At 34.4% G+C, this 63,887-nt stretch overlaps 3 protein-coding genes across 3 annotated transcripts in view; 1 reads left to right on the top strand and 2 right to left on the bottom strand.

The window, feature by feature from the left end:
• Nucleotides 1-3,201: 3,201 nt before the first annotated feature.
• Nucleotides 3,202-28,984, top strand: LOC128238040 (uncharacterized). Its single transcript, XM_052953607.1, has 14 exons — nucleotides 3,202-3,394; nucleotides 5,596-5,644; nucleotides 7,275-7,300; nucleotides 8,113-8,212; nucleotides 10,280-10,417; nucleotides 10,794-11,126; nucleotides 11,837-11,947; nucleotides 19,073-19,122; nucleotides 19,260-19,322; nucleotides 19,638-19,739; nucleotides 21,836-21,869; nucleotides 22,277-22,332; nucleotides 28,301-28,354; nucleotides 28,979-28,984. Exons 1-14 carry the CDS (start codon nucleotides 3,323-3,325, stop codon nucleotides 28,982-28,984), a joined length of 1,194 nt encoding a protein of 397 aa, XP_052809567.1. The 5' UTR covers nucleotides 3,202-3,322.
• A 21,406-nt stretch (nucleotides 28,985-50,390) lies between these two features.
• On the bottom strand, nucleotides 50,391-52,318 carry LOC128236796 (uncharacterized). Its single transcript, XM_052951905.1, has 2 exons — nucleotides 52,194-52,318; nucleotides 50,391-50,937 (listed from the first exon to the last, which is right to left on the bottom strand). The coding sequence occupies exons 1-2, from the start codon at nucleotides 52,258-52,260 to the stop codon at nucleotides 50,621-50,623; spliced, it is 384 nt and encodes a 127-aa protein (XP_052807865.1). The 5' UTR covers nucleotides 52,261-52,318; the 3' UTR covers nucleotides 50,391-50,620.
• Nucleotides 52,319-57,762: 5,444 nt separating this feature from the next.
• LOC128239486 (chitin synthase-like) overlaps nucleotides 57,763-63,887 on the bottom strand; it is a 14,936-nt gene continuing 8,811 nt past the window's right edge. Inside the window, exons 10-15 of the mRNA XM_052956159.1 lie at nucleotides 63,794-63,887; nucleotides 63,456-63,535; nucleotides 61,362-61,445; nucleotides 61,116-61,190; nucleotides 59,183-59,311; nucleotides 57,763-58,196 (exon numbers count right to left, since the gene is read on the bottom strand). The exon at nucleotides 63,794-63,887 is cut by the window's right edge and continues 33 nt beyond it. Coding sequence (XP_052812119.1) covers nucleotides 57,871-58,196; nucleotides 59,183-59,311; nucleotides 61,116-61,190; nucleotides 61,362-61,445; nucleotides 63,456-63,535; nucleotides 63,794-63,887 — 788 coding nt within the window. The 3' untranslated portion in view covers nucleotides 57,763-57,870. The remainder of the gene's footprint in view (nucleotides 58,197-59,182; nucleotides 59,312-61,115; nucleotides 61,191-61,361; nucleotides 61,446-63,455; nucleotides 63,536-63,793) is intronic.

The following is a 63,887-nucleotide window of genomic DNA, read 5'->3' as shown; positions in this document are numbered from 1 at the left end:
CCCAAAAGAAGTGGATGTGTAACAACCATGAATGACACCTGAACGTTACAAGATAAGAGACCGAGGAAAGAGTAGAAAGAGTGGATCGGCCCCCTTAAATGTGCCTTGACTAATCCCAGCCGTCGATGAATTGAAAAGTAAAGCCCTAATCGAGTTTAGTATTTATGCTTCGCTAATGAGATTGTATGGCGGATTCCATTTACAAAACCAGGTTATGACTAAATGGTGAAACAGCGACCTTTTCTGCTGAAAACTCATCGTAAACACATGGATGGTTAATATTTATTGTTCATGGTTCAGAAAACCTAAAACCTAAAAGCTAAACACTTACTAAGTGGGAAATGAAACAAAACAATTAAAGCCCTATACAGCAGTTGATACTCTGGAAATGTTAGGGCTGGAGTTACTCTTATAAACGTTAATGTTTCCGCTCGCAACATAGACCCTCAAGGCTCCAAAATGCACCACAAATTAACATTTGTATAAAAATGATATATTTCCGTGGGAATATTAAAGTTATTCCAATCAACGAACAACTCTGTTCCCTAAAAAAATACGTTGAAAGAAAATATAACGTAATTCAAATTTTAATTTCATGTTGAAGCCTCCCATCGTGCATAATTCATGTCTCAGACATATCACAATTACTAAAACGACAATTTAGCTATTTTGTTACGCCGCGAATTGGAGAAATTTGTTTAAAATATAATGAAATGAATAATTCCAAAGCACGCAGGCCACTTTTTCTAAGAAAATGTTATCGATAACGGCCATGAAACACAGGACTCAGGACTGATTATTGTTTTATACTCATTGATATTAGCTCAATTGTGAACGCAGATGAAGCTTATTTAAAACACTCCTTTGTAGTTTTCATGATTTACAGCAGTCCTTACTTCGAAAATGGGACATCACAGATAGCAACTATTTAATTGTTTTCGTTTTCTTCAACTTTGATTTTACTTATAGTGACATAACTTTAACAAACAACATGTATAGCAGAATAACTGAAATATAACAATGAAATAATATCATCTTAAGACAAAGATACTTAAAATGGACCCCAATACTTGTTTCTTTTATATGGGGTCATGAAAACGTTTCCCTGGTATTGTTCGAACCCCAGCCGCTTAGATGAGAGGCGGACACCTATACCACTACAACTGTTAAAAACAAGAACAAACGATTTTTGCATAAACGTTGATTTCGTTAGAGCTACAAATTACTCCGGATATTTTTTAGCTGTCCTATGACTACAGGGTATCAGAGACATGCTTGCCGGACTCTCCCTATATACCCTGCATTCAAGCATGGCCCGTCGACGCCGGTTGTCCTTTACCAGTTCAGACATGGACGTCTCTGAAGGTACTGATGCATATTATGCAACGTATGATACACGTGAAAGAGAACTCAACAACGAAAGAGTCCTCAATTTGTTTCAGTATATACGCTTACGTGTAGAGGTCCATGGATATTAAAATGCGTTTGAGGTTCATTTTGACCTGATCACATTATATGCGTTTAGTGGCAAAATTGACATGAACTGACGGAAAGGACCGGGTTTCCATGCATGTTCATTCACGGGTCATCATTCTCAGCCCGGTATCCAAGTGAGACTGCATAAATAACACACTTCAAAGTGTCATAGTAACCTTGACAAAAAAGCTTATGCAAAGTTGAAACAGTGAAAATACAACTACATTCTTTTGGGATCGATATCAATGATAGGTAGAGGCACATTTATCGTTTCGAAAAGAACAGTTTGTCATATATTTAAGTGGGTAATGCCGTACTATTTATACTTTCCATAACATATCGAAACCTATTGAATTGAACCAAGCTTCAGCAAATTAAGTTGTCTATGTTTTGTACCGCCAGTTTTCAAAGGTAGTAATTTTGTTCGAAACATTGTCCATTTCGAATAAAAACGGTTTATTTTTCACAACGCCGATGGTGAGTTGAAGAGGAATCTTTATTTAGAAGTACGGGATCCCAATGATTAATTCTGATTGTATTACTAGATATGCTACTAAATAACACAAGAAGGAAATTGTATGTAAGTTTAGTCCCAACGTATGCATTTAAGACTATTTCTTTGAAGAAATGTCAATAAGGATGGTCAATGGCACATTAAATTGATTACACTCACACACACACGCACACGCACGCACGCAAACACGCACGAACGCGCGCGCGCACACACACACGCGCGCGCGCGTGCGCGCACACACGCGCACACACACACACACACACACACACACACACACACACCTGACACAACGTATAAATGTCTTTAGCATCTGGGGTTGTATATGTTGGTTTGTCCCATAAGTGCAGTTATGGCTTTTGATTTAGTTTAAACAGCTTAATATAGCATGCGTTTTGTAATGCACGTACCTACAAGTGTTATGAAACCTCTTTTCAGGGATGTTAACAAGCATTTAAAATTGTGCATCTCTGGTAAAGCGTTTGATTTTCTTAATTAAGAGAAGAGTATTGGCCATTGCCATGTCTATTTTAATCTCTTCGTTAACCAATATTTTAGAAAGCATATCATGTATCATTTCGTTCTTGTGAGGTGTGTTGAAAATGGATTTAAATTTACGTAAGATTGTTTTTAGATATCGTTTAAATTCAAACGCAGATGGGGTGCTTCATGGATAGGAAAACAACACTGTACAAATAACAATTATTGCTTTTTTTAATGACTGTTTCTTACTTTATAATACTATTTGCATTTCTTTAAACCAGGAAGTGAAATTAAGTAATTATGTTTTAATACTTTTATCAATTTCAACAGATATTTAAACACGCTTCCTTTTATTAAGCTATTTGAAAGATTTTGGCAAAAAACATGAATGTAAACTGATATCCAGCAAGCCTTTCGTAAGATTTGTGAAATATTTAGCTTTTCAAACCCACGTTTATATTGTCAATGACATAACTCTTATTTGCATGTAATCCTAATCAATTTTTGAATGGCACTATCATAAAAGGGTATACTCCTAAATTATTGTGGTTAAAAGAACTACAGTCTGTTGAAGTTAGATTCATTACGAACGGAATGTCACAGAGTGCTATTATCCATGTAATAAAGGAGAGTGAATAGTGAATTAAGTGTAAACCAATTTGATTTAGTTTTAGTTTCAGTATATTTTCGATCGGATCATTGAATAGAATAGTTGTCGATACTGTCCTTTCTAAAATGCCAATTGTAAGAAAAGTGTAACTGAAAACGCAATTATACATCTGATATGTCCTAAATTTATCAATCTGTATAATTCGATCTATTTCGTTTTCATTAATTAACTTTTGGAAAATCATGAACTTTTGGAAAAAGAAAAACAAGGACAAGAAAAAGGTTGTGTATGACAACTTTGAGGAAACGTATGACGTAAGTAAAGCTTACCAATAATTTAATTGATAGTGATAGCAATCGTAACTTTAATGTAAGTTTCAACCCTGGCAAATATTTATATGAATGATTAATACTGAATAACAACTAGTTTACCATGTTATGCTAGGTTCTGCAGGCATAACATTAATATATATACTAATAGCATTAAGCAAACCCTTTGACGTTAGCGTTTTATCAAAAAGACAGCTGTGCATGTGCTCCACCTAGCCGGGTGTTCAATAGACAACAGTATGACAAATACCGATTAAAATATTTGAATCTCTTATTTGTGAAGATTAAATGTTGAAGATCCTCTGCAAATGATATTTAATTTTGGCATCGAATAAAATTGTTTTCTAAATTTGGATCGTATAGGCAGACTCTTTTTTTCTAGCAATTCACATTGTTATTACAAGATACAAAAATCTTTATTAAACGTCGAATATATGATACATTAGATAATGAGTTACATTAGCTCAATGAGCTATTTTCCGACATGAATAGCAAACATACATACCATAACAAAACTTAACAATGAACTGGGGACCTGGATATTGAAAGGCATACAGTTTTATATAGGCAACAAATTAAAGAAGTAATTACAATGGTCGTTTCTTATTATATGCATGCAAACTAAAAAAAACGTAGGATGGACGACTTGACGCATGTGAGTTTGGTTTGTGGTCACCCAGCCGGACAAGTGGGTTTCTTCCTGGTCCTCCGGTTTACCACACAACTAAATCTACACTATCGGGTAAAATCGTGTCAACGAGGGTAATTAATATAATGTTGTAATAACTTGTTTCAGAATCGTTGTAAAAAAATAAGCTTAAATTAATCTAAGACGGATAAGAACAACAACTAGTTTTCCCAGCTGTACGGCCAGTCCACACGCACACAATTCCACTGCTTGACAAACACATGTAGTTTTCAGAATAAATTAAGTATAATTTTAGAATACATTTTAATCAGCAAATATTGAAAGTAACATTATGTACATTGGAAATACAGCATGGTATAGAAGTGAAGTTGGTAAAAAATGTAATAAATTACATGATTTTTTTAAGTTTCGTTTGTTATAAAAAGTCTTCGGAAAAGATATTTATTCGGAGTCGATGAAACAGGCTATTTCATTATTATGTTTGCAATACCAGTCATCACAGCAGCAACAACTTCAATTAAAAATACTGAAACCTATGTTTTTAATATGACTAAATTGTTACGTAAGCGAATAACAACGCAATACAGATAATAATTTTGTTACAAAGAACCTCATAAACGAATTCAAGTAACAGTAACAACAATAAAACAAAAGAGAATATCCTGTGAGACTTGAACTTGCAACTTTCAACAAGTCAGTTCTCTGACAAAACCATTGAGCTATCCTAGACGTTAAAATACTTCTTATAAATTGTACTACATTGATTTTAGCATTTGATTCTCGTCAAACGTACGGAATATAACATTACAGTACACTATCAATGTAGCATGTGTCATAAATGCAATATAAAAAAGTAAAAACAGAAAATGGCTAATTCCTCGGGGATCGAACTCGAGGCGATCTCATCGTGGGAATGTCAACAATTACATCGCATATGTGACCATTATACCATATCGATATGCATATGCAATCAATTGTTTTTGCGTTAAATGACAAGATACACTCTGCAATAATGTACCTGTTTTCTATTTATAGAATAAATTTGAAACTCTTAACCCCGTTGATAATTATATGGTTAGTCCCTAAAATACTTCGCACTTAAATGACACAAAACTTAAAACAGGTAATTTCTTGCCTAGCGAGAAGTGAAAAACCTGATTTGTATGTTCAAATCAGAAACCCGACCAATTTTAACAATCATTGTCAATCAAGTTGTTTTAAACATTCAATACAATTTGATAACTTCCTATTAACATATTCAAATAATTAGATTCTGAAAATTAGACAATTTGTATAATGTGTTTAATGTTGAAATACATATAAGTTTTTAAAGTCGTGTATACAAAACAGCTGGGAATATAGTATATTAAATATTATTGAAATTGAAAATCTGTTCCAATAATATTTTAAAAATACTTTTACATTGAACCAAAAACACAAGGGTTTATTTTGAGATGGAGGCTTTTGTTCTTAATCATGTCGAAGTAATATGACATTGTTATATCTGTTAACATAAAAAATGATTAAATTATTTCAGGAAAGATACTGTCAGCCTTCAAATGCATATTATGAACCCACGCCGTTTGGTAAGAACAGTTCAGTGTTTAATTTCGAACGTCACACCACCTTATATTATATATATTCTGGCACACCACACCTAGTGTCTTTAATCTTCACCTTAAGATCATGAATATGTGATAAAAATAACATGTAAATGATGTCAGTTTGAAGTATTTCGTTGCCATGACGCGGGTCTGTTCTCAGTAACCATCACGCCCACTTTAAATCTGAAACATAATTTAACGTTTATGTTCATCAAAAAAAGATAAAAACGTGTATTGCTTTTTCTTTTTGTCAATTTTTAATCAGTCCATACAATTTCAGCTTAAATTATTGGAACATTAAAACTACAAGCCTTATTAGGAACCATATTTGTTATTTTTTTGTTCTGTCTAAAATGCGAATGTTAAAAATGTGAAGGAGTTCCTCTTATCTATTGAACCATGCAGTAAAACGGTGTTCTTATTAATTATAAAGTCACATATTTTAAATTCTTTTATTTTCAACTGATTTAACGACATATTTTCCCGTAAATTCTGCACACTGTCGGTACTATAAAGGGCATTTCTAAAGGTACTACTTGTGAATATCGTTCAATTAAAATCGCTTTTATATTATATTCACTTCCATTTCCACTTCCATTCAAATGTATCTATTATACTACACTTAACTTCGCTTATAAATGCATTAACGTTTACAGTAGTTACGTCTATCAAATACAACCATGCTTTTCTTATATTTACTAAAAAAATATGATACCACTAATTGTCAATAGAATGGTTGAATGACAGCTTGCGTCTTGTTATATGTTATATGTTATTCCTTGAACGAAGTTTTAAATATTTGCACGGTCTTTTGGACTTGAAATCCATATACCATTCTTATTATTTGCCATATTGAGAACAAAACAACCAACGGTGAATGAATTGTTTTAGTCATTTCCAAATAAATCACACTGCTCATCATATAAAGAAATTAGAAATGATTGAAATAAGGAAAAGAAAATCAACTTTAATTAAAAAAAAATATCCAATATTATTTCAAAACGATCGGATGGCTAAGCCTCAGTTCCAATATTATAACAGTTTTCTGTTAATCGCTTGGAGAACTATTTCTGTTAGCCTTCTCTATCATTTATTCAGATATTTGAATGCATCATTTATCTACATAATATTGTGTCGTCTTTTAATATCTAAAATATTAATATTATTATTAAATATATATTTTGCTATTGGACTTGTTCCTGTAGATTTTATTATATTATTAGTTTCCCTATACAATATGAAACTAGGTAGATACACATGTAGGGCTTTAGACAGGTTTTACAAAGGGCAGAAGGCTGCAGAAAAGGGTAACAGTGCTAATAATTGTAAAAGCACATGCCATCCAGGGTTTGAAATCAGGTTAATTTGAGTTGTTCAGTTTCAATATTAAGTGTATAGGTATTTAAAATCAAATACCTAATGCATGAACAAGAGAAAGGAACTATCAAATTATATAAATTTATCAATTCTTATAAGGCAGAAGGGTGCACATACCGTTCTTTATTAGTGCAGATTGTTGCTCCAAGAGAAGAACAGCTGCAGCGCCACCTATAACTCATTTACTAAAACCCTACAGGACGTGTCACTAAGTATTTAACTTTTTTATTTTCAGGGGGAGGACGAAGACATAATTCCGAGGTAGGGTTTTTAAGTGGCTAAAATATCTTTAAATAAAGTAGATAATTGTACTAAATGTGTTCATGTCTAATTCAAGATGGTATTTTAAACGATTATATTAATAATTTCAATAGAATAAAAACAACTGGTAAGGTAAATAAAAACTAAATATTTTTCTATAAATTTTAAGTAGTGAAATGAGCAATGTAAATTGGGAGATCGTGAATTGTATTTACCTGAATATAAAACTGATTAATGTATTTGTCTTTATGGAATGAACCATTATGTAACAACCAATAACAAAGGCTCAAATCTTTATCTTTTATTTTCTCATATAATAAATGCATTTTTGTCAAGAAGTACACGTTCAATCATTTTCTGTTTCAACTCTGGAATTACATTAGCATTAGTTAGAGGAATTTTCTTTAAACTGAACTATCTCTAAAATCTGCAGTAAACTTAATATTTATATGATCAGCTGATGAAACAAGGTTTTCGTATAAGATGCACATTGCCGTAATTGCAACGTTGTTTCAGAGATTGACTAACGCATTTTGGAATGCATACTACTTATTTTGAAAGCACATGCTTTTTGAAAGCGTTAATAGCAACTATGTTTTCAACAGTTTCATTTTTCTTTGGGATTCATATGAACTCATTTTCTTGACTGAACAGTGAAGCATTGTTTGAAGCCGCTCTTAATTGTTTTTTCTTAATTTTATATACATGTTACTGTACATTAACATCTACAGTTGTGGTTAACTGGCATGCGCAATATTTAAATTACACCAATACAGAAAATGTTTTCCAACAGTTCATCAATTTGTTTACAGGTGGAGGTACCGGAATATCAAAAGCTTGTGGATATTTACAGAAACGACATTCGACTCCGTTTGATTCCGAAACAAATTCTTCACTTGCTGTTCTTGATGGGTGAGAGTTATTTACTTAAGGTTGTCGTATGAGGTGTTGAATGGTGATCATAAAATATCCCAACCTGCATCTATAAAATGAATGTTTGGTTCAGTCCCATAAACAAAGGACATGTACATAATAGAATATTTGCCATTTAAACATAGTATTGGGAAAACCATATGCATAGCAGTAGCCTTATCATTTGACTGCTTTAAAGGTGATGTCATGTTTTGGCAGCATTGTTCCTCGGTAATGCATCTGAAAACATTTATATTGTGACTATTATACTCATTGATACCGAAATTGTGGAGAATACATTTGAAGTAATTATTCTGATTGTAGTTTGGATCGAAGCTAATCCGGTACAGTCAAGGAAAAACTATAAAACTGTCGACAAAACCACACGCCCACTAGGACGCATACACAAACATAATTATAAATTGATATGTTGAAAAAGTGGTAGTAACGTTTTTCAAAATCATGCAAATCAAAACAACCTTATTGAAGGGTTTTATCCGTCTGTATTTTAGTTTTAACACACTAAATGTTTGTAACGCTTAATTTTGTCATACAATAAAATGTGCTTTTTTTAAAGAACATAAGCGAATCCCTTAAACACGCATTGTTCAATCCTTATTTGGGTTGCTTTCGTATTCAAAGCCGTGCATTGCCTAATGGACCACGACATTGTTCACGTATTGCTGGTATAGACAGTTCTTATTTTTATATTAATGTCTGCGTTGATATGTACTTTTTTAAAACTCACTTTGTTGCAAATTTCGTGCGATATACAACAACAATATTGAATATACAGATGCTTGTGGTATTGCACATAACAAGTAACAAAACTATGGAAGGTCGGCGCATCTGCCTTTACATAGCACAAGCACAATACAATGACGTCACATTCTTCCCCAAGGAGTGAAAACACTAGTTCGAGAAGCCCTTTGATTGATAGTGTTACGAGATTAAATACAATTTCAACATCTCAAAACAATTTACCCGGTTTAATGGTATAGGGTCAAAGTCAATGACATAGAACACATCCAACAATCAGAAACATGAAACAACAACACAAAACTAAATATAACCAAAACTTGAATACAACATTTTTAGATAAATTGATATATTGTAAATAATCCTCAACTTACTGAAAATACCAAATTAATGTTCCTTGAAGAACTAAATCTAAATTAATCAAAAACGTATGATCAAGATCATACTTTTTAATCTTCAGCTGAGGGTGAAAATTGACCATAACTTTTTATGACCAGCGAGGTGATCTTAGTTTGAAAGATGTTAGTATCCTTCTCCTTTTACTGTATATCGATTAAGTGAACGAAAGAATAGTCGGACATGGGTGAATTTCTATTCCCTTAAAGGACAGTAGCCTGCATGTTAATGCAAGAATCTAGCTCTCATACATTGAGGATTATCTTTTTCAAAAAAATTTCAATTATAATTTCGACATAAATGATGAATAGAGTAAAGCTTTGAATATAATAAAGCAATTTATGTCAAATGGATGTTTTTGAATGAATGCATCGTACCTTGTTACATAACTGCTCCGGCTGATTGTATTTGGTCGTTGGATATTCGAAGCTATTCAAATGCGTGTGTCGAATTTTTGTGGTGTTTTAGTGCTGTTTCACACGTCCAGTGTCTTTATGGCCCTATCTTATTTCTCTAAAGAGGGTTTATGCTTAAAAAATTGTTTGACTGGGCTTGTCCATTCAGATTTCATCGTACTATAACGGTTGTACTGAAGTACAGGGACCTTTCATTAGTCTTTAAGGGTAAAATTTTCGAGAATTTGTACAATCAAATTGATATTTTACCTAGTTCGATGGTTTTAAGTGTTAACAGAAATGGCTATATTTAAAAATGGATCATTACTTTCGTCTGTAGATAAACTATATCATATGTGTTCGTTTCATTGACAGAAGATGATTAAAGTCTACAATCAATTAAAAGCAGTTTGTTTGATCTAACCGTTATCGTATATGACAACTACTATAACGTAACCATGTCAGTTGTTCAACATTTTATACAGTAATGGCACTTTTTATATTGACATTTCACCAGATGACACTGATAAAGATGCGATAAAAAGACTAGGAGAAAGTGGTCCAGCTCCTGCGACAGACCTGCTTTTGGACTGTATTAGATCATCCCCTGATCAAGGCAAATGGCGAGAGTTCATCAACGCTCTTGAGAAAACCAGTATTAAAACCTTTTTTCACTATACAACGCATAGTTTATATATTCTTGTGTATTTATGCTTAATTAACAAGGAACACAATGGCATGCTTACTAAGAACAATACATTCTGGACGAGGTATCACTTGTATCAAAACGACAAACATAACTTACTTCAGCTCATTTAGAATGTGTTGAGATCACATAACCATTATTCAAAACCGGTAGGAAAACAAACTATAAATTAAATTTGTTATATTACTTTACTGTAAAGCGACCTCGGGCAGGTTTGTTAAAGCTAAATTGTATAGCATGTGTTTGCATCAATATTACCAGGTTCAATCATTTCCGACATATGTTATAACTTTACTGATTTTAAAACGGTAATTACCTTATACAGAATACATTTGTCTGGTAAAGAAAATAAGACGCCAAAAGGTCAAGGATGACACCGATGAGAGGGAATACATAAGAATAATGATGCCACAGCTTCGAAATTTGATTAACCCCCGAGAAATTATGGCACATCTCTTGTACCACGACATAATAATATCAGACGACAAAGAGGAAATAGAATGCGTGATGTCGAACAGTGGATCTATTGAAGCCTCTGAGTTATTATTAGAAAGAGTTTCAGGGAAACACCCGAACTGGTATCCAATATTAACAAGAGAACTTATACAACATGGACACCAAAGTGCTGGCAACATATTACTGGAAGGCATTTGCCGAGGTATGTGCATATAGTGTAAGGGTAAGAATTCATGAACGTTGTATATCCGTCTGTCCTCAGACTTGCTTTAAACGACTTTTGTCCGTCTTCATTGATATCTCATAAGGAACGCTGGAAGCAATGACCATTCAAAGGGATAGACATAAATAAAACCGATAGCCTGCTGAAATTGGTGTGTTACAATCCAAATTTTGGATCAACTGAAAAGTGATGTTAAGGTTTAAGTAAAGTCGTACGAATTTTGCGGTACACTAGCTACATTTTAGCCATATTTTTAACCACCAAAATGCTATTACCAAAGTTATTGTATTGCAATTTTGCACCAATGTGTGGGTAATTGGATTCTACATTTACTAGTAATTAAACAATTATTAAAAGTCTTTTATTTCTCATTTAACATGAAAGAGATTCAAGGCAGTACTAATGTCGTTTAAATACCGCGACCATCCCTCATTTTTAATTACTACACTAGCATGGATATATTCAATGCTGATAATTATGGTTTTATTCCAAAGTATAAGTATTTATATTATATCTTTTTGATCATAATCATTAAATGAGTGTACTTAGATATAAATTGTTGACAGTTGGTCCACCAAAGATTTTTTAAGCTGCATTATCAATTTAAGATAATATGCATTATCATGAATTTCATATTCAGATTAGTTAATTTACACTAAGCAAAACAAAAATGTTCATGTTCAATACAGAAAACACATTGAAGGAGAATCCTTCTATGATGACTCCTGGGACTCGCTCAAAATCAGACTCCCAGCTAATGCAGCCGAAGTACCAATCTGTGGCTGCTGCAACTGGAATTGGTATGTTACAAATTACGTCTGTCTGTCCTGTATTCACATAACGGGACAATTCGGCAACAAGAAACTTCGGCCCAGCCAATATGGCACCAAATTTTTGTCTTATGGTGTGTATAATTAGTAATTCATTTACTTTTTCTGCAAAGATAAATGCACTTCGAACATAATCATTTATCACTCCGGTTAAATCACGAGGTATTCCTCCACTACTCAACCCATTAGATGGTCAGTGCGTTGCAGACGACCAAAGCAAGGCCGAAATCCTTAATGATTTCTTTGTATTTTAGACCTACGTTGACGATTCAACTCAAGTATTACCTGAACTTGATTTAACTAATGATGATGCTAAACTTGATTCGATTGTTATCGTACCTTCCGAAGTCAAAGGTGCTATAAGTAGTATCTCGGTTGGTAAAGCATCTGGGCCTGATGACATTGATCATCCTATTTTACTTGAAGCTTCTTCAGAACCTAGCAAGCCTTTGTGCGAATTGTTCAATGCTTCTTTAACTTTTTGTATTGTTCCGTCTAATTGGAAATGTTTGCGCTGTCTTTAAAAAGGGGGATCCTTCCAACCCATCAAATTATCGCCCAATCTCTCTTTTGAACACTATGGAGAAAGTCTTTGAAAGAATTATATTTAAACATGTATTCAACTTTCTTCGTGATACCAGTTTTTTACTCGATCCCAATCCGGCTTTCTAACAGGTGATTCTACTGTTTCAATTCAAATGCGAGTTGTCTTTTTTGATATAAGTAAAGCAGGCGCCAGTGTGTGGTCATTCCTGGAGCCACTTTGGCATAAAAATCAATTGAAGCTGGAGTTCCCCAGGGCTCAATTTCGGGTCCTCTTTTATGTCTTATATACATAAATGACATAGTAAACGAGATAAATTCAAATGTCAACCTATTTGCTGATGATACAAGTCTATTTGTTATAGTGGACACCCCCCAGACTGCAGCTTTAAAACTACAGACAGATATAAACAAAATATCTATTTGGGCTGATAAGTGGCTTGTAAAGTTCAATTCCAACAAATCTGAAACAGTGGTCATATCTCGAAATCGAAACAAACCCATTCATCCGTCTGTGTACATGTTTGACACTGAAATCCCGTTTGTTGAATCTCACAAACACCTGGGTATTTTTCTTTCAAATGAGGGAAATTGGCATACTCACATTAACTATATTAAAGAGAGTCTAGAGTAAACATCATGAAACGTCTACGCTATCAACTGGATAGGAGGTCTCTGGAGGTTATTTATTTTTCTTTCATAAGGCCAATCTTGGAGTATGCGGATATCATCTGGAATAATTGTACACAGTATGAAAAAAATGTTCTTGATAAAATTCAAAACGAATGCGAACGCATTGTTACTGGTTGCACTCGCCTTGTTTCTCTGCGTCTGCTTCACATTGAATTTGGCTTTGAGAGTTTGGAAACAAGACGTGAAAAACACAAGATTTTACTTTTTTACAAAATGAAAAATGGTCTCTCTCCTGATTATCTGTCAAGTTTGGTTCCTCAGACAGTCGGTCAAGCATGAACTAGATTACTTCGAAACGCATCCAATTTCTCTAGCATTCGTACACATACGTCACTCTATATAAATTTATTCCTTCCTTCATCAATCTCAGCATTGAATTGTCCAAATACTCTGTTTTATTATGGGAAACGTCGATTACAGGTCATTCACACTCGCTTACGGAACGAATGCAGTTCATTGAACCATCACCTTTTTGTTAAAAATATTGTGCCCTCATCTCTTTGTGCATGTGGAGTTCAGGAAACAACATATCATTATCTTCTTATCTTTCCCCTTTATACTGAACAAAGGAGACTTCTTTTCAATTCTGTGGAGGCTTTGACTAACGCAACGCTTCGCAATTTACTATACGGTGACACTGCCCTCACAGAAGAACAAAATAAGACACTGTTCGATGCAGTTCACCTCTTTATTCAAATGACAAAAAGATTTGATAGCCAGTGACAGTCACTTACTACCTAATATCAATCCCTTCCAGGATTATCTCCTTTCTGTGTACATGTTATTTAATACTACCAATTAGGGCTCAGTGAAGAAAAGGCACTGGTTCATCTAAACCAACAAACCACCCTACCCTCTTTCTTCATTCTTATCCTCTTTACTATCTTATTCTGCTCTCAAAATTAACGACTTTTGTATTTGAAAAGTGAAAATAAACTAAGCTTATTATAGCTTTGTTTATCACACAAAATGTTTAACCTTTAACTACTTGCTTGTCTGAGTACATCGTATGTAAAAAATCTTTAAATATTTAATAAAATTAAATGAAGCCAAATCACATTAAACATTACCATCTGATCTAATCCAACAATATCAATATCATTGTGTCATCTAGATTGTAAGCTGTACAAATGTCCGTCATTAAATATGTACTTCTGCTAAAGTTTGGAGAATAACATTTTAAGATATATTTATCTTTCGTTCTAATCCTTTTCTAGATTGTACATGTGTTTTCTCTTTGTCTTTATAATATGTGTGTATACGTTGATGAATAAAATATGTTTAAACTAACATAATCATCATATAAATTTGACCATGGGTCATGTTGGCTTAAACAATGTTTATGTTTATACAGGTCTTCTTCTTCTTCTCCGCCCCTCCCCTCCTCCTTGTCCTCCTCCTCCTCCTCCTAATACACATGCAGCTATATTTATTCCTATATGCACACGAGAAACACACACATTCCAGCACGCATACACATAGTAAAGATAGCTTATACATGTGGAGATAGAAAGAACAGAAAAGGAAGACCCTGTTATATTTGATATAATTTGTACTTATTAGTGAACATTTAAGCGTGTGAAACAATTAAACAATTTATGCTTAAATTCTCCAAAGCAGCTTAACATCTTGTAATGACATTGGCAATACCATTTTCTTTCCAAAAGTTGCTAAGCTTACACCACCAATCCTCAGTTATTGAACACGCCCAAAATAAATACTCTTAAGTTTCTATATTACAATTACAAAAATCAATATACTGCTGCTTTCAGTTTATATTGAAAGATGCACTTTAACAGTAAGACGTATCACAATTAATACATTTGTTTTAAATTGTCGAAAAGGATGAATAGATATCGAAAACAATGGTTCTTGTTAAGAATGTGTTTATTTTGAAAGAAAGGTGCAGAAACAAGGCTTTTCTAGCTTATGAGACGATAGTTGATTTAACATTTGTGCGTTAAATACACGGTTACAATTTTGTTTTCAGAAATAAGAAAAAAACATAAATGTATCATTAAGTAAGTAGCTAAAGGTTTATCACTCATGATTTATTGTGTTATACATGTGCATGTATTAATTGAGCCGCGTCGCGCGATTTTGGGCCTTCGGACATATTTTTGCTATTACAATGTTTTAAGGTATTTGAATGCCATGTACTTTCAGAAAGATATTCAGAAATTTTCATGTTGATATCACTTAAATTGCGTAAGTTACGTGTTTACAAGTGAGATCATGTATTGCGCATTTTGAATACTAAATTTGACGTCATTCAAATGACGTCGTAATGAAAGTACATTTTTCAAATGACGTGCAAAATTATTGTATCAATATTACAACTAGCTTATAATTTAAATTATTTTCTTATCACAGAATCTTTAAGGAACAGAAATTAAGATAATAATAATGAATCATTTTTGTATTTTAAATACATTTGGCCGTTTTAAACACAGACTATCAATCCAGTCAAAATATGTCAGGACGAAATCCATGGTTGCTATGGAAACATGAGTAAACTAATGGTCATAAATTATCGAGAAAATGATGCACCAATGACAAACCTTAAAAAGAAAGAAGTCAGGAAGAAATTGATTTATATAGAAAAATCATTATTTTTGGCATTTTTTATTAATGATTATTTCCTTTGTAATAATTATGTCCGAAGGCCCAAAATCGCGCGATGCCGCTCAATTATAAATACGAGTGTCATTTTAAATGATAGAATGTAAGGAGCGTCAGGTAAGTTAACGTCATTTATTAATTCGAATTGGATTTTATACATCTTATAACATTCGTTTAAGTTTGTTTCTTTGGAGTAGTCTTTTTTCTTTGATTTTGAAATCTCTGCAGGCCTCTATTTGAACCTTGTATATGGTAGTAAATTATTACTTATATCCTTTAAGGTGAAAAGTTTGTTTAAAGAGATTTTGCGCTTTATGCACTCCACCAAAAAGGCATATATTTACAGAATTGTATATTTGTGTTTTGATAGATCCCACTCGCAAAACGACTGATTTTGTTAAGTTTAGACCATCAAATGATTTTTGATTTCTATTGTTAAAAAGTTGCGTCGTCAGCGAAAAAATATGCTTGAATTCTATTTCACAAAAAACAACAACATTTTATTGTATTATTTTTGCTTATATAATGTAATAAAAACAGATATAACGATAGATGAGGATAAGGGGCAGCCTTGGCTGACACTTTTGTTGAATTGTAAAATAGTTTTATCCATTTGATGATATCGTCTCGGAAATTCATTTTGTTTCAAAACATTTCATCATAAATTCATGATTTACAGTATCAAATGCCTTTTCAAAATATGCAAAGAATTTTAACACTGGTAATTTGTTTTCATTAAAATTATCAAATATCGTTCTAACAGTTTCTCTAATATAGCTTATTTCAAAATCTTAAAACCTGTTTGTGAAAAACTTAGGTAAATGGTAAACGTTTATTTGTTGTATTTTTAATTAAAAATCCCTATAGATTGATCCGACTCTGAGACCACCATCTTAATGATTGTTTAACTATAGTGTCATTTTGTCGAGCCCGATAGTAGTGATCTAAACAAAGGTGTCACAATCGTCGATCGCTGTGTGTGCGTGCGGCCGTCCAACCGATGTTAGCTTGTCCGGATTGTGACTTGGCAATATATACGGATTTTAAAACAACTTACAACACAACAGTCTTGTAACCATTACAGGAAAGCGTGTAGCATGCAAAGTCATTCTCAACGGCCATTAATTAAATTCCCTTGCATTTTGGCTTGTCCATAACCTGGCCATGCTTAGTGTGAATTTAAAATGATTTGGCACTCATGTTCAACATGTAAGACGGCGGTTCGCATGTAATACCCATGTATATAGGTCAACACTTAAGGTCACGGTCAGTGTCATTGGTCCAAATCTTTTGTATTTTGGCTTCTCATGGCAATGTTCACCATGAGTAGACAGTGTATCGCGTTCAAGACTTATATATCATATACAAGTGTGGGTCAAATATCAATATTATAAACATGCATCATTATTCATATATAATTCTTAGTTGGTTTGCTAAGTTTGACATCACCGTCATGCATCAACTTTGAAACAAAACATTCAAGGTCAAAGAGAACTGTTCCATGCTTGGATTTTAAAATTCTATAACTTTGAAAGAATATTGTAAAATAGTTGTTTTTGTTCATATCAAACACGTTTCCAAGCATATGAACATGATTGTTTTCTAGTCTTAGTATGAAATATAAAGACATTTAAAATTATTTCATTGCTGATTTTGCAACAGTCAATTTCAGGGCAGATCTTGTTCGAATACGAATGTGTTTTGTCATGAAAGGTCGCAAGCCCAAAATACAGACATATTAATGATATAATGATGGTACTGACCCAAGGGACTTTTTGGAGTCATTTTCATGCACGTTACATGTTTATTTATTTATGTAATTGTACTTTTTTATTGTGTTTAAAGGAGATTGCATTCTTAGCTTTTAATAAGGGGTTTTTGTTTAGATAAAAATGTTAACTACTTATTTCAGATTACTGTTTTAAAAATCGCCTTAAGTTTGAGTTATGGAAATTTAAATATCACTTGCAGTACTTAAACAATTATGAGTAGTTGTGAGTTACAAACTCTATAACTAATATGCATTCATTGATGTTCTCTACTAGTCAACATTTAAACAATTGTTTTCCTTGTTGTATTCTCGACGATGAAACATTCCTTTTACAATAAAACTATTAGCTATAACTTGCAGACATGTCGGTTTATTTCAAGATTCCTTTGTTTCATTATTGTAACTTTTCTGGCTTTTCTATCGGCAAATGAGTACCTTTTTTATTCGTAAGATAATGCAACAACTTGACATTGACGTCGCATGGAAATAACAGTGTATGTATGATTAATTTGTTAAACAAATAAACGAACTACTTCTTAGATAAGAAAGGTAGTATAAAAGGTTTTGTGAGTTAAATTTAAACAATGCATTCGGTTTTATGGCATGTTTGTTATTGCGATAAATGCATTTTTTTTTATCAAACTGAGGGATTAAAATGTAAAAAAGGTTAAGCATGGATAATCATACATGTCGATAAGTTTGCAGTACTAAAATATATCGCGACCTGGACTTTGAGCCTGTAGGATATATGTGGTTGAATTTAGATCAATAAATCAATGAATATTTCAATTATTTTTATGCTTAAGCAGTTAAAACATCTTTAAGTTTTGATATGCTTTTGGAAATGTATCATTTTTATTTTTTATAATTAATTGAAAATATTTAAAAAATACTTAATATGCTTCTGTAATACGGGCCCTCTTTTACTTCTAACATTTATTTCAATATAGTACAGTAGCTTGTTTATTCAGACCATTGTATTCTTACTTACTGTTGAGCAAACAATCATGTGAATTTTATTTTAAAAATAATAACTGCTCATTTTTCATTTCATTTCTCATATAAACTCCTGTTTTTACTATACTTATAAACTGGAAGAGAACAGAATTTCCCTTATTCATCTAACACTCGTGTCATACTTAAATGATGACTGAAACATTGAACTTTAAGTTTATAGTTGTTAGATTTAAAGCACCTGGAAAACCTATGCACCAAAGGGTGGCATATATTTATCTGATCGCCATTCTTACTATTTTGACGTCAGTTGACCAAAGGTCAAGGTCGTGGTAACCGTGAGCTGAAAATTCGATTTCGTAAATAACTGAGGAATTCTTGCATCCATGTTCCTCGAACCTGTTTTCCTGGTAAATTGCATCTGCTTCCTTGTAGTCATGTTTCATAAACATTTTCGGCGTCTTTGATGGTTGGCATCAAAACTAGTCTTGTTCTATGTTATCTACTTACAGAAACACAATATCCAGCATATTCAGGCAGAAATTATGCCTTCAATAAATTGGTGGGTATACATTTTATTTTTCATTCAAATCTTATTTGCTATTCATTTTGTCATATCTATTTAATACGATCGTTCCAATTTGAATATGGTATAGAATAATGGCTTTTTTATTAATAATAAAGAGTTTATTTCATTAGCCTATACATTTCGATGAAGACGAGGACGAGGTATACATGGATATCGATGAAGCTGAACTCGATGTAAGTTAAATATATTGCTGGCTATTTTTGTGCTCTTTACAGTAAGCGGCTAATATGTTTAACGATTAGCTGCACATGCGTGATGCTGCTGTGTTGCTTTATCATTCATAAACGTTAATGCCATTTTCAACTGTAAAACTGATGTACTGTGTCCTGTTTAAGCACGAAACAGTCTCTCAATTCCTACAGCGATGTTCTCTCCGTACTGTTTAAAATGATTGTAGTTATTTTGGAAATAATACATAAGAGGCAAAACATCAACAACAATAACAACAACAACAGTCCTAAATCGTACAAACCCGTTGCTATTTTCAGAGACTAGAGGCGAACAGACATTCTCCTAAACGTGAGCGAAAAGTTCGCACAGTAGACTTCAGTTATTTAACACCAAAACATTCGAGGAAAACGTATAATGAGGTATATTAATACAAAACAATGTATTTATGAAGACTGAAAACAAAAGGAAGGTGAGAATGTGTTCAAAATTTCAAAATTAAAAGTATTGTGATCTCTGTTTAATGAGGTGGAAAAGATTAATAAATGGGGACAGGGCAATTTTTGGTACCACAATTATTTGAAAACCGGACACTTAGTCTGATGCTTTTAAAACCCCCACCCGTATCGAAATATGTTTAAGAATATCCCCTCATAAGGCATTGTCAGCTAGCAGTAGAATAGATCGTCGGTTATAATTAAGGATTGATCACAGATTTTTGTAACGATTAATAAATGCAAACTCGTTATCAAATTCCATAGAACATTGTTTCCAGGAATCTATATTTAAGAAGTACATGTATTACAAACCATATGACATTATAAAGACTGGCCAGTCAGCCCCCGAAGGTGCATATAGACCGAGGCGTAGGCCATATGGGACTGCCTGGCTGGTCTTTAAAGTTCCATATGTCACGAAGTGGTGCGTCATATTTCTTATATTATGCCAAAGATTTTATATTATAATTCAATATGTTTAAATAGCCTTTGATGTGTTTTATAAAAAGGGTCATGTTATCTGACGACATATTTTTGCTGTTGTGAAAATCGCAAAGCCACTCTCAGCAGTTTTATGACGTCAACGGTCCAAATTTTTCTTTTACATGTTTGGATCGGCCAAAAGTACTACATGGACCGGTGATGTCTTAAAACGTTTTTTTTTATTAAAATACTGTAATATACGGACCGATTGACTTTATCAATACACAGAAGGGACACATTTGTGTGTGAAAATGATAATACAATATATATAACGCCTCGGTCCATATACTCCTTCGGTGGTGGACAGGCATGCCATTTAATTCCATATGATCCTCAGTGGTGTGTAATATCTCTTAAATACTGTGAATGATGTGCTAAATCAAATAGGCTTTTAGTTATATATTTAAATAGTTTCTAATGAGACAAAATTGTATTTAAGGTTCATTACGGATTCCTTACTTTATAAAATATAACGTTAGTTGCGAGCAACAGTTTATTTGGTCAATTAACATAATCTAAAAGTGATATGTTCTGGCATAATTGGTCCTCTTAACAAACTATAAATGCGCTTTTGTATGGAGAAAAAGAGCAAGTCCGAAAGGATCCGCTTGCTGTTTTTTTATTGCAAAATATATTTAAATAAAAGCTCACTGTCGCACCTAAATGTGTTTAAAACAGTTTTTCTGAATCATAAGCCAAATAAATAACCTTTTAAATTAAATAAAGTAAACTATCGTTTTTACAGTTTCAATCATAAAGTACTGTGTTGATAACGACCAAATCGTACCGAGGACAAGGCTATAAAATGATTTATTGTTCGAAATTATATTTTTTACAATTGGATTGCAGTTGATTCCAATTATGCAGTACATGTTTTGATAAATCAGCAGTCTATCGTTTTGGTTTTTAATTGTATAAATCCGTAGATTGAAACATATACTAGACCTGAAGAAAAAGATATAATCTTGAAAACTAAGCTGCGACGGATTAAACGATTCATTTAGGTAAATATATATGAAACTCCTTGATCTTTACATGAAGGCAAGGAATAACAAGAACATGAACGTTATTTCATATTTGTTTGCCTATTGTTATAACGTAAGGGTTATTCATCAGCAAATTAACGTTAGTTTGTCACTTCGATCTTGAACAAGTGTCAAATTATATAACGATGCTATTTCGTCATTTAAGATACACACATTAATAAGCGTACCGACAAATATAAAACACACATAACAAGTTTGATTTATGTAGTATTTTCTACTAGTGTGTATTAGCACAATACAAAATTGTTAATAGTCATCTTATTTTTTGCTCAGATACTGCTTATAATATATCAATTAGCAAACCGTTCTGCGAATAAAAAAATGAAGCGTATACAGCAGTTTTGAAATGATGAGAGTCATTGTATTTATTATTATTTGCGCTGTTTAAATTTGACAAATGATTACAAATGCAGAGCAGAAATGAAAACTCTTTTTAAACTTTGTTTTTATTACTTGTTGTTATCATCGAACATTATTATAATTAATTTTCAGGTGAAAGCAGTACATTTCACTGGCCCAGAAGAAGGTAAGTAATGAAAGCGGACCGTCCTTGTAATTGTACACCCCTTCGCACAGTTGCGGTAAAATAATGACAAATGAAAAAGAATGATACTTTCTGACCTTACTCGTAGAACCAGGTGCTGGAAGGTTAAACATTTTACCACTAGACACACTCTAACGCCAGCAAATATACCATTTATAGGATAAGCAAGTTATACGCATACATTGTCGGTTAGGGACAAAACCTTCGTCAAATTCGGTTTAAAACTTGAAGAGCATTATACGCGTACAGAAATTAAAGTAAATACCCTACACTTTTTCACAAATGTGATAATGAAAGTTATGTTGTTGAAATGGGACTGTAAACAGGAAACTTGTATTTAATTTGTCCTTGAAGTTTTCACTGTATTTTTTAATGTGATTGCATTTCAGACGACAAATCGTCTATTTATACCATTCCACCGCCAGATTACGACGACGAAGAACCTGTAAGTTTTATTTTGGGGTAAAACAGTTTTAAAAACCCTTTTTCTGGAAATTTTGCCCCCCCCCCCCCCGATTGTGAATGAAAACAAGATAACATTTTGGTGTTTCTTTAATGCCCCTTTGATGAGTTATTTCTTAAATAATATATTGATTTTTAGTTTTAACAATTTTGTTAAAATCTTGCAGTCAAAAAAAGATTTTTTTGAATATAATTCTTATACAAATTGGTCTACATTCATTTTAAACAAACGTAATTTTAATATTGGAAACTAACCATCAAATAATTATGATCTTACCATGTACACAGCAGCTAGCAACATAAGATATATTCAATTGCTGATTTTGACACACTGACGCTTTTTTGAACTGATGTGAAGCCAAGCAAATACTAATTTACCAAGAAAAGTAATAAAAAGCATTATAATCGGCTAGCAGTTGATTAAAGGTGTTAAGTTATTGCTGTGATTATGTTTCAACAGGTGGAGAAACGTAACTCGAACGTGTTCAAGTCTTGAATCGTGCATACAAACGTAGAAGTAGAATTCACGTTTACATTATATTTTTGTCTTGAACTCATTAAAAAGAGACGATAAATAATTGGATTAAAAATGCCAACCATAAGCTATTATCAAATAAATCATTGTAAAACATGACCATTAGTGAAATTACATTGTTCATGAATTGTAACCAATATAAATAGGTAGGGCGGTTTCTCTTGTTTATGATCGAAACTTGCATCAAAACTTGGGAAAAATTCAAGTACAAAAGCAAATCATAATTTAACCCGACACTGTGCATTATGATCATATAAGTCAACACTGTACACCATGATCAAACAAGTCAACACTGTTCATCATGATCATATACGTCAACACTGTACACCATGATCGTATACGTCAACACTGTACACCATGATAATATACGTCAACACTGTACACCATGATCATATAAGTCAACACTGTACATCATGATCGTATACGTCAACACAGTTCACCATGATTATTTAAGTCAAAACTGTACACCATGATCACATAAGCCAACACTGTACATCATGATCGTATACGTCAACACTGTACACCATGATCGTATACGTCAACACTGTACATCATGATCGTATACGTCAACACTGTACACCATGATCTTATACGTCAACACAGTACACCATGATCATATAAGTCAACACTGTACATCATGATCGTATACGTCAACACTGTACACCATGATAATATACGTCAACACTGTACACCATGATCATATAAGTCAACACTGTACATCATGATCGTATACGTCAACACAGTTCACCATGATTATTTAAGTCAAAACTGTACACCATGATCACATAAGCCAACACTGTACATCATGATCGTATACGTCAACACTGTACACCATGATCGTATACGTCAACACTGTACATCATGATCGTATACGTCAACACTGTACACCATGATCTTATACGTCAACACAGTACACCATGATCATATAAGTCAACACTGTACATCATGATCGTATAAGTCAACACAGTACATCATGATTATATAAGTCAGCACATTACACCATGATCATATAAGTCAACACTGTACACCATGATTATATGAGTCAACACTGTACACCATGATCATATACGTCAACACTGTACACCATGATCATATACGTCAACACTGTACATCATGATTATATAAGTCAGCACAGTACACCATGATGATATAAGTCAACACTGTACACCATGATTATATAAGTCAGCACAGTACACCATGATCATATAAGTCAACAATGTACATCATGATCATATAAGTCAACACAGTACACCATGATCATATGAGTCAACACTGTACACCATGATCATATACGTCAACACTGTACACCATGATCATATACGTCAACACTGTACACCATGATCATATAAGTCAATAGTATACATCATGATTATATAAGTCAGCACAGTACACCATGATCATATAAGTCAACACTGTACACCATGATTATATAAGTCAACACTGTACACCATGATTATATGAGTCAACACTGTACACCATGATCATATACGTCAACACTGTACACCATGATCATATACGTCAACACTGTACACCATGATTATATAAGTCAGCACAGTACACCATGATCATATAAGTCAACACTGTACACCATGATTATATAAGTCAACACAGTACACCATGATCATATGAGTCAACACTGTACACCATGATTATATAAGTCAGCACAGTACACCATGATCATATAAGTCAACACTGTACACCATGATCATATAAGTCAACACAGTACACCATGATCATATGAGTCAACACTGTACACCATGATTATATGAGTCAACACTGTACACCATGATCATATGAGTCAACACTGTACACCATGATTATATAAGTCAACAATGTACATCATGATCATATAAGTCAACACTGTACATCATGATCGTACACGTCAACACTGTTCACCATGATCATATACGTCAACACTGTCCATCATGATCGTATACATCAACACAGTACACCATGATCATATAATTCAACACTGTACATCATGATCATATAAGTCAACACAGTACACCATGATTATATAATTCAACACTGTACATCATGATCATATTAGTCAATACATCATGATCATATAAGTCAACACTGTACACCATGAGCATATAAGTCAACACTGTACACCATGAGCATATAAGTCAACACAGTACACAATGATCATATAAGTCAATAGTATACATCATGGTTATATAAGTCAGCACTGTATATCATGATCATATTAGTCAATAGTATACATCATGATTATATAAGTCAACACTGTACATCATGATCATATAAGTCAACAATGTACATCATGATCATATAAGTCAACACAGTACATCATGATTATATAATTCAACACTGTACATCATGATCATATTAGTCAATACATCATGATCATATAAGTCAACACTGTACACCATGAGCATATAAGTCAACACAGTACACAATGATCATATAAGTCAATAGTATACATCATGGTTATATAAGTCAGCACTGTACATCATGATCATATTAGTCAATAGTATACATCATGATTATATAAGTCAACACTGTACATCATGATCATATAAGTCAACAATGTACATCATGATCATATAAGTCAATAGTATACATCATGATTATATAAGTCAACACTGTACACCATGATCATATTAGTCAACACTGTACATCATGATCATATTAGTCAATAGTATACATCATGATTATATAAGTCAACACTGTACACCATGATCATATAAGTCAACACTGTACACCATGATCATATAAGTCAACACTGTACACCATTATAATATAAGTCAACACAGTACACCATGATCATAAAAGTCAACACTGCACACCATGATCATATAAGTCAACACTGTACATTATGATCATAAAAGTCAACACTGTACACCATGATCATATACGTCAACACTGTACACCATGATTATATAAGTCAACAATGTACATCATGATCATATAAGTCAACACAGTACACCATGATTATATAAGTCAACTCTGTACACCATGATCATATAAGTCAACACTGTACACCATGATCATATACGTCAACACTGTACACCATGATCATATAAGTCAACACTGTACACCATGATCGTATAAGTCAACACTGTACACCATGATCATATACGTCAACACTGTACACCATGAACATATACGTCAACACTGTACACCATGATTATATAAGTCAACAATGTACATCATGATCATATAAGTCAACACAGTACACCATGATTATATAAGTCAACACTGTACACCATGATCATATAAGTCAACACTGTACATCATGATCATACACGTCAACACTGTTCACCATGATCATATACGTCAACACTGTCCATCATGATCGTATACATCAACACAGTACACCATGATCATATAATTCAACACTGTACATCATGATCATATAAGTCAACACAGTACACCATGATTATATAATTCAACACTGTACATCATGATCATATAAGTCAACACTGTACATCATGATCATATTAGTCAATACATCATGATCATATAAGTCAACACTGTACACCATGAGCATATAATTCAACACAGTACACAATGATCATATAAGTCAATAGTATACATCATGGTCATATAAGTCAACACTGTATATCATGATCATATAAGTCAACAATGTACATCATGATCATATAAGTCAACACAGTACACCATGATTATATAAGTCAACACTGTACATCATGATCATATTAGTCAATACATCATGATCATATAAGTCAACACTGTACACCATGATCGTATAAGTCAACACAGTACACCATGATCATATGAGTCAACACTGTACACCATGATTATATAAGTCAACACTGTACACCATGATCGTATACGTCAACACTGTACACCATGATCATATACGTCAACACTGTTCACCATGATCATATACGTCAACAATGTACATCATGATCATATAAGTCAACACTGTACATCATGATCATACACGTCAACACTGTTCACCATGATCATATACGTCAACACTGTCCATCATGATCGTATACATCAACACAGTACACCATGATCATATAATTCAACACTGTACATCATGATCATATAAGTCAACACAGTACACCATGATTATATAATTCAACACTGTACATCATGATCATATAAGTCAACACTGTACATCATGATCATATTAGTCAATACATCATGATCATATAAGTCAACACTGTACACCATGAGCATATAATTCAACACAGTACACAATGATCATATAAGTCAATAGTATACATCATGGTCATATAAGTCAACACTGTATATCATGATCATATAAGTCAACAATGTACATCATGATCATATAAGTCAACACAGTACACCATGATTATATAAGTCAACACTGTACATCATGATCATATTAGTCAATAAATCATGATCATATAAGTCAACACTGTACACCATGAGCATATAATTCAACACAGTACACAATGATCATATAAGTCAATAGTATACATCATGGTTATATAAGTCAGCACTGTATATCATGATCATATTAGTCAATACTGTACATCATGATCATATAAGTCAACACTGTACACCATGATTATATAAGTCAACACTGTACACCATGAGCATATAATTCAACACAGTACACAATGATCATATAAGTCAATAGTATACATCATGGTCATATAAGTCAACACTGTACACCAAGAGCATATAAGTCAACACTGTACACAATGACCATATAAGTCAATAGTATACATCATGATTATATAAGTCACCACTGTACACCATGATCATATAAGTCAACACTGTACACCATGATCATATAAGTCAACACTGTACACCATGATCATATAAGTCAACACTGTACACCATGATCATATAAGTCAACACTGTACACCATGATCGTATAAGTCAATACTGTACACCATGATCACATAAGTCAACACTGCACATTATGATCATATACGTCAACACTGTACACCATGATCATATACGCTAACACAGTACACCATGATCATATAAGTCAACACTGTACACCATGATCATATAAGTCAACACTGTACATTTTGATTATACTAGTCATTTAACAGTGTACAGTTTGAATTGATTTGTAACATTACGAATCCCATTAACGGTATCAAATTATGGCTGAAAATGCAAATCAAAATATTGACTTTCTGCTTTTAAATCTTTCGGTTTTTGAATGAGACAGAGAAACGGAATTAGCTGTAAAATGCTTTGCACCAAAACCAAACTGGCATTATTTAAAGTCATTATTCAAATCACACCATTCATGTATTATCCTTTTTAAAATAAGATAACATATCTTCGAGGTGACATTGACTAAATTGATAGCTCTGTGGTTTGTATGGTCCGTTTTTCCAGGTTTTTATATCAAGGGATACTAACTCGCTTAAACCAAGCTTTTGGGTACGTCAATTATCATATTATTTTGTGTTTGTTTACCATTATTACTCAGGTGCAGCCGCCATCGCCTCCATCTCGTTTACCAATCAGGACAAGGCCGGATCTGGTAATAAACAATTTATTTCAAAGGGGTAAAAACCTTTAAGTCTGCATACCAGTGTCTGAATATATTATCACTGACATATGGATTCTACTTTGTTCAGAATTTTTATCATAGCACGCCTCCTCGTCGTCGTCTGCGTTGTCAATTGTTTTTAAAATCACCTTTCACATTCCGTATTCAACCTTAACAAAACTAGAATGTTTCATATCATGTGCACATCTTTTCGATGAAGTTTGATACAAAACGTTATTTTTACTGAATAATTACTATTTAATGGTCGAATTTGACCAAAGTCGCATTGTCCGTTATCTGACAAGTATATATAAGAGTACCAAAGTTTGTATTCATGTGTATGGGCATATTACATCGGTCAACTTATAACGAGCCATACTGCATTGAAATGTAATGCATTGTGAAAACACCTTAGTAATTCAGCTTGCACTGTCAATGTCCCAAATACGTTGTGTATATGTATGCATGTTTATAAAAATATCAGGTAGTTTTGAAAGTTCGCTAGATACATGGACTTCACGTCTTGGCTTGGTATATGGGAAAAATAACACACAAAAATGTTATGTAAAATCGAATAGATTGCTTTTGTTTAGTATGTGTAAATCATGCCCTAAGGCATAAGACTGCTCCGCCATTATTGATTTAGAACAGAATAGGGACCCTGTTTATTAGGTATACTATCAATGTGCACTGAGGGGCCTAAGGTTGTATACATTTGAAATTAATTATGAAACTTTAAACATATTTAGTGTGAAATATAAACTAGCAATCCTTTAAACAAAAAATATGTTTGAAATCCACAAAGTCAAATATTTATATTTTCGTCTGGTCTTGAAAAACTTCCATGATTTCTTTTTCATCTTTTCGGCAATCTTGACCTTCATAAAATTTGAAATTTAGCCAATTAAACATATAATAAAGACCACATGATCACATTTTTTTTAAATCCATAATTATTGGTAACTTTCTTTAAATTCGTTCAACGTATAAGTGTGGTTTTTCTCCCGGTTAGCGTTAGTTATTTTATTAAAACGGCCCCAGAAGAGGGTTTTTCACTTTTTGTCAATAAGAAGTACAAACAAAATATTGCATACTGTAGACGGACCTTTACCCGTGCTATAAAATTCTTACACATACCGTGCAAATAAATGAGAACGCTATTTACTTATAATTATACACACGCTAGTTATTAAATGTTGTTCCATAGAACATATCGCAAAACAGTCGCTGTAACTACTTTAATCACTAACCTCGTGATAAAAGGTATACGTGCAATACCTATTACATCTTAAATAGAGATATTTTGATGCACGTGTATAAGGGTTTTAAATGTTTTAGACTTCGCGAGCCGCGCTTTAAGTGTATGTTTAGTTATTAATGTGTGCCTCTCTTGTAATGTCGGTTTTCCCTGTGCCTCTCTTTTATTGTATGCAAGACTCTTAAATTGTGCCTCTCTTGTAATGTCTGTTTTCCCTGTGTCTCTCTTTAAGTGTATGTAAGACTCTTAATTCGTGCCTCTCATGTAATGTCTGTTTTCCTTGTGTCTCTCTTTAAGTGAATGTAAGACTCTTAATTCGTGCCTCTCTTGTAATGTCTGTTCTCCTTGTGTCTCTCTTTAAGTGAATGTAAGACTCTTAATTCGTGCCTCTCATGTAATGTCTGTTCTCCTTGTGTCTCTCTTTAAGTGAATGTAAGACTCTTAAATCGTGCCTCTCATGTAATGTCTGTTTTCCTTGTGTCTCTCTTTAAGTGTATGTAAGACTCTTAATTCGTGCCTCTCATGAAATGTCTGTTTTCCTTGTGTCTCTCTTTAAGTGTATGTAAGACTCCTAATTCGTGCCTCTCATGTAATGTCTGTTTTCCTTGTGTCTCTCTTTAAGTGTATGTATGACTCTTAATTCGTGCCTCTCATGTAATGTCTGTTCTCCTTGTGTCTCTCTTTAAGTGAATGTAAGACTCTTAATTCGTGCCTCTCATGTAATGTCTGTTTTCCCTATGCATCTCTTTTAGTGTATGTAAGACTCTTAATTGTGCCTCTCATGTAATGTCTGTTTTCCTTGTGTCTCTCTTTAAGTGTATGTAAGACTCCTAATTCGTGCCTCTCATGTACTGTCTGTTTTCCTTGTGCCTCTCTTTTAGTGTATGTAAGACTCTTAATTCGTGCCTCTCATGTAATGTCTGTTTTCCCTGTGCCTCTCTTTTAGTGTATGTAAGACTCTTAAATTGTGCCTCTCATGTAATGTCTGTTTTCCTTGTGTCTCTCTTTAAGTGTATGTAAGACTCCTAATTCGTGCCTCTCATGTAATGTCTGTTTTCCTTGTGCCTCTCTTTTAGTGTATGTAAGACTCTTAATTCGTGCCTCTCATGTAATGTCTGTTTTCCCTGTGCCTCTCTTTTAGTGTATGTAAGACTCTTAATTTGTGCCTCTCATGTAATGTCTGTTGTCCTTGTGTCTCTCTTTAAGTGTATGTAAGACTCTTAATTCGTGCCTCTCATGTACTGTCTGTTTTCCTTGTGCCTCTCTTTTAGTGTATGTAAGACTCTTAATTTGTGCCTCTCATGTAATGTCTGTTGTCCTTGTGTCTCTCTTTTAGTGTATGTAAGACTCCTAATTTGTGCCTCTCTTGTAATGTCGGTTTTCCATGTGCCTCTCTTTTAGTGTATGTAAGACTCTTAATCTGTGTAATGTCTGTTTTCCTTGTGTCTCTCTTTAAGTGTTTGTAAGACTCTTAATTTGTGCCTCTCATGTAATGTCTGTTGTCCTTGTGGCTCTCTTTTAGTGTATGTAAGACTCTTAATTCGTGCCTCTCATGTAATGTCTGTTGTCCTTGTGTCTCTCTTTTAGTGTATGTAAGACTCTTAATTTGTGCCTCTCATGTAATGTCTGTTTTCCCTGTGCCTCTCTTTTAGTGTATGTAAGACTCTTAAATTGTGCCTCTCGTGTAATGTCTGTTTTCCTTGTGGCTCTCTTTTAGTGTATGTAAGACTCCTAATTTGTGCCTCTCATGTAATGTCGGTTTTCCCTGTGCCTATCTTTTAGTGTATGTAAGACTCTTAATTTGTGCCTCTCATGTAATGTCTGTTTTCCTTGTGGCTCTCTTTTAGTGTATGTAAGACTCTTAATTTGTGCCTCTCATGTAATGTCTGTTTTCCTTGTGGCTCTCTTTTAGTGTATGTAAGACTCTTAATCTGTGCTAATGTCTGTTTTCCTTGTGTCTCTCTTTAGTGTATGTAAGACTCTTAATTTGTGCCTCTCATGTAATGTCTGTTTTCCTTGTGTCTCTCTTTTAGTGTATGTAAGACTCTTAATCTGTGCCTCTCATGTAATGTATGTTGTCCTTGTGCCTCTCTTTTAGTGTATGTAAGACTCTTAATCTGTGCCTCTCATGTAATGTCTGTTGTCCTTGTGCCTCTCTTTTAGTGTATGTAAGACTCTTAATCTGTGCCTCTCATGTAATGTCTGTTTTCCTTGTGTCTCTCTTTTAGTGTATGTAAGATTCTTAATCTGTGCCTCTCATGTAATGTATGTTGTCCTTGTGCCTCTCTTTTAGTGTATGTAAGACTTCTTAATCTGTGCCTCTCATGTAATGTATGTTGTCCTTGTGCCTCTCTTTTAGTGTATGTAAGACTCTTAATCTGTGCCTCTCATGTAATGTATGTTGTCCTTGTGCCTCTCTTTTAGTGTATGTAAGATTCTTAATCTGTGCCTCTCATGTAATGTATGTTGTCCTTGTGCCTCTCTTTTAGTGTATGTAAGATTCTTAATCTGTGCCTCTCATGTAATGTCTGTTTTCCCTGTGCCTCTCTTTTAGTGTATGTAAGACTCTTAAATTGTGCCTCTCGTGTAATGTCTGTTTTCCTTGCGGCTCTCTTTAAGTGTATGTAAGACTCCTAATTTGTGCCTCTCTTGTAATGTCGGTTTTCCCTGTGCCTATCTTTTAGTGTATGTAAGACTCTTAAATTGTGCCTCTCGTGTAATGTCTGTTTTCCTTGCGGCTCTCTTTAAGTGTATGTAAGACTCCTAATTTGTGCCTCTCTTGTAATGTCGGTTTTCCCTGTGCCTATCTTTTAGTGTATGTAAGACTCTTAATTTGTGCCTCTCATGTAATGTCTGTTTTCCTTGTGGCTCTCTTTTAGTGTATGTAAGACTCCTAATTTGTGCCTCTCTTGTAATGTCGGTTTTCCATGTGCCTCTCTTTTAGTGTATGTAAGACTCTTAATCTGTGTAATGTCTGTTTTCCTTGTGTCTCTCTTTAAGTGTATGTAAGACTCTTAATTTGTGCCTCTCATGTAATGTCTGTTTTCCTTGTGTCTCTCTTTTAGTGTATGTAAGACTCTTAATCTGTGCCTCTCATGTAATGTATGTTGTCCTTGTGCCTCTCTTTTAGTGTATGTAAGATTCTTAATCTGTGCCTCTCATGTAATGTCTGTTGTCCTTGTGCCTCTCTTTTAGTGTATGTAAGACTCTTAATCTGTGCCTCTCATGTAATGTCTGTTTTCCTTGTGTCTCTCTTTTAGTGTATGTAAGACTCTTAATCTGTGCCTCTCATGTAATGTATGTTGTCCTTGTGCCTCTCTTTTAGTGTATGTAAGATTCTTAATCTGTGCCTCTCATGTAATGTATGTTGTCCTTGTGCCTCTCTTTTAGTGTATGTAAGACTCTTAATCTGTGCCTCTCATGTAATGTATGTTGTCCTTGTGCCTCTCTTTTAGTGTATGTAAGATTCTTAATCTGTGCCTCTCATGTAATGTATGTTGTCCTTGTGCCTCTCTTTTAGTGTATGTAAGATTCTTAATCTGTGCCTCTCATGTAATGTATGTTGTCCTTGTGCCTCTCTTTTAGTGTATGTAAGACTCTTAATCTGTGCCTCTCATGTAATGTCTGTTTTCCTTGTGGCTCTCTTTTAGTGTATGTAAGACTCTTAATTTGTGCCTCAAATGTAATGTATGTTGTCCTTGTGGCTCTCTTTTAGTGTATGTAAGACTCTTAATCTGTGCCTCTCATGTAATGTATGTTGTCCTTGTGGCTCTCTTTTAGTGTATGTAAGACTCTCAATTTGTGCCTCTCATGTAATGTCTGTTGTCCTTGTGTCTCTCTTTTAGTGTATGTAAAACTTAATTTGTGCCTCTCATGTAATGTCTGTTGTCCTTGTGTCTCTCTTTTCGTGTATGTAAGACTCTTAATCTGTGCCTCGCATGTAATGTATGTTGTCCTTCTGCCTCTCTTTTAGTGAATGTAAGACTCTTAATCTGTGCCTCTCATATAATGTCTCTTGTCCTTGCGCCTCTCTTTTAGTGTATGTAAGACTCTTAATCTGTGCCTCTCATGTAATGTATGTTGTCCTTGTGTCCCTCTTTTAGTGTATGTAAGACTCTTAATCGGTGCCTCTGATGTAATGTCTGTTGTCCTTGTGGCTCTCTTTAAGTGTATGTAAGACTCTTAATCTGTGCCTCTCATGTAATGTCTGTTGTCCTTGTGTCTCTCTTTAAGTGTATGTAAGACTCTTAATTCGTGCCTCTCATGTAATGTTTGTTTTCCTTGTGCCTCTCTTTTAGTGTATGTAAGACTCTTAATTCGTGCCTCTCATGTAATGTCTGTTGTCCTTGTGCCTCTCTTTTAGTGTATGTACATGTCAATGGATGAAGGCAGCGGAAATAATCTGGGTCCGTTTTCACTTACATCTTGAGTCTAAGACTCAGACTCAGAAAACTGAATTAAAAATGTTTAAAAGTTCTATAGTATGAACCATTTTCACAAAAGATGCGAGCCAGATTGTAATAAAAACAACTTAACAGATACAGCAATTTTACCATTTTTTTCTCCTATAATACAATGAAATTAAAAGTTTACTTGTCTTATATTAACCCAGTGCCCCATTGCATTAACGAATGGAATTGTTGAGTATTTGAAGTGATATAAAATGATGTCATTTATAACGAATATATAACCCTAAGACCATTTCTTAAAGCTGCACTCTCACATATTGAACGTTTTGACAACTTTTTTATTTTTTGTTAAAATGGTCAATCTGTGAGAGTGCAGCTTTAACATTACAAACATTTTTTTTGAAACATGCTCAAATTTCTTTTTTTATGGCACTTGCAACTCTTAAGCGTTCACCAAATTCCAAATCTGGCATCTTATAGGTGATATTTAGGTTCCATAATTATTTCAACATTTAAGCTCTCACCAAAACAAATTCCAAGTCTGACATATATAGTAAAATTAATCTCCCTTCAGGTTTAAGTTGGTTTCTTTATTTGTTGTTATACACCTGCTCACAGAATGGCGCATATTATAGTTTTACCTGTTGCATACAGTCGGGCTGGTGTGCGGGTGGCGTCAGACCGCCAGGATATGAATGAGCATTATATCTCTGACCATTTGGATTACTAGCTATACCGTCCTAATAAGTTTTTAAGATTACCTTATATTGGTAATTTCCTATTGCTAACTGTAGAAGCCTTTGTCCATTGAAGACCAAGTTTGGTCAGAATGTGCATTGGTATAATATCTTGGACAAGAACGTTAACCACCCATATTACTAAGACCATTCGAGAGTTATCAAACGTTAATTATAGAAATTACCTAATATTTATCAAGTTTTGGTCAATAACTTTAGAAACCTTTGTCCCGGCATTACTAAGTTTATACAAACTGTATGGGCATAATATCTTAGGCATGTTTTTATTCAGCGACATTGCTCAAGCCATTCATAAGTTTTCTCCCTTGTATGATTCTATTTACCTAAAATCGGTCTAGTCCGTTCAATAACTTTAGAAGTCTTTGTCCAGTCATCACCAAATTTAGCCAGAATGTGTAGGGGCATTAACGTTATATTACCAACCATGCCGCTCGAGTCATTCGGGAGTTACCGGCCTTAAATTAAATATGCAAATTATCTATTCTCGTTCTTGTTTGATCAATAACTTAAGAAGTCGTTGTCCAGTCAGCCTGAGTCTCTTCAGAGTTATGAGTCTTAAATTGGCAAAAAAATTACAGTATGCGCTCTCTAATTTTGCTGATGTTCAACCTGTTATCATCAAACTTGTTGTTCTTAATTTGCATGGGCATATTTTGCAAACATAGGCACTCTTGTTAAATTATTGGCACACTCATATGTGTGTACCGTGCACGACAGTTTGATTATGGCCACTTAGTAAGGCGATTGGGATTTCAGCACAAGAAAACATTCTTAAGTAACATTGTAAATATTTTGTTCATTAGTCATATGTTGAAGTAATTTGTGCCATATAATAATGGATGTGAAACAAATGAATTTATTTTTCTTAAAATAGCAGGAGGTAAGCAGGAGGATTCAATTTTCTGGATCAAGATCAATACACAGACTGCAGCCTAAGCAGGGAACCACCTCATACTTGGACCAAGACATCCTGTTTCTCAGAGGGGTTCACATCTTTCCTTTCTTGGTAAAACCATTACATCGTAATTTAAATCGATCCCTTTTTTGCTTTATATACTTTTGAGATATACCTCTAATGTTATATAAATTGATAATCCAGATGAGGTTGAGAATTAACTAGTGGTATATGTGTCCGCTTTACGCCCAAACGGTTTGGGGTTCGATCTCAAGCAGGTTATTTCTCAGGGTCTGACAAAATGGACATTATTACCATCATCATCATCATCATCATCATCATGGTGATCATTTATTTACAGTGGAACATATTTCTAACATTAACATTATTTTCATTTGAATGTCTCAGATAAAATATCTGCAATATGTTCAGTATAATATCCATGCCAGAGCTACAGATTAGTATCATATTGGGTGTTTTATTAAAGTGTTCATAAAATAAAGAAAATTGAGGCATGTTTTGGAACTGAATGGTGCATTATACACTTTAACAATCGCCAAAACTCTTTATGAAATGAAACAATGACATACACTAAACTTAACATAATTGCATAAATGTGTACAATACACTTTTAAGTAAAAGACGTTATCTGTAGCTCTATATGTATGTGGCCATTTTGTTATTGAATTCTCATTATTAGTTTGTTGTTCATTATAGCGATACAATAATTAATAAATAGACAAAATATCCATCTCTGTTGAAAAAAAGTAATTATATTTCCATAATTGAAATTCGACAACATTGAAAGTTACGTGACGAAGAAGTTTCTCTAAACTGCATGTAGAAAACAAACAGGCATAGCCAATGTGCTATTTCAAGTTGTTGTCATATGTGCTATACCGTTTTCTTACAATGTACAAGTGTATGCTGTTGTGGTTTAATATCTGTTTCGAGTAATCAATAAAGGTGAATTAAATAAATTAACACAAATAATTCTCTTTTTTCACTTTATTTTTCAATAATACGTTTGCTGTTTTCACGTCGGCAACAGGACAGTTGAATTGCACAAGTCGGATGGCGGACATAAATCAAACTCAAATGTGTTTGGATTGGTGTTTATTTTTTTGAAATGCGGATGTGTCGAATGTTCGTTATCTCGACATTTTTCCCTAGGTCCCGACAAAGTCGACATAACGAGTTTCGACTAGTAGTGTAAAATGGATAGGAGCAATCATCGTTTTTACGATGTTTTGCTCCTTAACGAGATTTTGTCCTTGGAAAGGCCCATTGGGAGGGGGCAAGACTCCTATTGTATACTGTGATGGTCCTTTATGATATAAGTAAACGAATTGACGATAATGCGAGTGTGTATATATAAGTAAACATAAATGAAAATTGTTGTAGAACGATATTGTTCTTTATAGTATAAGGGAAACAACTGCTACACTACACGACGTGGAAATACGGAGAAGCGTTATTCTTCTTAATCACAGTCGCTGGGTTGCGAGAATACTTTAAATTAGTACTAGGTGTTGCTAATTCCAGATCGTTTGTTTATATTTAAAGGCGAGGATTATAAAGACCTATTGTATGCTCATTTGATGTAAGACCAGTACTCGCTTCAGAAACCGAAACGACATAAAATGTAAGAAAGCGAGTTGGTTCTGGACATAGGGGAAACAAATCATACGAGAAATTGCGTCGTTTTGTAGGGAATAGTTATTTCTCTTTGATCAACTGGATACGCTTTTTGAACAGTTGGTTTCCTGCCTATTACCAAATACCATGATTGATGAAAGCCGGGACAAAATTCGTACATGACTATATCTGGTCGAGCTATTTGCTAAGGTTACACACCACCATTGTTTTTCCCTATATAATTCAATGTAAAATTATAATTTCTAGACAACATTTAAAGGCATTTCGAGCGAATGCAGGCTATGATAACCACATATATTCTTAAAGTACAAGCTTTAAATTACATTTTAATCCAATAAAAAAGGGGGGGGGGTCAAGTTATTCCTAAGAAAAATCACTCCACTTGAAAAACAAACTCTAAAAATTGCACCGTCCGCCATGACAGTTCTTCCAAACATTCGGAACTCCTCGGCCATTTTATCGAAAACAACCTCGGATGTATACCGGTACATCAGTTGAAGTAGTCCGTAATTTTTTGAATAATATCATTAATTAAATGTAATGTTTAAGAGTTGTATTCATTGCTCTCAGTTTAAATTGATTGCCAGTGAAGTGTATTATTGCAAACATGATTAAGATTCCCTAGAGTTAAGTCATAAAGTTTAACAACTAATTCAGATTACTACGCGATCTATTTGCAGCGGACTTAAACGTACCACTTTTTGAGTATGTAAACCGTCCAAATACATCCGAGGTTGTTTTTGAAAATAATGGCCGAGGAGCTCCGAATTTTCTTCCAAAATGACCTTTCAACTATAGGGCAGCGGTTTATGCTTTAATCTCTACTCTAAATGATAAATCAAGCAAGAATAGATACTTAAGGTATACAAGTTTCAGGAATAATGATAGTTTTGATTTACCGTGTATTGAGCATGTGAAAACATGTCTATCAATCATAAGAACATTTTTTTTTTATTGTGAATTGTCCACACAACGGAAGTACATATGACGTAATGGTGACGTCATTCCTATAAAGAGCCTTTTTCACATTTAACTCGTCCATCTAGTTGTAAATGAGGAAAGCCGAGCACTGTTTTTTCTACTATGATTGTTTAAAATGGAATGCAGATTATATACAGACTAGTTCTACTAGTTGTATTTTTTTATAAAAACAAAAATAAACACCTTGAATTTTCGTTGTAAGATATGACACATATTTTTAAAAGTACGCATTCCTAAAGGGTGGTGCCTATATTTGTAAAAATACTCTTTTCTAAATTACGTAAAATATGTATTACCACTCCGTTTGATATAAAATAAATAATTCAAATCTTTTGAAATTCTTCATAAAAATGATATATGACTTGATGTATTCCACCCAGTATTTAGAAAAATAATTTGGAAATTAATTGGTTTCCAACATAATTCAATTTACAAAAGCGTCCACCCAGAAAAAATATGTAAAATTATGTAAAGGAAGAGCACCAACGCCTAAAATATTAATTAAAAGCCGTGGCGGACATTATTAGAGGGTTTCATATATATGATGTAACTGGTACATTCGCATCATTCTCAAAGCTGTTCTAAAATTATATGTACATATGAAAATGACACAACAGTTCAATAGTGTACTGATGCAGCTAACGCATGCTCAGACAAGGATTGGGTGTATGGAGCGCCAGGTATTTTGTTTATGTTTTAAGTATTGCACTAACCTATTGTCTAAAAACACTAAAAGCATCTTTAACGTTCGTGTGTCTGCTAATAACCAGGTGGGTTGATTTTATTTTACTGTTATTATTTACAACTGACTCATTGATCATAATTTGGTTTACGTTGGATACTATTAGAAATCCTATTTACATGGCCTCTAAACGCCAGCTCCACCACTTTACAGTGGTGCAAAGAAAAAGAGCTGTCGACACTTCCGTGGTGGAGCTGTGCCCTTTGTTTACATGAACAAACACGAGAATGATTTATATTTTATTTGATAATTTCATTTAGCGGACATATTTCGAAAATCGGAGAATGTGGTACCGTGTAAGAACACTTCTATTGTAGGCTGGTTACTATTTCGATTCAATATTGTGCAAACTGTGGTGCCAGGAGCTTTTCTCCCGAATCGGAAGTGTGCATATTTTGAGATTTGATTGCATAGCAAGTACATTTCGATGCTTACAGACCCCGTAAGACCATTCTCACGCATGGAAACATAACTGTTATGTATAGTACCAATGCTGGAACACAACAAAACTGATAAGCACATTAAAAAGGAAAAATGCACATATTTATAAAAGTGGTGGCGCTGATGCCCTAGGATGAACCAACAGTAAAGAATACTATGATTTATAGCAAAAAAAATATCATTCTTTTAAAAAATATCTAATTGCATGGGAAAAAATACAATTGACAATTCTTTAATTTGTATCAGTATTTGTCAGAGTATTAGCTAAAAAAAATGCTGCCTGATTTTGTTTTCATATAACTCGAGCTGAGTCAAATAATATTTATTTACGAAATATTTATTTACAAGTTGATACATGAAACAGACAACATAAGCTCTACCGAGCTTTTAAAAACATATACACAATATATAGAGCAAGTCACATACATATCCTGTTTTGAAAAGTCTTTATATCTGCCTGGCTTCATTGGTTTTGTTGATGTAAACATTAATATCTTTATAAATTGGCTTATAGATTTACTTATAATTATAATGCAATAAATGTCGGTCAATAAATACGATAAATATCACTGACTCTATGGTTACAAACACTCGGAGCAACAGGGGCGTACCTGTAGCATGTGGAACTGTACGCTCGTGTACATGAGGGAGACGTCGATATGTGAAGGTCCCTCATTAGTTTGTTCTCAATATGTTAAACAATGCTATCGTGTATACGTTCTGACAACATTAACGTATCATATGACGGTTGTTATACGTCACTTATAGACTTTATATGTGGATGGGAACGCGATTTTGATCATTGTGGCGCTAACGTGAATAACGAGAAAAAGCGAGAATCAAATCGCGCACTCTTTTCCCCTTGATTTTTCATGGTATTTTCGAGCTTAAAACTTAGTTATTTGTTGTCAACATAAAAAAACACGTCAATTTCAGCAATAAACCCTCTGCAACACTATTTATTGACGTTTAGTTGATCATAACCTTTTAACGTGTGTTTAATTTACCGAAAGAGTTGGTCAGCTGTTCGGCTTTTGGACTTTGGTAACTACGTTTGTATGACGGTAAGGTGCAAACATTTCTGGTCGATGATGTGAGGCGTTTTTGAAATAAAAACAGTATTATTTTATTTTTTTGAAACGAAAGAACATTGATCAGAATATGCTTGATCATGAAATGGTTGTTTATATACTTGGCATCATAAAGGTTACAATATCTCAAAATGTCATTTTTGGGCCAGAATGATCATATTCCCATTCCCATCCACATATGTATACCAGGGGATAATATAGACTTTGTGACAAATTATGAAGTTGCTGATGTTTATTGTTAAACGTTTCTCGACGTGGACCTATTATTTCTTGAGTATTGCTTAAATCTTCTGACTATAATGAATATAATGCATCTAATATCACTAATTGTATTAACTGGAAAAAAGTCAAGGTAAATCATATATATTGCTATGAATATTTATTGCATCATGAGTTTAACCAGTTTAATATAGACCCATGTGACGAAAGGGGCTTTGACAAATTGTATTAAAGTGTATGTGATAAACTATTAGAATGTTCGAGTTATTTATTTCCGGAACAGATCTTCCAAAGAGACCTTAAACCATATTGGTCGGAAGAGCTCTCTGTTCTACAGAAAAGAACATGACGGTGTTAAGAAATAGTTGGTGCTGGGCCGGTATGCCAAGCGGTGAAAATTATTCTGAATATGCTTAGTACAAAAATGCGCAGTGTAGTGCGCATTCAGAAATTAACAAAAACGAATAGTTGAAGAATTTCTGCAAAATCTGGACCATAAAACTTGAAAGGGCGGCCGAAACAGACTTCGTTTATTTCTGGAAATCAGTGAAAGCGCGTAAAAAAGCTTTGCAGAGGGGAGATATGCAAAGGTCGGTAGAAAACTATTGAGCCTTATGGGCCTTGTATATTCAGTCACTGTATTCTCTATTAAATTCACCCGAGTTCGACGAGTCTTGGAAAGAACATATAACAGAGGCGGTGGAGCAGTCGTTTGCGGAAATTCCCTTGATCAAAAAGTTGTCGTGTCAGCTGTTGTTGTGACAAACGCGATATAGACATTTCTAAATGGATAGGCGTGTGGGTCAGATAGTGTTATGCATGGACATTTATTTTTTGGGGAAAACTTTGTATCAAATACCCTTTCAAACTTGCACACTAGTATGTTGCGATTAGGATATTATCCAGATTTAATGAAGCGAGCTTGAATAATTTCATTTCAAAAGGGCGGGAAAAAGTCAAAATACGATTTAAAAAGGTGGATTTCAGAATAACAATTGGGTGCATCATGACATCATTTTCACTTCGGTAATGTCACAGCTTTGCTAATGAAAACGGTTAAACCTGTCTACAATGTACCTTTGTTTTCTGGACATTAGACAGACCTTTGGCCGTGTCTGGATCGACGGTCTTTTAATCAAGCATATCCAGCTACACAAGGATACATCATCAATTGTTATTGGCATTAATTTAATACATTGGTAGCGTTTCATTATATGTATTCGAATGTGACAAGCCGTGTTAAGTATCAAGGAATTTCCAGTTTTACAAGGCATCAGACAGGGCGTGAAAAGTTCACCGTTAATGTATCTCCTCTTTATAGACATATAAAGGAACTGCAAAATAGTGGCAATGGTCTTTGCATACATGACCTTAAGATGTGCTCTCCGACAGTGGTGGACGACATGGTCTTGGTGTCTTTTTCTTAAGCCGGATTGGATAACATGCTTGACATCTGTTGGGACTACTCTAGACGGTGGCTATATTTTACATCCGAAGTAAATGCAAACATTTTCACTTGGTCAGAATTAAGTTTCCACCGTTGATAAATACACGCACTTGGGTGTTGCATGTGAATATCATTTATCTGCTAAAATACCAATGCGCGAAGCGTGTATTAAGCTAAGAGGGACTTATTTCAGCATAGGTAGTAATGGCATATGTCCTGAAAAGACCAGTGCGATTACATTGAGGACAGTGTGAAATCCCCCCGAAAGCGTTGTATGGATGTGAAATGTGGAATCAGCACTCGGCAAATGACATGAGAAAGTTAGAAGTTGCCCATCGTCATTGTATTAAGCACATGCAAGGCTTCCGCAAAAGTATGTCATCAAACTTATCATTGTGTACATTGAATATGACAGATATTGAAACAATGATATAGCATTGGAAACTTCAACTATTTGGCCAGTTATGTCGACTACGGTGCAAATCAAACGCCAAAGAAATATTTGTGAATAGGCTAGTGCGATTTTTTGAATTTGAAAAATAGTTTGGATTTATAACTGATGTTTACAGATTATTTACAAAATATAAACTGTTGAACTATTTAAATACATTTGTAAGTGATACCATATTTCCCACCCGATTTTATTAACACCATGCTCTGCAACATATTACACGATGCCTCGACAAAACTCCCTACTAGCAAATTCAATAAAAGGGCAAAACCATATTGGTCAAACGCTGTCAAAAGCGCACACACTGAATCCCGTGTTTTACGACGTCGTTGGATTAACGACGGTAAGCCCCGCGGGGAACAGTCGCCATTATACACACAATACAAGCAAGCGAAAACTAGGTTTAGAAAAATACAGCGTGAAGCTATTGAAGCTCACGAAAATTCATACTTAGACGAGCTTAACAAAACGGCTAAAAAAGTTGGACTACAAGCTGTTCTGGAAACTCCTTCGGTCAAAAAATCCCCAAAAGTCAAACGTCTGCTCAGAGATTATCTATAGCGAAACCTCATTCACTAACGAAAAGGTTTCAGAAGGATTTATGCACCACTTCTATTACGTCTTTAGCCGTTCAAATAGTCAAGATACCCTCGCTTACCGCGACGAGGCCGAACTAAATAGCTTTCTGAACGTAAATAGTGAAAATCGAGACCTTTCCCACTTTATCACACTTCCCTTCACACCGGAAGAAATACAAAAGGTCACACAGGCACTCGCCAAACACAAAAGCCCTGGTCACGATGGTATACTGAACGAGCATGTATTACTAGGTGGGCCAGCAATAACTAGAGCGCTCACATTCTTATTCAACGCTGTAATTAAGCACGAGTCAACTCCAAGCGCATGGAAAACAAGCGTATTGGTTCCAATTTACAAAGGCAAAGGTAAAGATAAGCGAGATCCATCAAGCTATAGACCAATATCTCTTATACCTTGTTTTTGTAAAATCTTTGAAAAGCTCTTGGCCAACAGAATATACGACAACCCTTTACTACACAAGTCACTATTTCCTAGTCCCCAACAAAACGGGTTTCTAAAGGGTCTCAGCTGCTTGACAGCCGCATTTAACCTCCAGGAAATGATTTACCACGCTGTTGACAATGGTAGTCACGCGTACGTAGCATGCCTAGATCAAAAGGCTGCCTTCGATACTGTCCGACACCAAGCACTCTTACTTAAACTAGGTAGACTTGGTATCAAAGGTAAACCACTACGGATTATCCAATCCTCATATAAATCCCTCAGATGTATTATCCGCGTCGGTCAAGGCTTAACGTCAGACGCCTTCGACGTCGTACGTGGCGTCAGACAAGGTGGGGGTACTTTCCACTTTCTACTACCTGGTAAATATAGACGCGTTATTACGACATCTCACCAGTTGCCGTCATGGGGCACAACTTCTGTCTGTGAATTCCGGAAGTCCCGCATTTGCAGACGACATATCACTCGTCGCTTTCTGTCCCTACGACCTCCAGTGTATGGTCGATATAGTCTACTCGTATTGCCAACGTTGGAACATAGAAATGAATGTCAACAAATCTGATGTAATAGTATTTTCACCACGCCGCAGCGTCCCCCAAATCCTTATCATGTACGGTGAGCGTATCATTCAACAAGTCACATCCACTACTCATCTAGGTATACTGCAGGATTCAAACTTAAAACTGCACGGATGCATAACACAACGCATTCAAAAAGCGAAAAATGCCCTATTCTCTATGGTCGGGCAGGGTGTCCATCCGTTCGGAGTAGGCCCTCTCGTTTCATGCAGCTTATACCAAAAGATTATTGTCCCGATAACGCTTTACGTCTCTGAATTATGGAACAACATGACCGTAAATGACACAAAAACAGTCGATCGATTTCAACACTTTGTGGCAAAGAAAGTGCAAGGTTTTCCCTCCCAAGTTAGATCTGATATGTCGGAATCCATGCTCGGACTTAACCGCCTCTGTAGCCAGATCGATAAACGCAAACTGATGTTTTTGTATAAAATGTTAAGTTTGCCTCAACATTGTATAACGAAAGAGATTTTCATCAGGAAATATTGTATGTATTTGGAAGACAATTACTCTGTTAAACTTGGTTTTATCCCGGACATATGCAGAATACTCACAAAGTACAATTTGTAATTTTTACTTAATGAGTACCTTACCGTGTCATTTCAATTACCACTCAAAACAACATGGAAAAGGATTGTTAATAACTCAGTCAAATTACTAGAACTCAACTGTTGGGAAAATCGCACCGCAAATGACTGTGACTTTATATTGTTTCGAATCCTCAACCCTGTAGTCTCGCCTTCTATAATATACAAAATGTACTCTGTTTCAAGAAAAAGTGTATTCAGGGAGACTCTTAGATTAATAGCAAAACTATGGTGCAGATCAGCTGTGCTTGCGACAAGAACCTGCATTAAATGTGACAGGATATACCAGGAAGAACTGACACATGTTCTGTGTGAATGTAAAGCTACACTATTCGAAAAAGCAAACTTTACAAACCAACTAAAAGAAGCTTTCAACCACGACTTTTGTGACACTCTTTCTTCTCTTGACAGCCTTACCTGGTGCTTAAAGGTTTTAGGGGCCCCAATCGAGCCACTACTGGAAATCGATCAACACGTCGATTTTTTGAAATTATGTTTTAAATTTATTACACGCTGTTTAAACAGATACTTTTACTAACCTTTCGTTAGTAAAATCCAAGCTCTACAATGTGCTGTTTCATCTAGGCGGGAACGACCATGCAACATAGTGACATTTTTCATATAAAACTGCTAGGCAATTTATGGATTATTCTTATCAATTTATCTATGCTCATGTTATCTTTCTAACGTAAACAAAATTATGTATGCTATAACTCGCTGCTGCAAATCTCTTGTATTTCGTTTTGACAGGATTTTTGCATCCAAGCGGCGAATCACATACAACTATACTATCATGGAAGTCAAATAGACTAATCTTATTTGCATGTAGAATATAAGCTTTTTATTTATACTTAGATATGAAGCTATATCCTGCAATGTTTGTATAAATATTTTGACACCAATACGCAATAATTTTGAACTGTACTATCATTATACATATATTATATACGTTCTATGTCTATAAATGTTTGTATATACCATGAATATCTCCAGCCATGGGGGAAATAAAAATGTTGAGTTGAGTTGAGTTGAGTCGAAGTTTGCATGGAAGAAATTACTGGACAATAATGTAACTCGACCGGTAAAACAAATTGTTTGTGGATATTATAAGTGTATGGGGTAGCCTAGCACTTGCCAATGTTGTGCATAGAAATAAATGCTCCCCTCTTTGAAGGAACAGTCCAAATTTTCGGCCATAATGTGAAAAGTCCCAAATTCTATCGCAAACGTTGTTTCACGTCCATATCCACAGCGATGTAACTTGTGCAATTTATGAACTGAAACCATGACTGAATATGACTTTGTTTTTGTCATATGAGAAACAAATCGCAAAAGGAATTATGGAACTCTCATTAAAGCGAATGGTATTCGCCAGTTTAATTCATTTATGTCAATGACCTATGCTGACAAGTGCACGTACTTGCTAAGTGTTTCCTCGGCAAATGGTTACGAGGTGTTATGCTCAACTATAGAACCTCATTTTATTGTCCTTTTTGTCTGCATGTCAACTAGTATGGGTAGTGCCATATCACTTATTTATTATGCATTTCTGTACTTTGTACTTTGTAGTTGCATAAATAAATAGTGAATAGCTCAAACATGTACTATACACATATATTAAGCAATGATATTTTATGGGTTTGATCACCTGATTTTTACATGTTTTTTCTTGTAAGTAAATAGAAAAAATACATACTTACACATCATAAAATTCAGTTTGCAAGGAAACTATGCATTTATTTCCTTTAAGTTATATGACCCTTCATAAAAAATCAGCATTTCTATTATTCACTCATACGGTGTGAAAAATTCATTCAGGCCACATCAAATGAATTTTGTGCTCGTTTTTCATTTTGTTTTAAACAGACGCGGACCAAACAATCGTGATGAATAATTATGCCTCCCTTCGCAGAAGAGGGAATATTTTGCTTTGCACTAGTCGTTCGGTTGATCGGTATACCAAATCTTGTCGAGATATAACTTTACAATGCCTAGACCAATGGTCCTCAAACTTGACATGGAGGCTGGGCGTGACCTGTTGATGACCCCTATTCATTTTGAGATTTAATGTCAAGGTTTCATTGACATTCAATGCAAAAAAGTAGTACAAGTGTCCAAGACAATGCCAAACCCATGGTCTTCAACATACATCTTATACATACAAAGACTTTCCATCCTTTTGATACACAAACAAGAGGGCCAAATGGCCCTGAATCGCTCACCTGTCATATATTGCACATTGGTTTGATAAGAAATCTGGATGGTTCAAAGTAGTTAAGGTTTTTTAGAAGTCTGGGTCATTTTTTACCCCAATGCCAAAGTTTGGACAATAAAGGTAGAGGTCCACTTAATGATGTATTATGCCAAATAGCTCTAGTCCTTGTGAATTCGGAGAGAATTTTTTTTTATGCTTCTATTATATACAAATATTGAAAACCTAAGCCTATGAACACGGGGCGTGGCCAATTTTGACCCCAGGGCTAAAGTTTGAACAATCTTAATAGTGGTCCAATAAACGATGCTTCATACCAAATATCTAAGGCCTTCGCCTTTTGGTTTCGGAGAAGAAGATTTTTTAAGTTTTCATCATATACATATATAAGGAAACCCATGACCGCCCGGGTGGGGCCATTTTTTGACCCCAGGGCCAAAGATTGAACAATATTGGTACAAGTCAACTAGATGATATATCATGCCAAATATCTAAGCTCTTGTCACTACTTGATTTTACGTGTGTATCAATATATGTATATTTGTTATTAATTGTTGTATGTGGCCCATATTGAAAATTGGTATGTGTACTAAATATGTTATCCAGTTTAAATTAAGACGTCACTTGTCTTTGTGAGTTCGGAGAAGATTTTTTAAGTTTTCACTATAACACATATAGAGAAAACCCATCAGCCCCGGGGTGTGGCCAATTTTGACCCCAGGGCCATAATTTGAACAAATATTGTAGAGGTCCACTAGACGATGAATCATGCCAAATATCTAAGCTCTAGTCCAAGTAAGTTAAGAGGAGAAGAGTTTTGAAGTTTTAACTATAAACATATCAAGTATACCCATGACCCCCCGGGGCGGGGCCAATTTTGACCCCAAGGCCATAATTTGAACAATCTTTGTAGAAGTCCACTAGACGATGAATCATGCCAAATATCTAATCTCTAGGCCAAGTAAGTTCAGAGGAGAAGATTTTTGAAGTTTTAACTATAAACATATAGAGAAAACCAATGACCCCCGGGGCGGGGCCAATTTTGACCCCAAGGCCATAATTTGAACAATCTTTGTAAAGGTCCACTAGACGATGAATCATGCCAAATATCTAAGCTCTAGTCCAAGTAAGTTAAGAGGAGAAGAGTTTTGAAGTTTTAACTATAAACATATCAAGTATACCCATGACCCCCGGGGCGGGGCCAATTTAGACCCCAAGGCCATAATTTGAACAATCTTTGTAGAAGTCCACTAGACGATGAATCATGCCAAATATCTAAGCTCTAGTCCAAGTAAGTTCAAAGGAGAAGATTTTTGAAGTTTTCACTCTAAACATATAGAGAAAACCCATGACCCCCCGGGGCGGGGCCAATTTTGACCCCAGGGCCATAATTTGAACAATCTTTGTAAAGGTCCACTAGACGATGAATCATGCCAAATATCTAAGCTCTAGTCCAAGTAAGTTAAGAGGAGAAGAGTTTTGAAGTTTTAACTATAAACATATCAAGTATACCCATGACCCCCGGGGCGGGGCCAATTTTGACCCAAGGGCCATAATTTGAACAAACTTTGTAGAAGTCCACTAGACGATGAATCATGCCAAATATCTAAGCTCTAGGCCAAATAAGTTCAGAGGAGAAGATTTTTTAAGTTTTCACTATAAACATAAAAAGAAAACCCATGACCCCCGGGGCGGGGCCAATTTTGACCCCAGGGCCATAATTTGAACAATCTTTGTAGAGGTCCACTAGACAATGAATCATGCCAAATATCTAAGCTCTAGGCCAAGTAAGTTCAGAGGAGAAGATTTTTGAAGTTTTCACTATAAACATATAGTGAAAACCCATGACCCCCCCCCCCCGGGGCGGGGCCAATTTTGACCCCAGGGCCATAATTTGAACAAACTTTGTAGAGGTCTACTAGACGATGAATCATGCCAAATATCTAAGCTCTAGGCCAAGTATGTTCAGAGGAGAAGATTTTTTAAGTTTTCACTATAAACATATAGAGAAAACCCATGACCCCCCGGGGCGGGGCCAATTTTTACCCAAGGACCATAATTTGAACAATCTTGGTAGAGGACCATTTGGTAATCCTACCTACCATATATCAACGGCCTAAGCCTTGTGGTTTGGGAGAAGAAGATTTTTAAAGTTTTTCCTTTTGGTTGCCATGGCAACCAGAGTTCTGCATGGAATTGAATTCTTTGAACAACTTTGATAGAAGACCACCCAAGGAACATCCCTATGAAGTTTTATTAATATTGGCCCAGCGGTTAAGGAGGAGATGTCTTTTAAGTAAATTGTTGACGGACGACGCACGACGCACGACGCACTACGCACGACGCACGACGGACGCCGGACAAAAGGCGATCACAAAAGCTCACCTTGTCACAAAGTGACAGGTGAGCTAAAAATAAAACCAGATTTATTGGCTATTTACGGACTGTAATAAGTAGACAAACATTCAATTACAATAAAACAGTTGAAAAAAGACAGGATTCCATGGCTTCAATTTCGAAGCCCGTGTTCTGTTACAAATAAATAAATGTATACATGTATCTTCGTTGCCAACTACGCTAATAAATTGTTTTATTTATTCCTTCTTATTGAAACATCATACATTTGTGTTATCTGTTTTCTGATATTGTTTTGTTTAGTTTTATGTTATTGCTCATTTTATTTTTATCGTTATCATTTACATGTTTTACTTGTGTAATGAATACTATAACATTTTTGAAGCAGGGAGACGTAGCTCTTTCACTATTTCTTAGCAGATTTTGATTGAGTTGATTCCCATTCACAGCACACCAGTTACGGAATAGCAATTTATTTTTCAGATAAGAAATAATTTTAAAAGCGATAGGGATTTACATACTTTGTTATATACTGTGTATACAACGAAGTTTTTTCGACAATGAATCAAAATGTTCTGTGAATATGTACTTAGTCAACTGCTGAGGCTTAACACAAACATGTTTTATGCCAAGTTTGAAGTTACTACAACCAAATTTCGCACAGATTTAACTGTCAAAATTGTTCGGATTTACAAACTCAACCAGTACATACATTTAACAAGAATAGCATGGAACGATATATTTCCAAATCAAAACAATGCATTATAAAATTACTTACACAAAAATACATAGCATGTTGATTTATATTAGGCACATTTTACATTACATTTGAAACCGACATATCAGTACATCAAATGTAGTTTGAAACAGGAAGGTGAGGTTGAAAATAAATTGTATTTATCTTGTAAATTTGAATAAAATTAATTGATGAATTTAGTTGATCTAATATTTGTTCAGGGTCACAGTACGATCACCTACACCAGGAATAAAACTGTGTTATCATTTACATAACTGATGGACCAGATTTCAAGAAAGTTTAGTATGACAGTTTTTCTCCAGCTTAGATTCTCGAGTTAAACGCAAATCGGTGTTAATTTCTTTCCGACAACATAACAATTGAAAAGGTTACATCACACCGGTTTCGAATTAGGAAGTTGGCCGCTTACATTCCTGAATTCTCCTGTGGAGTTATCTGGGGTCTCGTCGTTCTTTTTCGAGGAATCGTCTTGGATCTCATCCTTCTCTTCCGTCGAGTTGCAGCAAAGGCAGCTAAAGCAGCACTTACGACGCTTCGAATGAGCTTCTTGTTCCCCGGCTTCCGTCGTCGAGCCGTCTAGGAATTTATTCTTCCGCGCGATGTAGTGCACAAACGTGCCTAATCGGTGACCAAGCATGGCTAGGAATTGCAGAGTCAGCACTATCAGGAATATCGTCAGTACAACAAGACCTGAAATGGTAAACCAATACAGTTTTGCAGGATTGTGCCTTACCTCAATCAAGCATTCATTTAGTCCATAGTACGAAATAAATGTAACTCAATAGGTACATTACTGTAATGAAGTAAAGATCATTTAAAACTTGTGTAGGTACTGAAGTGAGCATTGGCGTCCGCGTACGGTCTTCTTGTGAATGCAACAACATCCACGTTCAGTGCAGCAATCATACGCGTACCATACAAGAGAGTGATTTTCTTTGCTATGGTTAGTAATAAAACAACGCAACTGTAACCTGATTCTGATAAAATTTCATGTAATAATATATTTAGAGATCCACATGTTAAAGTGACACTATTATTCAAAATCAATACATACACATGTATAACAAACATAAATTTTGACTGATAAACCTTTATCTTCTTACTAAATAATGCATTTATGGAAACTATTTGTTTTTTCGTTAACAAACTTGGAAATTTAGCACCTAACATTTTAGGTCTAAATAAACGTCAATACATGGTTTACTTTACAAACTGTTGAAGGACGTAGTAATCAAATGGTAAAACGTAAACGTATGTAAGGTTTCTAATGTAATGTCAGCGAGGTAAATGAAAAAATAAATAAAAAAATGCACGTTTGTAGAGCAGTAAACACAGGCGTTCCATTGGTCCTACGCTAGGGGAACATGAATGTTTGTCAAATTTTGTTCATTGCTGAATCATAAAAAAAGTCATACAAACATCTGAATGTGCATGCAAATCATATCTATTAATTTTGCCATTATTTATAAGTGCTGGGACCAGTTTAAGTGTGTATGAGTAATATAAACGTGTTTTCACTAACCATTCCGAGGTGGTATTCCAATATATATTAATATAGGCAAACTGTTAATTTAATATTTAACTGTAATGTTTCGTTGTGTATTGTGTTCATTTATGTGTGATCTTAAAAATGTGAAGATGTGAATAAGCTACTGGATAATTTCGTTAAAACCCCAGTGAGTTCGCAGCTCGTCCCAAAGCAGAACCCCATATTTGTTATACTTTAGCGAATGCATAGTCGTTTTTTGTTGTAATGTGATATTTCTAAATCAAATCAACAACAACCTCAGATGTTAAGGACTTTTGATCCAGAATTATGATTGCTGATAGTTTTGAATATAGATATGCATGATTCATGTTCGGGGTTTTGTCAAATGACCATTTTGCAGGTGACGCGATCTAAGTCAAGCTTAAACATCTCCTAAACAGCCAAGGAATTTGCATACCTATGGGGTTGCTTCCGACCACCTTAAGAAGTTCTGCGTTGTTTGCCATGGTAAAGATGAGTATCATCCAGAGCGTATTTGAAATACCGAATAACAGCAGCCAAGTGTTCCGCAGATCGACTAGTTTTCCTGAGTTAAATACAAGGCATAAAATTAACCATATTCTATACTGTTTGAATGCATTTTGCTGATTACTAAATAAGACAAATGGGCATAATAATCAACAACTTGCTATACGTTTAAAAAGTGTAAAACGCCGATTTGATCCGGAAGAGAATCTGAATTATGGAGATCAATGTAACTCGAAACTCAGGATGAGCTTTATTTGGGATTGTTGCTTCGATCCATCCGTATTCAATCCTTTGTTCGTCGTCCACATTTGCGTTAAAATACTTTCAGGAAAATGCAGATTCATTTTCATTAATGTTCACTGGCTGTATTTATTTTGAAGCTGTCCAACATAGTGAAATACACTTTTTGCCATTTTCGGGTGGAGTGAAACCATCAATCGCGTTCCACTCAGAAAAAAACATGAACCGAGCTTGGAATGTGCAACAAGAGTTTCCTAAGGTTGGCTCACTTACACTTTAAAGAGTTTTCGAAATTCGCCTCGGGGCTTGTTAATTTATGACTACGTTATCGGGTTGGGTTGTTTCTATAGGAATACTGATGTGCTAAGGCACATGCATTGTCATGACTTTGTAATTATACCTGTACTAATAAATGACTTCTTTTGTGAGAAACCACGATTACGCCTTAATAAAGAAACGTTTGATTCGGGTTTCCTGACCCTACACTTACTTAATAAAAACCGCCAAACCTAGTCAGTTTTGAAAAAAAAGCACCCAACAAGAATGACATAAAACAAGACCTTAATAATAATTTAAAAGCAGAATCAAATACTGACTAAATTAAAACCATGATTAAACATGCTCAACACTTAGTTGTTTAATAGTTTAACCGTATAGAAAATAATTACTAGTACCAAGCTGTGTTTTATTTAATTTGAAGTTTTCCAAGGCGTAAATAAGTTTCAGTACATTGATTACGTTAGCGAATGTGTCCTTTTAGCGTAATGATAATTGAGTTAATAGCTGGTGCCCTCATCACATTTTCGTTTTCTTTGAAACCTTTTACAATGTATTTTCCCAAGATTGCCGGAAAAGACCGAGTTGTTAAGATTGAGGTGTCAAATGATATATAAGCGTGAGTGAGTAAAATGTACATAAACATCCTGAGCATGAGTAACAGATGGGTATTGTAATTGCAGCGAGCCCACTACAGTAATTATTGTATAATTCTTATTTAATTTGCTTAACCCATACGGAATTATCAGATTCCATACGTTGGTATCCTGAATATCGGTTTAGATTAATGCTTTTCTTTTCAGATCTGGAGAAGAAAACGCAGCTGTAGGTGACACTCTGTCAAAGGTTTTAAAGGAGTTGTGTTTTGTAAACATTTTGACCACCAGAGGAAGTCATACGTAATTGGATAGGTAATGAACCATTTGAATATTTCAATACTACATCAGACGGCCCAGGGATAGGATACCTGGCCTGTTTCCACCAAATTGTTCAAATTCGCATTGGATATGGTACGTGATTCCCTATCAATCATTATTCTATATGGATTGCTACAAAAGGTTAAACCAGTTATAATTACAGAGTAAGTATATATATATTATGTCTTTAAAATGATAAACATTCAAGGCTATTAAGTAATATTCATATTATGTGTTTCTTGTCTTTGCACTATTTTTTAGATCCAGACAGAAACACAACATATGTTTGTCTTTTTTCTATAAGATTATTTATTTTGTTTCCATGCATAACTGCTAAAACAAAGCGAAACACTTAAATCTATTAACTATTATAACATTTCACTACCTTTGAGCATGTTGTCTGTATCTCGGTTTTCTTCTGGCTTTATACGGTCTTGGATTTTCACCCAGAATTCCGCCTCTATTTAAGGAAATAAATGTTTAAAACAGTTATAAAAAATATATATATCAATTTGCATAAGTGTCATTAGGGCCACATCTATTCAGTGCATTACATGTTGACTGCACATAAAGACGACTTATACACCGAACTAATGAAATAATTCTTGCAAATACCAAACATTCGTTGAAAATAATTCTGTAGTGTACCTTCTGTTTCTTGTTTCTGCAGACTCTCTAGATTCGGTGGACTATCGGGATCCGAGGTCTGATTTTCATTTGTTTCTATTGTTCCTATATTAAAAAAAGATATTAATATACAATTAAACCTCATATGTAGCTATAAGAACTATAATCTATAAGTCGTGACAGTATAATTATTTTAACTATATACAACGCTTTTGTATGTTTAAAATCACTAAAAAAATGTTCATGACCAAAAATCAGATAAACGAAAATATTTACACCTTAACTTCCGTTCCTTCAATGAACTGCCTTTTTGCAATCGTGAATATTTTCCAATGAATACAATGAAAGTGTTAATTTATAATATGTAAAATGTATTGTTGTCATTGACGTTTCAATTTTACGTTTAGAAGTAATTTGAAGTTGTTTTTTCCTCGTTATTGTGAGGTAATATAATAAATTGTTTCCAATTACGGTCGGGAATGAAGTATTTTTTGTTTAAGTTATAACACCATTATATTAATCACTCTCGTTAAAGGGGCTGTACTCCGTATGATAAAATAGCGGATTTTTTTTTTGTCGAAAACTGACATAAACTTGGCATCGATGTGTACAATGCATTGAATCTTACTAACTGAAGTACCACATAGTTTACAATTTATTTAAGTTTAGCAGTAATTTCGTATTTTTCCATTAAAACCAGGTAGAATTTATTTCTTATGCGTGATTGGCTAGTCGGTGTTATCACGTGATAATACCGAGGTAGGTGTATAGCTTAATTATGTCACCCATTTAGAGTTAGCCGTCGTAGCTCAGTGGATACGACGTTGGAATGCAATTTTGGCGACACGGGTTCGAACCCGTGCTCTGACACAATTTTTTACATGTTGGTACTTTTATGATGTCAAAGCGTAAAACATTCTATTAGATACTTGTCCAGATACTTGTCCCGAGATTCGTTCAAGAAATAAACTTTTTTGGTTCCAATCTGATGTACAGTCCCTTTAAATAAGAGGCACTATTTTCTTCAAAATCACTTAAGCATTCACCCATAGTATAGTTTGAAGAGAGCATGAAGCTCACGGTTATACAAATAATTATTTAATAAAAAAAAATGGCTTTATAAAGGATAGCAGAGACGAACGCAACGAAAGAAAAAATATTTATTAATTTCCGGTTGGGTTTATAAAGCTGTTGCTGGCCTACAAAACGTGTAATTCGGTTAAGTGGTGACAACACACGAATTCAAATAATATATAAATATATATTATAAAGAATGTACATTTTTTAATGAACAAAAGGTGCGCGCCGTTCGACCGAATGTAATATAACATGATTTTCATGTGAATTTACTCGTGAAATATGAGGAAAACTTTTACTCTTGCTAAACGACAAAGTTATATATCACTATCAAAAATGGGCATACGTACTAGAAGTCTACAGCTAGTATATAAACAATTGAGAAAGGAACATTGAATAATACAATCAAATTCAATTATGGTAATCATGCAGCAATTGTTGCTCTTTATCCATATTCTGGCGTTTTGAAATAGTTTAGTGTGTTTGAGATTACCGCCTAGGTGCTCTGCATGCTCTGGCTGGGATTCAACATCGACAAACTCATCTCTTACCCTCTCTTTTTCTAGTTCGCCAGCTTCATATTATAGATTTAAAATCACACTATACTAATCTTTCTCTATACCAGAGCATACATTATCTTAATTAATTATCTGTCCTTCAGACTACTTTTCAGTTCGTCTGTATAAGTGTGTTCAAAGCGTTTTATTGTAATTGAAGATCGCGGCTATTTCCCCATTTAAAAACGATGTTTCGGACAGTAGAACTTGACGTATTAAATTAAGATTCATTTATAATGAAATATTCTTTAATTTACACACACAGACATCTACACAGTTTTCGCAAAACTCCAGAACACGAGGAATCATCCTCGGTCCGATCTGTGTCTCTTGTTCCTTGTGTATTGTTCCTGAACGTTTCTCCGGTGGCACTTTCCCTTGTTCCTTTAGAAGAAATTAAACGAAAGTGTATTGTGATAGTTTTCACTTAACTGTGTGCATGTAATTATAGTAAAGCTATTATTTGATCGATGATAATTAAGCGTGAAACACGTGACGAACGAGTAAAGCATTTTTACACTTATTCATCTGAAGAATTAAAAGTGTAGTACTAAGACTATGAATCGAAAAACGTTGCACATTTCTTTATGTAACATATTTAACACTAAATTATTTTAATGGACTAAAATCGTTTTGTTTTATTTTTGCAATATATTCATTTATTAACATTTCTATGAACTAAGTAAGAGTATGCTTGTTCAAAAAGATAACTTAAACAAGAGGGCCAAGATGGCCCTGTATCGCTCACCTCTGTAAAACTTTGTGCTATAGACTTGTTGATAATTAAAGGGCAATAACAGGGATTTGGCTTCTCTGATGTATGAAATTGTTACCTCGAGAGTGTTAACAAGGTATTTTCATATTTGGGCTCTGTGACCTAGTTTTTGACCCCAGATGACCCATATTCGAACTTGAGCTTGAAATCATCAAAACAACCTTTCTGACAAATTTCAGGATATTTTGGCTGAAAATGTTACATCGAGAATATTAACACTTACATGTTTAGTTTCGTAATCGAAATCTAAGCGTATTGCGGTTTGGCGTTAAGCGTTAGACACATAGCGGTTTTGAACATGTTGAAATTTGCTAGCCAGATACAGACAATGTATAAACAAAGCCTTGAAAAACGAAATGTGAATTACGATTTAACACTTTATTACACCGAATTAGAAAATACACGAATAGAATGTAGTGCAAGAGATTGAAAATATAGCATGCATATAATAACAAATTGCCAATTTTATTTTTGAACCGAATACCGCTCCATACAAATGAATGGTTAATCATTAAAACAGTGATAACACGAGTTTTTCGACCATGAATCATAATGTTTCGTGAATTTGTACTAAGACTAAGGTTTAACTCAATTATGTTTCATGCCAAGAATGAAGTTACTACAACCGAAATTCACACAGGTGTTCTTTAAAAACCGCCATAACTGTTCGAATTTACAAACTCAACCAGAACATTCATTTTACAAGAATTGTATGGAACGATATCCAAACCAAATCAATGCAAGATACAATTTCTTGACACAAACACATAGCATGTAGATACATATTAGGTACAATTTACATTAATTTAAAAAAAAGATATATCAGGTTATAAAATACAGTATGGAACCAGGAATGCGAAGTTGAAAGCGAAATAAAGACTTATCTTGTAAATTTGAATAAAAACCCTCTAATATGTGTTGAGGGTCATATAACGACCAGTTTCAACAGGAATAAAACTGTGTAATTATCCAAATATAAACATATAAAACATATAAAACTGTGTAATCATCTAAATATAAAAACTGATATACAACATTTCAAGAAAAGTTAGTATAAAAGTTTTGCTCCAGCTTAAAATCTCCAGTTAAACAAAAACTAGAGTTTTTTTCTTCACGAAAACAGGACAATTGATCAGGCTACACCACTTCATTTCCGATAAGAAACACTCTGTCTTGTATCGTCGAGTTGCCTGGTGTCGTATTGTTCTTTATGGGGGAATTGCTTTGGATCTTAGGCTTCCGTTTTATGAAGTCGCAGCAACGGCGTAAATTGTAGGGCATTTTGCAAGCCTTTGAATGTTTTTGTGTCGAGTTGTCTGGGGTCTTATCATTTTGAGTCGTCGAGTCGCCAAGGGCCCTATTCCTCCGCGCGATGTAGTGTACAAACGTGCTTAATCGGTGACGAAGCATGGCTAGGAACTGAAGAGTCAGCACTATCAGGAATATCGTCAAAACAACAAGACCTGAAATGGTAAAATAATACAGTTTTACAGGATTGTGCCTTACCTCAATCAAGCATTCATTTAGTCCATAGTATGAAATAAATATAACGTAATAAGTACATTACTGTAATGAAGTAAACATCATTGAAAACTGTGTAGGTTCTGAAGTGAGTATTGGCGTCCGCGTACGGTCTTCTTGTGAATGTTAAAACATCAACATTCAGTGCAACAACCACACTTGTACCATACAAGAGATTGATGTTCTTTGCTATGGTTAGTAAATATACAATGCAACTATTACCTGATTTTGATTAAAATTCAGATAATAACATATTTAGAGATCCACATATTAAAATGACATTCTTATTCAAAATCAATGCATACACATGTATAACAAACATAAATTTTGACTGATATACCTTTATCTTCTTACTAAATAATGCATTTATGGTAATATTTATTACTGGTAATAAGATTATTACCGTCTTTTTAATAGTAAGAAGCTCATTTTTTTAAATGATTGTTGATAGCTTTAACATTTACTGTGGCCTTCTATGGTCTTATAAAGTAGAAAAAGCATGTTTTATGCTCATTTCCTTTAAATTAAACTCGGTATCATTTATATTAGAACCAGCTGTTGTCTCCATTTAATGATCATATTTGGAGTATTGAAACCATTTGTGGCAAATCTCATTTGGGAGTAGAAATGCATACATAAGAGTGTATACTGAGCAATTCATATAATAATCAAATTCTAGTATTTTACTGGCTTTTATCGGTTCCGTTTGTACCCACCAAGAGGCGTGACAATTTTTGAAACAAATTTGTAAACGACGAAAAATGAAACAATATCAATTAAATAGTCATAGCCATGTATGAGACCTAAAAAATACATGAAAATGCCTACATACAGTGATTATTATTTGCACGATTAAATGACCATTTTGCAGGTGTCGCGATCCAATTCAAGCTTAAACATGTCCTTAACAATCAATGAATTTGCCTACCTAAGGGGTTGCTTCCGACCACCTTGAGTAGCTGTGCGTTGCTTGCCATGGTAAAGATGAGGATCATCCAGAGCGTGTTTGAAATACTGAATAACAGCAGCCACGTGTTCCGCAGATCGACAAGTTTTCCTGAGTAAAATACAAAGCATTAAATTAAGCATATTTCATACTGTATGAGAACACTTTGCTGATTACTGAATAAGGCAAAGGTGAATAATATTCACCAACTTGCTATACGTTTAAACGTGTAAAACGCCGATTTGATCCGGAAGAGAATATGAATTATGGAGATCAATGTAACTCGAAACTCAGGATGAGCTTTATTTGGGATTGTTGCTTCGATCCATCCGTATTCAATCCTTCGTTCGTCGTCCACATTTGCGTTAAAATACTTCCAGGAAAATGCAGATTCATTTGCATTAATGTTCACTGGCTGTATTTATCGGACATATTTTGAAGCTATCGAAAATAGTGAAATAAACTCATTGCCATTTTTGGGTGGAGTGAAACCATCAATAGCGTTCTTCTCAGAAAACAAAATGAACCGAGCTTGGAATGTGCAACAACGTTTCCAAAGGTTAGTTTACTTACACTGTAAAGTTAAGAGTTTTCTAAATTCTTCACAGAGCTTGTTATTTTATGACGACGTTAGGGGGTTGGGTTGTTTCTACAGGAATACTGATGACCTTAGGAACATGCATTGTAAAGATCTTGTATTTATACCTGTACTGATAAATGTATTCTTTTGCGAGAAACCGCGATTAGGCCTTAATAAAAAAACGATTCGGGTTTTCTGACCCTACAATTTTACTTAATAAAAACCGCCAAACCTAGTCAGTTTTGTCTAAACCAAAACAAAACACAACAAGAATGACATAAAACAAGACCTTAATAATAATTTAAAAGCAGAATCAAATACTGACTAAATTAAAACCATGATGAAACATGCCTAACACATAGTTGTTTAATAGTTTGATCGTATAGAAAATAATTACTAGTACCAAGCTGTGTTTTATTTAATTTGAATCTTTCGAGTTTTCCAAGGCGTAAATAAGTTTCAGTACATTGATTACGTTAGCGAATGTGTCCTTTTAGCGTAATGATAATTGAGTTAATAGCTGGTGCCCTCATCACATTTTCGTTTTCTTTGAAACCTTTTACAATGTATTTTCCCAAGATTGCCGGAAAAGACCGAGTTGTTAAGATTGAGGTGTCAAATGATATATAAGCGTGAGTGAGTAAAATGTACATAAACATCCTGAGCATGAGTAACAGATGGGTATTGTAATTGCAGCGAGCCCACTACAGTAATTATTGTATAATTCTTATTTAATTTGCTTAATCCATACGGAATTATCAGAATCCATACGTTGGTATCCTGAATATCGGTTTAGTTAACTGCATTTCTTTTCAGATCTGGAGAAGAAAACGCAGCTGTAGGTGACACTCTGTCAAAGGTTTTAAAGGAGTTGTGTTTTGTTAACATTTTGACCACCAGAGGAAGTCATACGTAATTGGATAGGTAATGAACCATTTGAATATTTCAATATTACATCAGACGGCCAAGAGATAGGATACCTGGCCTGTTTCCACCAAATTGTTCAAATTCGCATTGGATATGGTACGTGATTCCCTATCAATCATTATTCTATATGGATTGCTACAAAAGGTTAAAACAGTTATAATTACAGCGTAAGTATATATATCCAGCTACTACTTAATTATAAATTGCTGTCTTTAAAATGATAAACATTCCAGGCTATTAAGTAATATTCATATTATGCGTTTCTTGTCTTTGCACTATTTTTAGATCCAGACAGAAACACAACATATGTTTGTGTTTTTCTATAAGATTATTTATTTTGTTTCCATGCATCACTGCTTAAACAAAGCGAAACACTCAAATCTATTAACTATTATAACATTTCACTACCTTTGAGCATGTTGTCTGTATCTCGGTTTTCTTCTGGCTTAATACGGTCTTGGATTTTCACCCAGAATTCCGCCTCTATTTAAGGTAATAAATGTTAAAAAAATAAATATCAAAGGGCATATGTGTCGTTAGGGCCACATCTATTCAGTGCTATATATGTTGACTGCACATAAAGACGACTTATACACCGAACTAATGGAATAATTCTTGCAAATACCAAACATTCGTAATTATTCTGTAGTGTACCTTCTGTTTCTAGTTTCGGTAGACTCTCTGGATTCGGTGGACTATCGGGATCCGAGGTCTGATTTTCATTTGTTTCTATTGTTCCTATATGGAAAAAAATATTTCAATACCATTATTAATACCATATGTAGCTATAAGAACTATAATCTATAAGTCGTATTACTGTGACAGGATAATTATTTTGACTACATACAACACTTTTGTATGTTTAAAATCACTGAAAAAATGTTCATGACCAAAAATCAGATCAACGAAAACATTTACACCTTAATGAACTGCCTTTTTGCAATCGTGAATATTTTCCAATGAATACAATGAAAGTGTTAATTTATGACATGTAAAATGTATTGTTGTCATTGGCGTTTCAATTTTACGTCAAGAAGTAATTTGAAGTGGGGTTTTTTCCTCGTTATTGTGACGTAATATAATAAACTGTTTTTTTTTGTTTAAGTTATACCACAATTCTATTAATCACTCTCGTTAAAGGGGCTGTACTCCGTATGATAAAATAGCGAAAAAAAAGAAAGAAAATTGTCGAAAACTGACATAAACTTGGCATCGATGTGTACAATGCATTGGATCTTACTAACTGAAGTACCACATAGTTTACAATTTATTTAAGTTTAGCAGTAATTTCGTATTTTTCCATTAAAACCAGGTAGAATTTATTTCTTATGCTGATTGGCTAGTCGGTGTTATCATGTGATATTACCGTGGTAGGTGTATTGCTTAATTATGTCACCCAATTAGAGTTAGCCGTCGTAGCTCAGTGGATACGACGCTGGACTGCAATTTTGGCGACACGGACTCTGACACAATTTTTTACATGTTGGTATTTTTTTTTAACAATAATGATATCAAAGCGTAAACATTCTATTAGCAGGGATCGCATTTAACTTTTTTTGATACTCGCATTTTTTTGCGAGTGCTAAAATGTTCAACTCCCTCGATTTCTTTTTGAGGCAAACCTTTGTGTTTGCAAGAAAAAAGTATATACTGTATGAAAAACAATGATTTATCATTGCCATCAGCTGTCGACGATGTTAAAATCGACAGGCGTATTTTTTTTATCTGTTTGCTTTTCATCATTATACAGACTGTGTCTCGATACGATTATCGCTAAATACCGCCGCCAAAAATGGAAACGAAAAACTAGTCTACAAAAATGCATAGTAACGAGTACTTGCCACATAGTAAAGAGTACCTGCCTGTGCGCATAACGTTAATCTACGTCGTCAATTTCTGTGTGATTATCGGAAAACGAAAGTCGGCATTTCTAAAATTAGTTTTATATCTATTGTGCAGGAATTGATCACCAATTATGTTCACATCTATTTCGAGGATTGCATATTTTTTCTGCAAATTTTGAACGCGCAAATTTTTGCGAGTGTCTTTAAATTCAACTCGCATTTTTCAATTTTGCGAATGTGCGAGTGCTTAATTCGAACCCTGTATTAGATAACTGCCTGTGATTCGTTAAAGAAATAAACTTTTTTCGGCTCCAATCTGGTGTACAGTCCCTTTAAATAAGAGGCACTATTTTCTTCAAAATCACTAAGCATAATTGGCATTCACCCATAGTATAATTTGAAGAGAGCAAGAAGCTCAAGGTTATCCAAATAAATATTTAAACAAAAAATGGCATTATGAAGGATAGCAGAGACGAACACAACGAAAAAATTTTTTTTATTAATTTCCGGTTGGGTTTATAATGCTATCGCTGATCTACAAAACGTGTAATTCAGTTTGGTGGTGACAAGACACGAATTCAAATAATATATAAATATATATTATAAAGAATGTACATTTTTAATGAATAAAAGGTGCGCGCCGTTCGACCGAATGTAATATAAATGATTTCCATGTGAATTTACTCGTGAAATATGAGGAAAACTTTTACTCTTGCTAAACGACAAAGTTATATATCACTATCAAAAATGGGCATAGGTACTAGAAGTCTACAGCTAGTATATAAACAACTGAGAACGGAACTTTGAATAATACTATCAAATTCAATTATGGTAATCATGCAGCAATTGTTGCTGTTTATCTACATTCTGGCGTTTTGAAATAGTTTAGTGTGTTTGAGATTACCGCCTAGGTGCTCTGCATGCTCTGGCTGGGATTCAACATCGACAAACTCATCTCTTTCCCTCTCTGTTCTAGTTCGCCAGCTTTTAAGAAATATTTCAATATCATATTATAGAATTAAAATCACACTATACTAATCTTACTCTATACATGAGCATACATTATCGTAATCAATTAACCGTCCGTCAGACGACTTTTCAATTCGTCTGTATAAGTGCGTTCAAAGCGTTTTATTGTAATTAAAGATCGCAGCTATTCCCCATTTAAAGGCGATGTTTCGGACAGTAGAACTTGACGTATTAATTTAAAATTTATTTAAAATGAAATATTCTTTAACTTACACACAGAGACATCTACACAGTTTTCTCAGAATTCCAGAACACGAGGAATCATCCTCGGTCCGATCTGTGTCCCTTGTTCTTAGTTGATCAATCT

This window comes from Mya arenaria, chromosome 6 (genome assembly GCF_026914265.1).
Source record: "Mya arenaria isolate MELC-2E11 chromosome 6, ASM2691426v1".
In the NCBI taxonomy this organism is placed as follows: Eukaryota; Metazoa; Mollusca; class Bivalvia; order Myida; family Myidae; genus Mya; species Mya arenaria.
Note: the sequence above shows the minus strand (reverse complement) of the source record. Positions and strands in the feature narration are given on the sequence as shown.

Excerpts from the sequence above, each read along its gene's own strand:
- LOC128238040 (XM_052953607.1), top strand. The coding sequence starts at position 3,323 with ATGAACTTTTGGAAAAAGAAAAACAAGGACAAGAAAAAGGTTGTGTAT. Across the intron at positions 3,395-5,595 it reads ACTTTGAGGAAACGTATGAC|GAAAGATACTGTCAGCCTTC; the intron begins GTAAGTAAAGCT and ends AAATTATTTCAG. Across the intron at positions 11,948-19,072 it reads GGCTGCTGCAACTGGAATTG|AAACACAATATCCAGCATAT; the intron begins GTATGTTACAAA and ends ATCTACTTACAG.
- LOC128236796 (XM_052951905.1), bottom strand. The coding sequence starts at position 52,260 with ATGATACTCATCTTTACCATGGCAAACAACGCAGAACTTCTTAAGGTG. Across the intron at positions 50,938-52,193 it reads GGTCGGAAGCAACCCCATAG|GTCTTGTTGTACTGACGATA; the intron begins GTATGCAAATTC and ends TTACCATTTCAG.